The sequence below is a fragment of the Canis lupus genome, chromosome 23, assembly GCF_048164855.1.
Source record: "Canis lupus baileyi chromosome 23, mCanLup2.hap1, whole genome shotgun sequence".
Taxonomy (NCBI): domain Eukaryota; kingdom Metazoa; phylum Chordata; class Mammalia; order Carnivora; family Canidae; genus Canis; species Canis lupus.
This window is the reverse complement of record NC_132860.1, coordinates 34,742,147-34,814,235: the sequence shown is the minus strand read 5'-3', so window position 1 is coordinate 34,814,235 and position 72,089 is coordinate 34,742,147. Positions and strand designations below refer to the sequence as shown.

The 72,089-nt window shown below is 35.3% G+C and overlaps 1 pseudogene; it reads right to left on the bottom strand.

Moving 5' to 3' along the window:
* Window positions 1–46,649: 46,649 nt before the first annotated feature.
* Window positions 46,650–71,578, bottom strand: LOC140615335 (T-complex protein 1 subunit gamma pseudogene; annotated as a pseudogene).
* Window positions 71,579–72,089: the final 511 nt, after the last annotated feature.

Sequence of the window (72,089 nt, the reverse complement as noted above, 5' to 3'; positions counted from 1 at the left end):
CCAGGTTTTGCTTTTTTAATGAGAAATATTGTTCCCTTGGTATCAAATCTAGTCTGCAATCTATACATTTCCTTCTAGCAATTGAAACAAACAACCCCCCATTGTCTTCTAGTTTTCCACATTTTCCTTGAAAAAGCCTGTCGGTCTCTGTTGCTCTTTTAACATAATGTATCTTGACTTTTACTGGTTTATTTAAATTAACTCTTTAATTTGTATGTAGTAAATATACAGTGTTTTATTAATTTCAGGTGTACAATGTAGTGACTCAACAATTCTAACATTACTTAATGCTCATTATGGTATGTGTACTGTTTGCTCCCCATCATCACCTATTTCACCCATTCCCCACCACCACCACCTGCATTCTGGTAACCATCAGTTTGTTGTCTATAGTTGAGCCTCTGTTTCTTGATTGGTATCTCTCTCTCTCTCTTTTTTCCTTTGCTCATTTGTTTTGTTTCCTAAATTCCACATATGAGTGAAATCATTTGGTATTTGTCTTTCCCTGACTTACTTCACTCAGCTTTATACTCTATAGCTCCATCCATATTGTTGCAAATGACAAGGTTTCATTTTTATGGCCATATAATATTCCATCACACAGACATGCACGTGTGCACACACACACACACACCAATTCTTTATCAATTCATCTTTCAATGGACACTAGAGCTGCTTGCATATTTGGATATTGCAAATAATGCTGCAATAAACATAGAGGTGCACGTATCCCTTTGTATTACTGTTTTTGTAGTTTTAGAGTAAATACCCAAGAGTGCAATTCTGGGATGTAGGGCAGATCTATTTTTAACTTTTTCTGAAGAACTTCCATACTGTCTTCCACAGTGGCTACACCAGTTTGCATTCCCACCAACTGTGCAAGAGGGTTCCTTTTTCTCCACATCCTCGCCAACACTTGTTTCTTGTGTTTCAGACTTCAGCAATGTTGATAAGTGTGAGGTGACATCTCATTGTAGTTTCCATTTCCATTTCCCAGATGATGAGTGATGTTGAACATGTTTTATGTGTCTGTTGGCCATCTGGATGTCTTCTCTGGATAAATGTCTATTGATGTCTTCGGCCAATTTTTAATTGGATTATTTGTTTTTTTGGGGGGCTGTTCAAATGTGTAAGTTCTTTAAACATTTGGGATACTAATCCTTTGTTGGACATGTCATTTACCAAAATCTTCTTGTGTTCTGTAGATTGTATTTTAGCTATGTTTATCATTACCTTCACTGTGCAGAAGCTTTTTATTTTGATGTAGTCCAATAGTTTATTTTTTCTTTTGTTTTCCTTGCCTCAGGAAATATATCTAGAAAAATTTTGGTGCAACCGATGTCAAAGTAGTTACTACCTCTATTCTTTTCTAGCATTTTTTGTGATTTCAGATCTCACAGTTAGGTCTTTAAGACATTTTGAATTTATTTTGTGTATGATGTAAGAAAGTGATCCAGTTTCATTCTTTTGCATGTAGCTGTCTAGTTTTCCCAAAATCATTGGTTAAAGAGACTGTCTTTTTCCCATTGGATATTTATTCCTTCTTTTACAAAGATTAATTGACCATATAATTGTGGCTTTATTTATGGATCTTCTATTATGTTCTACTGATCTATTTGTCTATTTTTTGCCAGTACCATACTGTTTTGATGACTGCAAATTTGTAATATAACTTAAAGTCTGGATTGTGATACCCCAGTTTTGTTTTCCTTTTTCAGAATTGCTTTGGATATTCAGAGTCTTTTGTGTTTCCATACAAATTTTGGATATAGCTCTGTGAAAGAGCTATTTTGATAGGAATTGCATTAAATCTGTATATTGCTTTGGGTAGTATAGACATTTTAACAATATTTGTTCTTCAAATCCATAAGCATGGAATGTCTTGATATTTATTTTTGTCTTCAATATCTTTCATCAGTGTTCTATAGTTTTCAGAGTACATATCTTCCACCTCTTTGGTTTAATTTATTCCTAGGTATTTTTTTTCTTTTTTCCTTTATTTTTAATTTTTTAAAGAGATTTATTTATTTATTCATGAGAGACACAGACTGAGAGAGAGAGACAGAGACATAGGCAGAGGGAGAAGCAGACTCCTCACAGGGAGCATCGGCGAGACTTGATCCCAGATCCCAGGATCATGACCTGAGCCGAAGGCAGGCACTCAACTGCTGAGCCACCCAAGTGTCCCTTTTTAAACCTTTAAAATCAAGTTAGTTAAATGTAGTTCATTATTAATTTCAGGGGAGGAATTTAGTGATTCATCAGTTGCATTTAACACTCAGTGCTCATTATATCAAGTGCCCTCCTTACTGCCTATCACACAATTACCCCACCTTCCCACCTACTTCCCCTCCAGCAACTCTGAGTTTGCTTCCTATAACTACACCTCTCTGTTTTTATCTTATTTTATTTTTCTTTCCCTTCCCCTATGTTCATCTGTTTTGTTTCTTAAATTCCATATGTGAATGAATACACTATTATAGTGTATAGAAATGTATCAGATTTCTCTATATTGATTTTGTATCCTGTGACTTTACTGAATTCATTCTAGTAGTTTTTTGTTGGCATTTTTATATTTTTCTATGCATAGTATTGTGTCATCTCCAAATAGTTTTAACTCTTCCTTACCAATTTGGTTACCTTTTATCTCTTTTTTGTTTGTTTTGTTTCTGTTTTGTTTTAGAGAAAGAGTATGTGCATGTGGGAGTAGGGTGAGGGATGGGCAGAGGGAGAAGGAGAGTGAGAATCTTAAGTAGACACTAGGCCTCGCATGGAGACTGATTAAGGCTCCATCTCAGGACCCTGAGATCATGACCTGGGGAACATTATTAAATTCATTTCTTGACTTTTTAATTTTAGTGAATATTTGTTTTTATTTCTACAATTTCCCTTTGATTGAAAAGCATCCCAAGGGTCACTGTCTCTGCTCCACTGTGAATTTTTCTTGAACATATTAAATATATCTGTATTTAAGACCATAGCTATAACTCTAATATATTAATTTACCTATGGACATATTTCTATCATCCTTTTTTTCCCCCTTGATTTTCTTTCAGTTGACCTTATATCTATGCCTTCTGACAATATTAACTAATGCTGGATATTTATATTAAAAATATAGAGATACTGGATATTACATTCCTCAAGAGAGGATTTAATTTTCTTCTGACTGGCAGTTAGATTAGGGGTGGATTGATCTCATCCAGTCTGGAATGGATATAGTTTGATTGAATTTTAGGCATCATAAACCCTGGCCTGTATTTCTGATTTGTCCTTATTCTTACAGTGTAGACTTTCAGAGATTTTAAAAGAAAAAAAAAAAAACTATAGTAGGAATTCTTTTTGCTTTCAGCATAATTTATGGCAGTTACTATTCAGTGGTCTTTTCTCATTATTCCCCTCTCATTGACTTATTTTAAGGCATGAATGATCTTATTATGAGATTCATTTGTCTTCTGATAGCCCTTATTCCTATTTATCCTTCTTCAAACTTATTTATCTTTTGGCTTCCATGGCATTACACTGTACTAATTCTTCTTCAATCTCTTTTAAATAATTCAATAATAATAATAAGAAGAAGAATAAATAGTAGGAGAAGAAGGATGAGGAGGGATCACAGTAAGTGACAGCAACTCAGGATTCTAAATATCCTGGTACCTGTTATTTTCAGTCTATTTTAATATAATAATAAAGCTCAATGAATGAGGAAGTATTTTCCTTGAGAAAAATATCTTCAGACATAAATGTCAGAAGACAAAGACATAAATGTGTTTTCTGATCAATAGTGAATAGGAAAAAAGAAAGTTTTGACATCAGACAGACCAATTTTCAAATCCAAACTTGGCAGTTGAGACAACTACTTCTGGATTATGGTTAGGCTCAAAGAGCTTCAGTAATTTGTAAAATCCATTCTCTTTAACTTTCAGTTATATCTTCCTTAAAGTGAAAAAATAGTATAAACCACACATAGTTACATGATAGTATAATAAGCATATTACATATTTATAGACATTTAATGTCTGGAACTTATCTTCCTTTTTCAGAAATCAATAGGATATTTAGAGAAATTTAACTTTATTTACAGGCAAGCTTAACTGGCATTCATTTCCATCAGCATTATGCCTCTGAGATTTTATCATTTTCTTCAGTAAAAAATAGGCCAAGTCAGTCGTCAAAGGCTCTAGAATCTGAATTCAAAAATTAAACACTATCTAAGCTTTATATGTATCAAAACTATGTCTATCACACTTCTAGTGGCCTAAGATCACAAAGACTTACACAAGACTTATGATTTATTCTAAGAGTTTTATAGTTTGGCTCTTTTATTTAAGCTGGTGATTTATTTTGAATTATTTTTGTATATTGTATGAGGTAAGGGTCCAACTTATTCTTTTGCATGTAGATACTCAACTGTCCCAGCACCATTTGTTGAAAGAATATTCTTCCTGCGTTGAACTCTCTTAGTCAAAAGTTAATTGACCATGAATGTAATGGTTTATTTGTGAGGTCCCCTCCATTACAGTGATATATTTCTCAAGTCCTATGACAGATCACACTGTCTTAATTACTGTAGGTGTGTAGGAAATTTTGGACTTAGCAGGAATTCTTCCATTTTTTCCTTTTTTTTTTTCAAGATTCTTTTGGTTATTCTTGGTCTCTTGCATTTCTGTATGAACTATAAGCCTCTTTGCCAATTTCTGTATAGATGCTCTCTTCTCTAGAGTTTTATAAGTAATACTGTGTTTTGATTAAAGTGGGAGAAATTAATCATTTTTAAGGGTCTCTGTATAAAAGACATAGTCTCTATATTCTCACATTGCCATTAGTTTCTGAATGTTCCCATTGCCTTTTCTTATTGGTATCACCCATACCCAATAGTGTCTAGCATAATATTACCCATATCCAGTAATGTCTAGTATAGTGTGAACTTTCTATAAATTTAGTGTAAGAATAGGAGGCAGACACACGCAAAAAAATACAACTATTACATAAAGAGAACTATGGTAAGAATTTAAGATAATTAAATGCAAGATGCTAGCTATGTGAACACTAGTAAAGAGATTTTAAAATTCTTCATTGCTGTTTGATCTCCATTTCTATGGGTTCCATTTCTACTCTATACATCATGGCATCATCATTTATCTTTTGATCTGCCAAAGTTTATCTTCAATTTTAAATTTTTTCAGATTGTTTTTAAGGCTGGCTAATAGACATCACATAATGTGGAGTATCTGAGTTATAGTTTTCTATTTGTATAACCAAGCCGCTGAGATCTTGGTAGATCATACTCCATTTTGTTTGGTCACTGAGTATTGCTATAAAGAAGACGGGCCAAACATCTTCTTTCCATGTATAAGATTTTAATTTTCTAACCATTGAATTTTTACAATGTATAATTCTTAGCAATGTAACACAGTTATGTTATTAATAAAGAGTGGAAATTGTGCTCACTTCGGCAGCACATATAATAAATAGTGGGAATTGAGAAAGATATGGTAGAAGGAAATATAAGCTTTAATTTCTATATCTTTTAAAGTAAGCCATTAATACTAAATAAACTGAAAATAAGTAATTGCAAAAGAATTCTAAGCATAGTTTTTAAAAAGCAACCCTATGTCACTTGTTTTGGGAAATTTTTATAAATGAAGTCCCTTGTAAATGAATATTAATTTGATACTTAGTAATTTTCGATTGCTCTTCAGAATGTTAAGATAATTAAGTGTAAACCTACAGTGAAAATAGAAGTTTAGATCTACACTGATAAAAGCATATCTTGTTTAATACATAGGTTTTAAATCATCCCAGAATGTGAATATTACATTTAGTCAAATCTTTCTTTAAAACTGTGGTAAGAAAGTGTATGGTAGTGAAGATTCCTTTTGCTTAGTAAATTCAGTGCATCAAATTAAATCTCTAGCTTTGGAGGATATCACAGACAAAAGTATATGACCACCTTAAAAAATAGTTTGTCAGTGTCCTATAAAGTTGACTATGTACTTAAAATATGACCCAGCAATTCTACTTCTGAAGATAAAGGAAAACATATCTTAACATAAAGACTTGTATTAAATTATTCACAGCAACCTTATTCATAATATCTTCAAACTGGACACTAATATTAATGTCCATCAAATAGGGAATGGATAAACTTCAAATTAGATCTATCTATAAATAGAATATTACTTAGCAATAGAGATGAATGAAACGTGGACATATGCAAAAACATAAAAAAGTCTCAAAAGCTTAATATCAGGGGTACCTGTCTCAGTTGGTTGAACATCTGCCTTTGGTCAGCTTTTGACCCCAGGGTCCTGGGATCAAGCCCCACATCAGGCTCCCTGTCAAGCAGGGAGTTTTTCTCTTCCCCACTTGTGCTCTCTCTCACTATCTCTGTCTCTCTCTCAAATAAATAAAATCTTAAAAAAACATTTAATACAGACGTTAAAAACTGTACTCATGAAATTCTAGAAGGGTCAAAACTATGGAGAAAGAAGGAGAATTACTGATTTCAAGGAGTGGATGGTAGTGGGAGGGCATTGACTGCAATGGGTCATAAAGAAACCTTTTGGAGTAATGGAAATATTTTATATCCTCATAATGGTGGTAGTTACATCACGATGTCCAAATTCATGAGATCATGCACAAAATTAATTATTTTAATAAGAATTTTTTAATGCAAATTTACCTCCATAAGTTGATTATAAAATTGTCTCTTAAGGGTCAAATGTCTGGTTCCTACTCTCTACAAGCTTTTAGATTAAATTTTGACTGTTGAAATATATTTCGAATTCCTCAGTAATTTGTTGAACACAGAGATGAGAAAACACATGAATCTTATGCTTATCCATTTCATTTAATTAGAACCAAAATGTTTACGGAAGGATTTGAGGGAGGGAGAGTTTTCAGTGCTGTTTGTTCTCAGGAGCTCAGTTTTCACATCTAATTCAGGAGGAAGGCACAAAACAATTACCAATTATTCTGTATTCACCAAAATAACCATCTTGGTGCTAGAAAAGTAGCAGTGGCTTAATTAATATTCAGTGATTTGTTAAATTTAGTAAAAATATCTGAAAAGTGCACTCGCCTGAAAAAGCTCAATATTTATGGGAAAGATATTTTATGATATAAGATTATAGAACATAGTGTCATAACATTCATAGGCAATTTGAAGAATTGTGCTAAATGGAGATCTGAGCCAGAGAGTCATATTTCAGAAACACCTACATGGCAAGGTTCTTTTTGCAATTTTTGATTAGATATAATGGGATTGTTCTAATAATTATAGCTCATTATTATCTTTGCTCCAATCAGTGTAAAATTAAGAGGAACAAAATAGACACTCAGGGAACTTAGAGTGGTAAGATCATCCAAATAGCCCCTCTTATTTTAAGCTTATAGTCTTAGAATACATAATATACTACTAGAAGTCCAGGTTTAGAGATTTTTCTTCCTGACTCTCAGTGCAGTTAGCAATGTGTTTTGTCATACGCTGAGTCTCTGGAAAAGGTTCACCCTTGAGGTTACAGGGAAATAATGTGAAAAGAGAACTTCCCACATATTGATGAATGTATCTAATGATCAGGTATGTATGTAGCAGACAAGTGTGTCTAATCAGGAGGATGGGAAGGAACAGCTGTATGGTGAATAAAGGCTCAGTGGCCACTAAAAAGATAAATGGGGAACAGTTGGTTTTCCACAAGAGCCATACCTCCCATAATGCCCTTGTCCTGCTCTTCTGTGGCATGAGTATTCTCCCAGGCTAAAGGGGAAGACACATTTATACATCATGGAGACAGCTGCTGTTGTTCTTAAAGAGGATAATTTGTCCCAGCTTCAGAAATTGCTCTCATTGGTCACCAAGGGAGTGAGCCCAGATGCTTTCTGTTATGAAATTCAATGTGAAACCAATTATGGGTGTACTGATGCATCATGATATCTGAGATAAAGAAATTGCAAATTAGGCTCTTTCCTCTTTGTAAATTTAAATTCTGACATTTTATACCTCCATGATTTATGCTGACTCCTAGGCAATAGAAATGTTGTTTGACTGCCCAGTCCTTCCAAAGATAGGTATATAATGTCCCAACGAGCAGCAAAGTTCATAAAAATAATGTTGACAGAATTTATCTTTTTATGTCTAGTATGAATGTAGATAGGTGAGATCTAAATGGATGGGTTAAAACAAGCTTTAATTCTAGTTGGGTACTTGCAAGATCTGCTTGGTTCTACTCAAAAGAATAAAGTTGTTGGAGCTAGGCCATCCTGGGCCTAATCCTGGATATTGTTTCTACCTGGGTGAATTTGGAAATATAGCAAGTGATCTAGGTAAATTATTTAACATCTATCTCTAGTCTTAGTCTTGTTGTATGACAAATGAGGAGAAAAATACTCAGTTAAGATGCTATACATTTTCCACTGACATTTTTCATTGTAGTTCATCTGAGCTTGCATAAAAACTTCCTGAGGGCAGCCCAGGTGGCTCGGTGGTTTAGCGCCACCTTCCATCCAGGGCGTGATCCTGAAGACCCAGGATCGAATCCCACGTCAGGCTCCCTGCATGGAGCCTGCTTCTCCCTCTGCCTGTGTCTCTGCCTCTGTGTGTATGTGTGTCTCTCATGAATGAATAAATAAATAAAATCTTTAAAAAAAAAAACCTTCCTCTGAGTAATGAATAACAAAAAGGTAAAGATCAGAGGACCTAGTCAGCTCATGAAATTAAATATCCAATGTATAAAATTCACATGTTCACATATTGAAAGTGATGCTTTGCATATAGATATATATGTACACACATGCATATAGATATATATACACATACACATATATACTAATATATGCATGTATACATACACATGTGTGTGCATATATATGTACATATATTCATACACACATATTATTATTATTATTTTAAAGATTAATTTATTTATTTATGATAGACACACACAGAGAGAGAGACAGAGACAGAGAAGCAGAGACACAGGAGGAGAGAGAAGCAGGCTCCATGCCAGGAGCCGGATGTGGGACTCGATCCCAGGACTCCAGGATCGCGCCCTGGGCCAAAGGCAGGCGCTAAACCGCTGAGTCACCCAGGGATCCCCATATTATTTGTTTTTGATTTAATTTAATTGAAGTTAAAATTTGTGTCATTTGCAACCAAGGATATTGACTGATACAGACAGAAAGTTTGAAGCCGGCAAGGAAATGAAATTGAAAAGATGACAAGATAGATAGTACTTGGAAAACTGGGTTTATAAACTAAAAGACAGTTCAACTGTTGTCTTAGTCATATATATTTGCCTAAGACCTTCATAATAGCTTGTTAATACCATCCAGTATATTCCTAGTTCATTAAAACTATCTTTTAAAATCATGGGTACTATGGAATATTGCAGTTTTCTCTGTATTTATTGACATATTCTTTTTTATTTAAATTTGTTAAAATGGTAAATGATGTTAACATGTATTTTTGCTTTTTAAAAACAGTTTTATTAGTGTATAATTGCATACCACAAAGAGTACTAATTTAGGGTATGCATTTTGATGAGTTTTAATAAATTTATACAACCGTATAATCATCTCCACAACCCAGTTTTGGAACAATTCTATCATTAGAAAATTTTCCTCATTTCTATTTGTAGCTGATTCTCCCCTCCCAGCAAAATATTTACTTTCTGTCCTATAGATTTTACTTCTCTAGAAATTTTATTTGAAAGGAATCATAAGTATGTGTGTCCAGTTTCTTTTACTGTGTATAATGATTTTATACTCATTAACATTATTTCATGAATCTGTAGTTTATTTCTTTTTTAAAAAATATTTTATTTATTTACTTATTTCAGAGAGCGAGAGCAAGAGGAGAAGCAGAGGGAGAAGGACAAGCAGACTCTGCACTGAGTGCAGAGCTCGTTGTAGGGTTCTATACCTCAGCCCAATATCATGACCTGAGCCAAAATCAAGAATTGGACACTTAATCAACTGAGCCACCAAGGCACTATTCTAGTTTGTTTCTTTATATTGCTGAGTAGTTTTCCATTACATAGCTACAAGTCATGTTTATCCATTTATCAATTGCTTTATATTTTTATTGTTTTTAGATTTTGACTGCTATGTATATTCAAGCACATTTATGCATATTCTTTGTGTAAACATATGCTTTCATTTAATTTGGGTAAATATCTAGAAGTGGAATTAGTAGGCAACATGGCAAATGTGTGTATATTTAAGAAAATGCCAAATTAATTCCAAAGAAGTTTCATTTTACATGCCCATGAACAATCTATGTAATATATGAGAGTTCTAGTTTCTCGTAATTCTCTCTGGTTCTTGGCATCAGCATTTTTTTGATTATAGAAGGTATATAATGGAATTTCATTATTTTCACCTTTAAACGGCTTCTAATTCTGAAATAAATTTAGGATCACATAGAGGTTGCAAAAACAATACAAATTCTCTATCCCCGTCCCTAGCTTCCTCAAATATATCACCATACATAATTATAGCACAATTATAAAAGCCAGGACATTGATATTGGTACATTTTAATGATACACGGATAATTTTAACTGATTTGCTCATCTTATTGAATTTCACTAGATTTATATGCATTTGGGGGGGGATTTCTGTAAAATTCTATACAACTAGAGATCAGTGTAATGATCACCACAGTCGAGTACAGAAACGTTCCATCATCCCAAAGAAACACCATAGTGCTACTCCATTATATTCTCATACAATTCTAACTTCTAGAAACCCTCGATCTGGTTTCCATCACTATAATTTTGTCACTTCAAAATGTTAGATAAATTCAATTATATAGTATGTAAACTTTTGAATTGGCCTTTTTCACTCACCATAATATTCTTGACATCCATCCAGGTTGTTGTACATATCAGTGGTTCTATGGTTTCTTTTAATGCTGAGTCCATTATATGGATGAATCACAGCTTGCTTAACCACAAAAATATTGCAGAGCATTTGAATTGGTTTCAATTTTTGACTATTACAAATAAAGCTAGCATGAATATTAGTATACAGAATTTTATGTGAATATAAGGTTGTTTTTTTGGTGGGTTTTGTTTTTGTTTTTTATAGGGCAGGGGTCAACAAACTATGACCTGCAGAATCAATCTGTGTCTCAGCCTTTTTTTAAACCCGTACTTACTTGAGTATTTATCTATAATCAAAAAGAATGACAATACCAAGTATTGGAGAGGGTTAGGAGAAACCAGAACCCTCATACATTAATAGGAATGTGAAATGGGACTACTTGGAAATCAATCTGACATTTTCTTGAATAAATATATATTTATTATTTCATTTACCAATTCTACTTCTAGATATTTATCCACTTTAAATGAAAACATATGTTCACATGAACGTAAAAATGATTTAAAGGGTTGAAAAAAATGATGAATATGTGATAGAGGTGGTATTTGGCTCACAGAACTGAAAATATTTAGTATCTGGTGGTTTACAAAAAAAGTTTGCCAACTTCTGCTCTGGAGTAAACATCCAAGAGTGGGTTGCTGGATTATGAGGCAAGTGCATATTTGACTTTATAATAAACAAGTAAACTATTTTCCAGAGTTGCTATTAAATTTTGCATTTGCATCAGCAGTATTTTAGAGATCCAGTTGCTCCACATCCTCATCAGCACTTAGAATTATTACAGAATTTCTAATAGGGAAGTAGCAGTGTATCATTGAGCATGCAGCCTGCATTTCTCTAGTGCCTAATGCTGTTCATCATATTTTCATGTATTTCTTTGCTATCCATATGTCCTTTTTGGTGAAATGTCTGTTCAAGTATTTTGCCCTTTTTAATTGAATTATATATTTTCTTACTGTTGAGATTACAGTTTTCTTTATATAATCTGGATATAATTTCTTTATTGATGAAATAATTTGCAAATATTTTCTCCCAGTCTGTGGCTTATTCTTTCTTTCTCTTAAACTTTGTGCAAACTTATTTTAATTTTGATGAAACTTTATTGGTTGACATTTTCTTTTATGTGTTTTGCTTTTGGTGTCATATCTAATATCTCTTCATCTGATTCTAGCTAATGGACATATTTTTTATATTTTTCCTAAAACGTTAACAGTTTTACATTTTACACTTAGATCTCAGATTTGAGTTGATTTTACATAAAGTATGTAAAGAATAAAGATTTTGCATAAAGTATGTAATTTCATTGAAGACAAATTAAGTTTTAAAATTGGATAATGTAATTTCTCTCATTCTTTTTTCAATAATGTCTTGGATATTAGAATCCCTTTGCCATTCAGATTTTAGGAAGAGTTTATTACTTTCAACACAAATGCCACTGAAACTTTGATAGGCATTACAGTGGATCAATATATCTATTTGGAGACAAGTGTATATTAAGATAATGGAATGTGCCAATCTCCACATATAGTATTTTGTTCCATTTTTGATGCCACTTTAAATTTTCCTAAGCAATGCTTTTTTATTTTTAAATGTGAAGATCTTTCATTTTTGTTATATTTTAAGTATTTTTGTTATATTTTAAAGATAATCTACTCTGGAATTTTTGGTGATAGTACATTGAATAAAATTACTGTTTTTGATTGTTGTTATGTTATCTTGCAACCTTGCTAAGGTTGCTTATTAGTAATGGCTTTTTAGATTCCTTAGAATATTTTTGCATATGAGATTATTTTATCAGCGGATAATGGCATTTTACGTGTTTCCAATCTGGGTGCTATTTTTGGCTTTTGCACTGGCTAGAATCTCTAGGGAAATGTTGGACTAGAAATCCTTGCTGTGTTCCAGATCTTAGGGAGAAAACATTGAGCCAATAACCATTAGATATTAAAGTAGCTGTGTTTTAATAAACACTTTTTATTAGGAAGAGGATTTTTCCTGTGTTTCTAGTTTGTTGAGAGTTTTAAACATGAATAAATATTGAATTCTGTAACATATTTTCACCAGTCTACTAAGATGAACATATAGTTTTTGGCTATTATTTTATAAATATAATGTACAATATTTTTGTTTCTGATATATGAACCTTGCACTTTTGGGATAAGCCCTCCTTGATTATGATGTAGAATTCTCTTTATTTATGCAATGTCTGTCTAGCTTTGGTGTCTGGCCTTGTAATACTGGCCTTTTAAAAGGATTGAAATGTATTTTCCTTCTTCAACTTTATAAAAAATATGAGTAGAATTGGTATTATCTATTTTTTAGTGTATAAAATTCACTCTGAAGCCATGTAGGCTTGGAATTTTATTTGTTAGGAAAGTTTTTAATTGATTATTCAATCTCTGTTATAAAAGTTTTTATTGATAATTCAGCATTTTATTGAATAAATTTGTTCAGTCAAATGTGCATTTCTCATTGAGATATTTCTCATTGAATCAGTCTTGGTAGTTGTGTATATCTCTAAGAATTTGCTATTTTACTTAAGTTGTGTAGTGTGTTAACCTCTGACTTTTCATAATATTCTGGTACACTTTTAAATTTTTTAGAGTCTGTGGTGCTGGCCACTTATTGATTTTTTTTTTTAAATTTTTTTTTACATTTTTTTAATTTATTTTTTATTGGTGTTCAATTTACTAACATACAGAATAACCCCCAGTGCCCGTCACCCATTCACTCCCACCCCCCGCCCTCCTCCCCTTCTACCACCCCTAGTTCGTTTCCCAGAGTTAGCAGTCTTTACGTTCTGTCTCCCTTTCTGATATTTCCCACACATTTCTTCTCCCTTCCCTTATATTCCCTTTCACTATTATTTATTTTCCCCAAATGAATGAGAACATATAATGTTTGAAGTAAGTCAGTCGGAGAAGGACAAACACTTATTGATTTTGATAATTTATGTCTTTGTCCTTTTTTTCTTCATTGGTTTAGCAGAATGTTATCTGTTTTCTTGATCTTTTCAAAGAACCAATTTTTGGTTGTGTTAATTTTCTTTAATGTTTTTCTGGTTTATATTTTATTGATTTCCATTCATCATTTCTATTATTTCTTATTAATTTCTAAATTATTATTACCAATGTTAATTATTTCTAATAAAAATTTCCACTCATTATCATTGGTTTATACTCTCATTAGTTTTTTTATTTTCTTCTGCTTACTTTGAGATTGGCTTAAATTTGACCAATACTTTTTTGTTTTCCATATTCTATGTTCTTTGTGAACTCTGTATTCTTTTTTGTATCAGTTAGTAAAAGAAGAATAGTGAAATCTCCAGTTATAATGATCATATTGTCTGTTCTGTTCTGAATTCAGCTAGTTTTTGTTTTGTGTGTTTTGAGGCTCTGTTTTGGGGCACATGTTTGTTTATTTATTTATTTTTTTAAGATTTATTTATTTATGATAGACAGTGAGAGAGAGAGAGAGAGAGAGAGAGAGGCAGAGACACAGGAGGGAGAAGCAGGCTCCATGCCAGGAGCCCGACATGGGACTCGATCCCAGGACTCCAGGATCACGCCCTGGGCCAAAGGCAGGCGCTAAACCGCTGCGCCACCCAGGGATCCCCGGCACATGTTTATTTATATGTGTTGTATCTTCCTGATTGTATTTGCTTTTTTATCATTATGAAGTGTTCTTCATCTTGAGGAATGCTTCTTGCCTTAAAGCCTATTTTGCTTGATATTTACATAGCCACTGCAGCTCTCCTTTGATTACTGTTTTCTTGATATATCTTTTTTTATTATTATACTTTTAAACTACTTCTGTATTTAAACATGAAGTTTTCTTCACAAATGTATATCTTGTAAAGTGTTGGATCTTCCTTGTTTTAGCTAACCTTTAAATTCTACCTTTTACCCATATATATAACATATATAATTGTTATTTTGTTTAGATTTACACTTAACTTTTGTTGTATGTTTTCTATATATCTTATTTTGGCAGGGGCTGGGGGATCCCTTATCTTCTTTTCTTTTTTTATCTTAACATTTTAATACACTAATTTCTTTCTTGAATTTTTAATTATTTCTCTTGAAATGTATTTTTAAAATATTTTATCTATTTATTCATTAGAGACACACAGAGGCAGAGGAAGAAGCAGGCTTCCCATGGGGAGCTGGATGCTGGATCCAGAGGCTCAGGGTCATGCACTGAGCTGAAGACTGAGGCTCAACCACCGAGCCTCTCAAGTATCTCTTGAAATATTTTCATAGTAGTTGCTCTAGTTATTAAAATATTCATATTATATCATCACATTCTACTTCAAATTAATACTACTTTGATTCTGATAAAATATACTTTGCTGTTATAAGCTCCCTTTTTTCACCTATTTATTATTTTACCATATGCTTCATTTATATGTTAAAAAGTCATATAAGATTATATATTCTACTTTTTCTTCCTATGAAATTGGAATTTAGAAAATTTTTTGAATATTTTGGAGCTAGGTTTCAGAGGTTGGTCCCAACTCCATTAAGAATATCATTATAAGCACATCTATCCTGTGAATGATACTCTTTTGAGAAATTAATATTGAATTGAACTTGCTAATTCAAGAAAAAGCTTGCTTTCCTTTAAGAAGTTATGATTGATAAATATAAAATGAGGTCATTAATCTTCTTAAATAAGTGACATTTCTTAGACATGTCTGAAGAATGTAGAATTTCCTTCTTATTTATTTCTTCTTTATCATTAATTTTCAAAAGTTCTTGATCAAAAATATCCCTTTGCTGAATTGAAAACAACTGCCATGAGTAGTGGAAAATTTTTACTCAGGAGGCTTAGGAAACCTGCCATCATGACATTTACAATTTGTTATGCTTGTTAAATAGCTATAAAAATAGTCATTTATAAAAAGTATTCTGAAATATGTCTGGTTACAAGGACCAAACATTATGTACCTCAGGCCACACTGTAGTACTGTGAGATTCATTTTGTCACAGGAGCCAACTCTGCACAGTCAGCCCTCCTACTGAAGTCTTCTATGCAGTATTATTACTAATTATAGAAAAAGACAGCATTTTAGCCTATCTAAGCTCAAAGCTTAGAGAGTAATAACAGGGCTATGGATTCTTTAGCTTTCTCTCACATTTCTTAATTTTCACTCCTTAGTATATGAGTATTCTCACCCTCTCCTAAGTGCAGCAGTGCTTACTATTATTCTTTCCAAGTATAATATCTCTTCACTCAAATCTTGGCTCTAACTGGTGCCTACTGAAATGGGCCAATGTACTAGGGGCTGTATTTTTTTATTTCTGCCATTTCCTTTGGATTTTTTTGTAGAATTTCCATCTGTTTTTATATGCCTTTTTCTTTTTTTTAAGGTTTTATTTATTTATTCATGAGAGAAGCAGAGAGAGATCAAGACATAGGCAGAGGGAGAAGCAGACTCCCTGAGTTCATCCTTTGCAGTAACCTATGCACATTCCCTGTGGTGTCCTCCAGCATTTCTGGGTTTTTCTCTTTCTGTATATTTTTTATTGGAGTTCGATTTGCCCACATATAGTATAACACCCAGTGCTCATCCCATCAAATGCCCCCTCAGTGCCCATCACCCAGTCACCCCATCCTCCTGCCCACCTCCCCTCTCACTACCCCTTGCTCGTTTCTCAGAGTTAGGAGTATTTCATGTTCTGTCATCCTCTCTGACATTTCCCATTCATTTTCTCTCCTTTCTCCTATAATCCCTTTCACTATTTCTTATATTCCCCGAATGAATGAAACCATATTATGTTTGTCCTTCTCCAATTGACTTACTTCACGCAGCATAATATCCTCCAGTTCCATCCATGTTGAAGCAAATGGTGGGTATTCATCATTTCTAATGGCTGAGTAATATTCCATTGCATATATAGACCACATCTTTATCCATTCATCTTTCGATGAACACTGAGGCTGTATTCTTACCTTCCACAGTTTGGTTATTATGGACATTGCTGCTATAAATATTGGTGTGCAGATGTCTCAATTTTTCACTGCATCTGTATCTTTGGGGTAAATCTCCAGTAATGCAATTTCTGGGTCATAGGGTAGCTCTATTTGTAACTCTTTGAGGAGCCTCCACACAGTTTTCTGGAGTGGCTGTACCAGTTCACATTCCCACCAACAGCAGCATCTCTGTCTGAGAAACTAGTTGGAGCTCAAGGTTCTTTGGCAGACATTTTCCTGCTTCATCATTTTCTAACGTTTGTCTGTGGTGGTTCTGAGAAACAAACAGTCAAGTATAAGGAAGAATAGTTATTTCCATTTTTTTAAAGATTTTTTAAAAATTTATTCATGAGAGACAGAGAGAGACATGCAGAGACATAGGCAGAGGGAGAAGCAGACTCTCTGGGGAAGCCTGATGTAGGACTGGACCCTAGAATCCCAGGATAATGACCTAAGTCAAAGGCAGATGCTCAACCACTGAGCCACCGAGGCATTCTGCCATTTACTTTTTCCATTAGAATCCTTAGTTTATTAATTAGTAATTAGTTTAAATTTTCTGTCTTATAATTTTAATATCTGTCTCATATCTAAGTCTGCTTCTGGTGTGTGTTTTGTCTCTTTAGACTGTACTTTTTTCATCCTTCTCACACATCTTGTATTTTTGTTGTTGTTGTTGTTATTGGCAGACCGGCATGTTGCCTTGGGTAATAGGACCTGAGGTAAATAGGCATCAGTATGAGGATTTTTATAGTATTCTGATTAATTCCTAGGATTTTAGTTGACCTGTGTCTTGGGGTCTTGGGCTTCACTATCCCTTTCTATACCTTCTACAGTGGTATAGTTTTTTCCCTTCCCTGTAATTCTTTCCCTTTCTCCAGCATTTTCAATCTATTACTTTGGAAACTTTTGCACTATTGTTCATTTTGTTTTTTAAAAATGGATTTTATTTATTTGTTCATGAGAGACACACAGAGAGAGGCAGAGACACAGGCAGAGGGCTCCCTGCATGGAGCCCAATGTGGGACTTGATCCTGGGACTCTGGAATCATGCCCTGAGCCAAAGGCAGATGCTCAACCACTGAGCCACCCAGGCATCCCTATCTAGTTTTTATTTTATGTGAGACAAGAAGACTGTCCGGGCTAGTGTGAGGAGAAATTCCCTTTCTCCAGCTGGGATAAGGATGAGGAATCACATTTTACAAAATCCTTTTCATTGGAGAGTATGACTTTGTTATAGAGAATATTCTTGAATATGTTTCAAATATGTTTCAAAGTGAGTACTTTTCTTTTTTCCCTGACAGTTATGGCTTTAGCTGCTAGTTCTCCAAGTAAGCAGATTTCAAGTGTTATATGTCTCAATATAACGGGTGAATATAATATTTTAGGTGTTATATGTCTCTCTTTTTTTATCTACAATTTTGATGTAGTAGTTTGCTCTGAGGATATGTTGTTGTGATGACACTTTACAGTATTTGTGCATTTTTATTATTGTGAGAATATCATTTGTTCTTAACAATGACTTAGTGAAATAAATAAGACATAAATTATTAGTATATGCTAATTATGAGTGAGTTTCCTGTCTCACATGAGCTTAGAATGGATATGTGAGGTCATACAAGGTCATACACACATTTCTGTTCAGGACACTACCTGCCAACTCAGATGATGCTAAATCACCCTGATCATATTAGATAAGAGATTTTTGTCTACCGAATTACATAATGAAAAATCACTATATGATGCATCCGCCAACCCTCTCCCATAGACAGTCTATTTGACTGATATTAGGAGACCTCAACCCTTCTGATGAGGCTCTCTTTATAGGAAAAAAGCATTGTGATACAATACTAAGAACAAGAAGATAGAAATGGTTTGATATATGGATTAAAGATAAACTTTGGTTCGTTTGAACAACAAAAAAATAGGTTCAAATAAATGATTGTACGTCTGGCAGCTAAGAATCCCATATGGAGTGTTTCTTCTACCTATCCCTTTCTATTTGGATAAAATATATCTTTATGTAAAGGAACTATTGAACTTTATTTTGTCTCTCCTGTTATCATTCTTACTTCTCTAACTTATAAAATATGTTTCCATGAGTTATGTGGGAGTTAGGCGATACAGAACCTTAATGAGAATACAGACTTCTACCATATTAAGAAAAAATAAGACTTCTGATGAATCCTGGAAGCAGTGCTGGCAGGATACTATTGACTGGACTACAGGAATTCTATCTCTTACTCTAAAACTAAGAAAACTTCTACTGCACTTTCAATATAGAGAATAATGATATATTTGAAACACTATGGATCTGAGAGGTCATCCTGCCTAACCTCTTTATTTCAGAGGTAAGGAAACTGAGGCTTGGAGAGGCTGACTGGAGTAAAGTTTACAAGAGCTAGAACTTCAACTACATCTCCAGAATAAATTATTCAATATTTACAACATATTGGGCATTGTATGAGGCTCTAGGGTTTAAAGAATTAAATATGGAACTGAATTCTGTTGCTTGAAGCTCAAGTTCTGGGTTAAGGAAAAAAATATGCCGATATGTTTACAATGTACTGTATCATGTGCTCTAAAATATTGGAGTCAAAAAGACAAATTTGAAACTCAACTCTAATACTTATTAGCTTTGCCACTATATGATCTTGGCAAGTCACCCACCTCTGAGTCATTTCCTCATCTGCTTAAATCAGGGTAATATTACTTAGAATTATAATGCTACTCCATGTAATAATTCAGTTAAAAATTATTTAAAAACTGTAAAATTTAGTAAAATATAAAGGATTATTTCTATTGTACTTATTATTGAAATTCAGACACACACCCAATCATACTACCTTATCTGTACTCCACCCAGTTGTAAGATAAGGTATATATAGAAAGTGATGCTATGCAATTTTCATATTTTTCTTTACCACATTTGGACAGCTGTATTCAAAGGTTAATTAATAAAATGCACTCAGTATTAGAAAGGATCTTTTGTAAAAGTTCTTTCCTCTTAAATAAATTAATAGAGAAATAGCTAATTCTCCTTTATTGAAAATCTGCCTTTTATTTAATCAGCTTAATTAAATCTTAACATATTTGTGTGTACTGTCTAAAGAATGATTATTAGTAATTAGTAGTTTTTTAATAATAAAAATTCTTGTAGGGATAAGAGAATGTGCCAAGTCATATGGCAGTCTGATGAATTTTTATTTAATCTCTCTAGGGCAGGATTTAGATGTAGCCATGGAGACAAGAAAGTTTTGGCTGTGACTTGACTTCAGAAAATGATAAAACTTACCAAAAATAGGAATCTATCCAAGTCAAGGAGAGAAAAGAAAAAGGAACCATAAGACATATGCAAGAAATGTCAAGGAAACAGAGTATGTCAGATTTGTAATGCAGTGGCTTTTATTGTGTGCCCATTATACAGACATATTATATAGTAATAGACCCATTGTTCTTTAATATGATTTGCAGATATACTAGAGAACTAGAGCAAGAACTTCCATTAAGGGAGCAAGGGCAAGGATCTTTTTGTATAAGGATTTCCATAGACTATCATATCTAAGATTAGAAGGTAGAAATTCTCGTCCAAGTTTACAGATGAGAAAACTAAGCCTCAGAGAGGTAGGTAGTTTGCCTACGGTCACAGAGCTTATGAGTAGCTCTGGGATTCAGATTTAAATTTGTCCAAGTCTAGGATCTTCTACTACCTATATGTCTTTCCTTATAGTAAGCAAGATGATATACCTAATTGTAAGAATCAATAATTCACTTAGTGTTTTAAGTGGACGCATGGTGTTTATGATTAAGATCAGCATTTCCAAGGATGATCATGTTTCTTCCAGAGAAGAGCTTGGTCACTTCATGTCAAGTGTTATTATTCTTCACTAATACAATTCAATATAACCAACATTTTTATGAAAAGCAAAGTTCTACTTGATGTAGACAAGATGATCTTTCAGAAATAGATGAGACATTTTAAAGAATATGATATGTGATTTTTATTAAAATAACAAAATAAATCTAGAATTTTCCCTTGAGTTATAGAAAAAATAAGGAATTCTAGCTTTCATTAAATATACTACTTGACTTTATAAAGAAACCAAATTATGGCATCAACAGAAGTAACTTACAGGCGTACCTTTCTAGCCAACCTTGGAATTCTCATTCGTAGAAAATCCTTGATATGTCACAAGAAAATCATTGGACTCAGAAACAGAATGCCAGGTGCTATCACTAGTTGTGCTACTTCCAGTAATTTTTCTTGCAAAAATTGTGTTTTTCTGTTTCTGAATCTCACTGCCATAAAAACAGTGTTCATCTAAAAACTGAGGGACAAGATGCCATTATTTCTGAAATGTTTCTTGGCTCTGATATTTTAAGATGAAAAACAAAACTTCAGTGAAAGATAGTGATTTTGGTACATTCATGAAAAAGCTAAGCTTTTTCCTATGGCATGCTTATGCATAATAAAAAAGAAGACATACATGATATAAATTAAGAACAAAAGAGAACAATAAAAACAAAATCTTCCAAACAGGTCAGATTTAGAGTCCAGTGTAGACTAGGGGACATTATAATGTAGAATTAGGCCAGAGGTTACCTGTATATAATTATTGTTGTATCTTTATATTTTCTAGTTATACTTAGGCTTCAAAGTCTTTTAAATTTCTAGATGGACTTGATAGCTGGTATGTGTATGGTGTGTGCTCATATAACATCATTGTAATGGCTGCACTACCAATTAAAACAAGAAGGAAAAGCTAGGTCAAATTTAGTTCTTTGGGACACCTGGGTGGCTCAGTGGTTGAGAGTCTGCCTTCAGCTCAGGGCGTGATCCCGGGGTCCAGAAACGAGTCCCACATTGGGCTCCTTGGGGGAAGCCTGCTTCTCCCTCTACCTGTGTTTCTGCCTCTCTCTCTTTGTGTCTCTCATGAATAAATAAATAAAATCCTTAAAAAAATAGTTCTTTCAAATTTAAAAGTTATAGTACGTAGTCTCATTTTAATTTAGTTCTTACCTTAATTTGGTTTGTTTATTTTCACTGCTTTTTGGAATCTTATGTTTTTGAAGTCTTTCTTTGTTACACATAATAATAAACTTTTCCCTTATATTCTCTTCTGTTGAAATTTTATATTGGGAAAAGAAAATCCACGGCAATTTACTTATAAATTAGATTTTATAGATGTGACTTTGATATGAATTGTCATTTGGAAAATTATGTAATTACTACAAGAAGGAATACTGGAAGAGATGAAGACATGGGAAAAGATAGACATATAGAAATATAAAACAGAGATTCAGAAAAGGGGGAAAAAAGAAAGTGAGGGAAAGGGAGAGAAAAAAGGAGAGAAGAAGAGGAAGGAGAATAAAGGAGAAGCATTATTTGTCAGGGAGGTATAAGTCTAATCAAAAACCAAAGATGTCAAAATAGAGATCTTTTTCCTCAACCAGCTGCATATTGCCATTATAAATTCCTGAGAACAAAAGAGCCTACCAGTTAAAGAGGTTAATATCCATAGTATATAAAGAACTCCTACAAGTCAATAGCAAAACAAAACAGAAAACCAAAGAACCCAATTAAAAATGGGCAAAAAAATCTAAAAAGACATTTCTCTGAAGACTATATACCTGCAGAGAAAATACTGTTTGGAAAACATGACTTCCACCTCCTTGTATTATAAAGAAGCATACTCAAAGCAGAGAAAAGATAGGAAATCTTTAAGATTTTATCTTAATTTGGAAGCCAATTAATCCATCCTAACAGTCAAGGTTAGAGTCCATGATCTGGGAACTTTACATTTACCAAAAAATTCAATCCATTAAAGAAAGTTGTGATAGTTGTGATATGTGCCACTGTATTTACTGGAAGTAAAATCTCCCCCTCATAATAGTCTGTTTTCTTTCTCTAGAAAGAATCTTTTAAAACAATTGGTTTCTTTCAATCAGCTATATAACATGCACAAGGAAAAAGGCCAGTATTTTCCAATATATTTTTGTGATTTTTATAATTTACGCTTGATTGATATAGGTAAAGGTACACACACACACATGCACGCACACATACACGCACACACACAACTTTCAAAGTTCATGCAGTAATTTGTCCATTAAAATATAATACTTTTAACCTCTGGTGTTGGGCAAGTAACTAAGTGGGGTAAGCTTACAATAGTTTATCTTCCACACTGATCATAATTAAAAATGCAAAGAACACACTAAACCCAAAGACTCTCAGAGGTTCTCAGAAGTTAACAATAGCAGCTAGATTAAAGAGGGATGCCATAAAATGAAGAATGACGTTACAGAAGTGACTTTCCTTATTTCGAAAAAAAATTTTGTCTCCTATCTGACTACAGGATAGACCAAATGTGGGAAAGCATGGCAGCAGAAGAGTCAGCAAATGCTTCTAGAGAAACTCTGGCTTTGTGACTATCTAAGGATAGGAAACCTGAGAGCCAGACCATAAAGAGAATACTATTGTTCCCTCTTCATCTATTTTAACAGAACCCAAAGTCTTACAACATGCTATTCAAAATGTCCAGGTTACAGTTAAGAACCAGGAAACTTAACCAGTTTCAAGGTGAAAGGCAATCAATTAATGCCAATCAAAATATATATGTGATGATTTTAGAAAACAAAGATTTTTTTAAATTTATTTTTTATTGGTGTTCAATTTACCAACATACAGAATAACCCCCAGTGCCCGTCACCCATTCACTCCCACCCCCCGCCCTCCTCCCCTTCTACCACCCCTAGTTCGTTTCCCACAGTTAGCAGTCTTTACGTCCTGTCTCCCTTTCTGATATTTCCCACACATTTCTTCTCCCTTCGCTTATATTCCCTTTCACTATTATTTATATTCCCCAAATGAATGAGAACATATAATGTTTGTCCTTCTCCGATTGACTTACTTCACTCAGCGTAATACCCTCCAGTTCCATCCACGTTGAAGCAAATGGTGGGTATTTGTCATTTCTAATAGCTGAGTAATATTCCATTGTATACATAAACCACATCTTCTTTATCCACTCATCTTTCGATGGACACCGAGGCTCCTTCCACAGTTTGGCTATTGTGGCCATTGCTGCTATAAACATCGGGGTGCAGGTGTCCCTGCGTTTCATTGCATCTGTATCTTTGGGGTAAATCCCCAACAGTGCAATTGCTGGGTCGTAGGGCAGGTCTATTTTTAACTCTTTGAGGAACCTCCACACAGTTTTCCAGAGTGGCTGCACCAGTTCACATTCCCACCAACAGTGCAAGAGGGTTCCATTTTCTCCGCATCCTCTCCAACAGTTGTTGTTTCCTGCCTTGTTAATTTTCCCCATTCTCACTAGTGTGAGGTGATATCTCATTGTGGTTTTGATTTGTATTTCCCTGATGGCAAGTGATGCAGAGCATTTTCTCATGTGCATGTTGGCCATGTCTATGTCTTCCTCTGTGAGATTTCTCTTCATGTCTTTTGCCCATTTCATGATCGGATTGTTTGTTTCTTTGGTGTTGAGTTTAATAAGTTCTTTATAGATCTTGGAAACTAGCCCTTTATCTGATATGTCATTTGCAAATATCTTCTCCCATTCTGTAGGTTGTCTTTTAGTTTTGTTGACTGTATCCTTTGCTGTGCAAAAGCTTCTTATCTTGATGAAGTCCCAATAGTTCATTTACAATTGCACCCAAAAGAGTAAGATACCTAGGAATAAACCTAACCAAAGATGTGAAGGATCTATACCCTCAAAACTATAGAACACTTCTGAAAGAAATTGAGGAAGACACAAAGAGATGGAAAAATATTCCATGCTCATGGATTGGCAGAATTAATATTGTGAAAATGTCAATGTTACCCAGGGCAATATACACGTTTAATGCAATCCCTATCAAAATACCATGGACTTTCTTCAGAGAGTTAGAACAAATTATTTTAAGATTTGTGTGGAATCAGAAAAGACCCCGAATAGCCAGGGGAATTTTAAAAAAGAAAACCATAGCTGGGGGCATCACAATGCCAGATTTCAGGTTGTACTACAAAGCTGTGGTCATCAAGACAGTGTGGTACTGGCACAAAAACAGACACATAGATCAATGGAACAGAATAGAGAACCCAGAAGTGGACCCTGAACTTTATGGTCAACTAATATTCGATAAAGGAGGAAAGACTATCCATTGGAAGAAAGACAGTCTCTTCAATAAATGGTGCTGGGAAAATTGGACATCCACATGCAGAAGAATGAAACTAGACCACTCTCTTTCACCATACACAAAGATAAACTCAAAATGGATGAAAGATCTCAATGTGAGACAAGATTCCATCAAAATCCTAGAGGAGAACACAGGCAACACCCTTTTTGAACTCAGCCACAGAAACTTCTTGCAAGATAATCTATGAAGACAAGGGAAACAAAAGCAAAAATGAACTATTGGGACTTCATCAAAACAAAGATATTTAAAGCAGATATTTGGTGATACTTCACAAGGTAAAGGAAAGCACTATTAAAATGAATGCAGATAAATTTCTCAGCAAAGAAGTAGAAACTATAGAATAAATCAAATGCAGATTTTAGAACAAAAAAATGATGTATCTTACATAAAATATTTACGTCTCAATTCAGTAGCATGATGAGGATGAAGAGGAACAAGTACTGAGCTTGATACATTTTTAAAAGAAAATAAATATATATTTTTAGTAACTTCTAAATGAAATGTAGCATTTCATTCAATTATATATGCAGACAACAAATTACAGTAATATTAACTGTATATGTGATTTTGATACCAATAGAAATCAGGTGTATTTTCATATCACATAGTAGACATATAAAAATATCAATTATCTATTATTACTTTGAAATTATGGTAGTTATCAGACCTGATGCTAGATCTTTATGTCAGTGCAATAAGAAAAGGCATAAATATTAGTATGCCACAAAATTTTAAACACTTTTGCAATTGTATTGTACTGTGACTTAAAAATGTTATGCACTTAAAAATATTATTCTAAGGACAGTTCATAGATTTTGTCAGCTGCCAAAGAGGTCATTGGGCGAAAAAACAGCTTAAGAACATCTGATGTAAGCATAATTTATGTATGTAAACATAATGAATATTATCTTATTATTAATTTGTAGAAAAGCAATAGATTTCTCTGTACTGATTTTGTGTATGACTTATTGAATTCACTTATCAGTTCTAGTATAGAACTAGATAGAACTCTAGAACTCTCTAGAGAGAGAGAGAGAGAAATGTAGATGATATCTCTACTGTAGATGTCATATACATCTATCTATATATATAGTATATGTCATATACATCTATCTCTCTCTGTATATATATAGTATATGTCATCTACAGCTAGTGAAAGTTTTGCTTCTACCTTAACTAATTTGTATGCCTTTTTTTTTTGTATTTTTATTGGATTTCGATTTGCCCACATATAGTATAACACCCAGTGCTCATCCCAACAAGTGCCCCCCTCAGTGCCTGTCACCCAGTCACCCCATACCTCCCTTTCCACTACCCCTTGTTCGTTTCCCAGAGTTAGGAGGCTCTCATATTCTGTCTCCCTCACTGATATTTCACACTCATTTTCTCTCCTTTCCCCTATAATCCCTTTCACTATTTTTATATTTCCTGTATGAGTGAAACAATATAACGATTGTCCTCTTACTGACTTACTTCACCCAGCATAATACCCTCCAGTTTCAACCATGTTGAAGCAAATGGTGAGTATTCGTCGTTTCTAGTGGCTGAGTAATATTCCATTGTATGTATAGACCACATCTTCTTTACCCATTCATCTGTCCATGGACACTGAGGCTCCTTACACAGTTTGGCTATTGTGGACATTGCTGCCATAAACATTGGGGTGGGGATCCCTGGCTGGCGCAGCGGTTTAGCGCCTGCCTTTGGCCCAGGGCGCGATCCTGGAGAGCCGGGATCGAATCCCACGTCGGGTTCCCGGTGCATGGAGCCTGCTTCTCCCTCTGCCTATGTCTCTGCCTGTCTCTCTCTCTCTCTCTCTCTGTGACTATCATAAATAAATAAAAAATTAAAATAAATAAAAATAAACATTGGGGTGCAGGTGTTCCAGTGTTTCATTGCAATCTGTATCTTTGGGGTAAATCCCCAGAAGTGCAGTTGCTGGGTCATAGGATAGCTCTATTTTTAACTCTTTGAGGAACCTCCACACAGTTTTCAAGAGTGGCTGCACCAGTTCACATTCCCACCAACAGAGCAAGAGGGTTGCCCTTTATCCACATCCTCTCCAACATTTGTGGTTTCCTGCCTTGTTAATTTTCCCCATTCTCACTGGTGTGAGGTGGTATCTCATTGTGGTTTTGATTTGTATTTCCCTGATGGCAAGTGATGCAGAGCATTTTCTCATGTGCCTGTTGGCCATGTCTATGTCTTCCTCTGTGAAATTTCTGTTCATGTCTTTCGCCCATTTCATGATTGGATTGTCTGTTTCTTTGCTGTTGAGTTTAATAAGTTCTTTATAGATCTTGGATACTAGCCCTTTATCGATATGTCATTTGCAAATATCTTCTCCCATTCTGTAGGTTGTCTTTTAGTTTTATTGACTGTTTCTTTTGCTATACAGAAGCTTTTTATCTTGATGAAGTTCCAATAGTTCATTTTTGCTTTTGTTTCCCTTGCCTTCATAGATGTATCTTGCAAGAAGTTTCTGTGGCCAAGTGCAAAAGGGTGTTGCCTGTGTTCTCCTCTAGGATTTTGATGGAATCTTGTCTCACATTGAGATCTTTCATCCATTTTGAGTTTATCTTTGTGTATGGTGCAAGAGAGTGGTCTAGTTTCATTCTTCTGCATGTGGCTGTCCAATTTTCCCAGGACCATTTATTGAAGAGACTGTCCTTTTTCCAATGGATAGTCTTTCCTGTTTGTCGAATACTAGTTGACCATAGAGTTGAGGGTCCACTTCTGGATTCTCTATTCTGTTCCATTGATCTATGTGTCTGTTTTTGTGCCAGTACCACACTGTCTTGATGACCACAGCTTTGTAGTACAACCTGAAATCTGGCATTGTGATGCCCCCAGCTATGGTTTTCTTTTTTAAAATTCCCCTGGCTATTCGGGGTCTTTTCTGATTCCACACAAATCTTAAAATAATTTGTTCCAGGGACGCCTGGGTGGCTCAGTGGTTGAGCACCTGCTCCTGGCTCAGGGCGTGATGGGCGGTCTCAGGATCGAGTCCCACGGCGGGCTCCCTGCCTGGAGCCTGCTTCTCCCTCTGCCTACGTCTCTGCCTTTCTGTCTGTATGTTTCATGAATAAATAAATAAATAATTAAAAAAATAATTTGTTCCAACTCTATGAAGAAAGTCCATGGTATTTTGATAGGGATTGCATTAAACGTGTATATTGCCCTGGGTAACATTGACATTTTCACAATATTAATTCTGCCTATCCATGAGCATGGAATATTTTTCCATATCTTTGTGTCTTCCTCAATTTCTTTCAGAAGTGTTCTGTAGTTTTTAGGATATAGATCCTTTACATCTTTGGTTAGGTTTATTCCTAGGTATTTTACTTTTTTGGGTGCAATTGTAAATGGGATTGACTCCTTAATTTCTCTTTCTTCAGTCTCATTGTTAGTGTATAGAAATGCCACTGATTTTTGGGCATTAATTTTGTATCCTGACACACTGCCGAATTACTGGAAGATTTCTAGCAATCTTGAGGTGGAGTTTTTGGGTTTTCTATATACAGTGTCATGTCATCTACAAAGAGGGAGAGTTTGACTTCTTCTTTGTCAATTTGAATTCCTTTGATTTCTTTTTGTTGCCTGATTTCTGAGGTTAGGACTTCTAGTACTATGTTGAATAGCAGTGGTGAAAGTGGACATCCCTGTCATGTTCCTGATCTTAGGGGAAAGGCTCCCAGTGTTCCCCCATTGAGAAAGATATTTGCTGTGGGATTTTCTTTTTCTTTCTTTCTTTCTTTTTTTTTTTTTTTTTGCTGTGGGATTTTTGTAGATGGCTTTAAGATGCTGAGGAAAATTCCCTCTATCCCTACACTCTGAAGAGTTTTGATCAGGAATGGATGCTTGTTTTTGTCAAATGCTTTCTCTGCATCTACTGAGAGGATCCTATGGTTCTTGTCTTTTCTCTTGTTGATATGATCTATCACGTTGATTGCTTTACGAGCGTTGAACCAGTCTTGCATCCTGGGGAAAAATCCCACTTGGTCATGGTGAATAATCTTGTTAATGTACTGTTGAATCCTATGGGCCAGTATCTTGCTGGGAATTTTTGCATTTGTGTTCATCAGGGACATTGGTCTACATTTCTTTTTGGTGGGGTCTTTACTTTTGGAATTAAGGTGATGCTGGCCTCCTAGAATGAGTTTGGAAGTATTCCATCCCTTTCTATCCTGCAAAACAGCTTTAGTAGAATAGGTATTATTTCTTCTTTAAACAGTTCATAGAATTCCCCTGGGAAGCCATCTGGCCCTGGACTTTTGTGTCTTGGGAGATTTTTGATAACTGTTTCAGTTTCCTCCCTGGTTATTGGCCTATCCAGGTTTTCAGTTTCTTCCTGTTCCAGTTTTGGTAACATGTGGCTTTCCAGAAATGCATCCATTTCTTCTAGATTGCTTAATTTATTAGCATATGGCTGCTCATAATTTTTAAAATAGTTTGTATTTCCTTGGTATTGGTTGTGATCTCTCTTGTTTCTTCATGATTTTAATAATTTGAGTCTTTTTTCTTTTTAATAAGCCTGGCTAATGGTTTATCTATCTTATTAATTCTTCCAAAGGGGATACCTGGGTGGCGCAGCGTTTTAGCGCCTGCCTTTGGCCCAGGGCGCGATCCTGGAGACCCGGAATCGAGTCCCACGTTGGGCTCCTGGTGCATGGAGCCTGCTTCTCCCTCTGCCTGTGTCTCTGCCTCTCTCTCTCTCTCTGTGTGACTATGATACATTAAAAAAAAAATTCTTCCAAAGAACCAACTCTTGGTTTTGTTGATCTGTTCTACAATTCTTCCTGTCCCTATTTCATGGAGTTCTCAAATCTTTATTATCTCTTTCTGCTTGGTGTAGGTTTTACTTGCTGTTCTTTCTCCAGTTCCTTTTGATGCGAGCTTAGCTTGTGTATTTGAGTTTTTTGCAATTTTTTGAGGGATGCTTGTTGCAATGTATTTCCCTCTTAGGACTTCTTTTGCTGTATCCCAAAGATTTTGATTGGTTGTATCTTCATTTTCATTTTTTTCCATGAATCTTTTTAATTCTTCTCTAATTTCCTGCTTGACACATTTATTTTTAGCAGGATGCTCTTTAACCTCCACGTGTTTGAGTTTCTTCGAAATTTCTTCTTGTGATTCAGTTCCAGTTTCAAAGTATTGTGGTCTGAAAATATGCAGGGGACATTCCCAATCTTTTGGTGTCTATTGAGACCTGATATGTTATCCAATATGTAGTCTATTCTTGAGAAAGTTCCATGTGCACTTGAGAAAAATGTGTATTCAGTTGCGTTTGGATGTAAGGTTCTGTAACTGTCTGTGAAATCCATCTGGTCCAGTGTATCATTTAAAGCCCTTGTTTCTTTGGAGATGCTGTGCTTTGAAGATCTGTCATTTTCAGAAAGTATCGTGTTGAAGTATCCCAGTATTAGTGTATTATTATCTAAGTATGTCTTTAGTTTGGTTATTAGTTGATTAATATACTTGGCAGCTCCCACATAGGGGCATAAATATTCATGATTGTTAGGTCCTCTGGTCCTCTTGTTGGATAGACCCTTTAAGTATGATATAGTGTACCTCTTCATCTCTTACTTCAGTCTTTGGGATAAACTTTAATTTATATGATATGAGGATTGCTACTCCAGCTTTCTTTGAGGATCATTTGAAAAGTAAATCATTCTCCAACCTTTCATTTTCAGGCTGGAGGTGTCCTTAGGTCTAAAATGAGTCTCTTGTAGACAGCAAATAGATGGGCCTTGCTTTTTTATCCAGTCTGAACCCCTGTGTCTCTTGATAAGTTCAAGTTCATGAGCCCATTCATGTTCAGAGTAACTATTGAAAGATATAAATTTAGTGTCATCGTAATACCTATTCAATCCCTGTTTTTGTGGATTATTTCTTTGGGCTTATTCTTTCTTTTACAGGATCCCTCTTAATATTTCTTGCAGAGCTGGTTTGGCGGTCACATATGCTTTCCATTTCTGCCTATCTTGGAAGCTCTTGATCTCTACTTCTATTCTGAATGACAACTTTGCTCAATATAGTATTCTTGACTGCAAGTTCTCATTTAGTACCCTAAATAAGCCTGCCAGCCCTTTCTAGCCTGCCAGGTCTCCATGGAGGGGTCTGCTGTTAATCTAATATTTCTCCCCATATAAGTTAGGGATCTCTTATCTCTCACTGCTTTAAGGATTTTCTCTTTATTTTGGAATTTGCAAGTTTCACTATTAAATGTTGAGATGTTGAATTGTTTTTATTGATTTTGGGGGGTGGGTAACTCTCTATCTCCTGGATCTGAATGCCTGTTTCCCTCTCCAAATTAAGGAAGTTCTTAGCTATGATTTGTTCACATATGCTTTCTGGCCCTCTGGCCCTCTTGGTATCCCCTGGAACTCCAATTATACGTAGATTTTTCCTTCTGAGGCTATCATTTATTTCCCTTAACCTTTCCTTGTGGTCTTTTAATTGCTTTTCTCTTTTTGTCTCAATTTCCTTCCTTGCCATAAACTTGTCTTCTATGTCACTCACTCTTTGTTCCACCTCATTACCCCTCATCATTAGGACCTTCAGTTTCGATTGCATCTCATTTAAATGATTTTTAATTTTGGCCTGATTAGGTCTAAATTCTGCTGTCATGAAGTCTCTTGAATCCTTTATGTTTTTTTCCAGAGCCACCAGTATCTTTTTAATTGTGCTTCTGAATTGGCTTTCTGACATAGAATTGTAATCTGCAGATCCACAGAATAGAATTCTGTAACTCTATGGCAGAGAGTACTGTTTCTGATTCTTTCTTTTGTGGTGATTTCTTCCTTCTAATCATTTTGCTCAGTGGAGAGTGGTTGCATGAGTGGGATGAGTCAAGAATATCAACCATGACCTAAATAAATTTCACCCTAGTAGATTCTGAAGAGGTCAGAGGCCAGAAAATGATCAGAATAAAATAAAAGGACCACTAAAGTGAAAAACAAATTTTATTTTTTTATTTTTTTTTAATTTTTATTTATTTATGGCAGTCACACAGAAAGAGAGAGAGGCAGAGACACAGGCAGAGGGAGAAGCAGGCTCCATGCACCGGGAGCCCAATGTAGGATTCGATCCCGCGTCTCCAGGATTGCGCCCTGGGCCAAAGGCAGGCGCCAAACCTCTGCGCCACCCAGGGATCTCCGAAAAACAAATTTTAGACAAAGTTGTAAAAAGGCCAAGAATCCCAAAGAAGAAGAAAAAAAAAGAAGAGAAAACAAAACAAAACAAAACAAAAACAAAAACAAAACAAAAGTAAAGGGAAAAAAAAGATAAAGAGAAGCAAGAAAAAAAAGAGAGGGATTGAGAGATGGGCTGGAAGAGTGCTCTCGGGCAGCGGCTCCTGAAGGTAGCAGGGCTCAGCCCCCTCTGCCCAGAGCCCCCGCCTGACCTACCGGCTTCTCCCGAGGCCCTGCCAGGTGCGCGTGCCTTCAGTTCTTTATTTTTTATTTATTTATTTCATGAGACACACAGAGAGAGGGAGAAGCAGAGAAAGAAGCAGGCTCCATGCAGAGGGAGCCCAACGTGGGACTCGATCCCGAGTCTGTAGGAACAGGCCCTGGGCCGAAGGCAGGACTAAACCACTGAGCCACCCGGGCTGCCCAGTTTACTAATATTTTGAGGATTTTTACATCTGTATTCGTCAGAGGTATTGGCTTGTAGTTTTCTTTTTAGTGTCTTTATCTGGCTTTGGTATCAGGGTAATGCTGGACTCAGAATAAATTAGGAGGTTTTACTTACTCTTCTATTTTTTGGAATAGTTTGAGACAAATAGTTATTAACTGTTCTTCAATTGTTTGGTAGAATATGCCTGTGAAGCCATCTGGTTCTGGGCTTTCATTTATAGAGAGTTTGTGGATTACTGATTCAATCTCATTGCTGATAGTTGATCTGTTCAAATTCACTACTTCGTTCTGATTCAATTTGGGGAAATGATGCATTTCTAGGAATTTATGAATTTATTCTAGGCTATCCAATTGTTGGTATATATTTTTTTCCATAATACTCTCTTATAATCATTTGTATTTCTGTCGTATTGATTGTTATTTCTCCTCTTCCATTTCTGATTTGGTTTATTTGAGTCCTCTTTCTTTCTTCTCCCTTTTTTGAGAATCTTCCTAAATTTTTGTCAGTTTTGTCATTTTGTTGATCTTTTCAAAGAGCAAGCTCCTGGTTTCATTGATCTGTCCTATTGTTTCTTCACTTTCTATATCATTTATTTCTGCTCTGATTATAATTTTCTTCCTTCTGCTGGTTTTGGGTTTTATTTGCTTTTCTTTTTCTAGCTCCTTTATGTTTAAGGTTAGGTTTTTTTGAGATTTTTCTTGCTTTTGAGGTAGGCCTTTATTGCTATAAACTTTCCTCTAGAACCATTTTTCCTCTATCCATCCCAAAGATTTTGGATCATTGTGTTTTCATTTTCATCTGGTTCCACATATTTTTTGTTTCCTCTTTGATTTCTTAGATCATTGTTTAGTAGCATGTGACTTAACTTCCATGTATTTGTACTCTTTCCAGCTTTTCTCTAGTGGTTGATTTCTAGTGGTCTTTGTGGTCATAGCATTGTTGTAAAAAAAAAAAAAAGATGCATAGTATGACTTTGATCTTTTGGATTTGCTAAGACTTGTTTGTGGCCTAATATGTGATCTATTCTGGAGAATGTTTCATATATCTTCTGCTATTTTAGGATAGAATGTTGTGAATACATCTTACTCTACATGACTCAATTTGTTATTCAAAGCCACTATTTTCTTGGTGGTTTTCTGTTTGGATAATCTGTTAATCAATGTAGGTGGACTGTTAAAGTCCCCTACTCGTATCGTATTACTACTCATTACTTCCTTTATGTTTGTTAATAGCTCTTTATGTATTTGGGTGCTCCCATGTTAGATGCATAAATATTTACAATGGTTATATCTTCTTGTTGGATTATTCCCTTAATGATTATATAATATCCTTCTTTTCCTCTTGTTACAGTCTTTGTTATAAAATCTATTTTGTGTCACATAAGCATTGCTACCCTAGCTTTCTTTTGACATCTATTTGCATGCTAAATGTTTTTCCATCATTTCACTTTCAATCTGCATGTATCTTTAGGTCTGAAATGACTCTTATAGGCATATATATATATATATATATATATATATATATATATATATCTTGTTTTTATCCATTCCATTAACCTATATCTTTTTATGAAAATGTTTAGTTCACTTGCATTCAAAGTGATAGGTATGTACCTATTGCTATTTTGTTACTTGTTTTATGGTTATTTTCATAGTTCTCTGTTCCTTTCTTTTGCTCTCTTCTCTATGGCTAGCTGGCTTTCTCTTGTGATATACTTGGATTCCTTTCTGTTTATTTTTTCCATATATACTACTGGTTTTTGCTTTGTAGTTACCTTTAATTTTGTATATCATGTTTTCTATAAATATAGCATATACTAAGTTTGATGTTTGCTTAAGTTTGAGCCCAGACTTTACTGAATTTTCCTCCATGTTTTAGGTATATACTATCATACTTCATATCCTTTTATTTTGTGAGTCCCTTGACTGAATTTTTACAGATATATTTATTTTTACTGATTTTATACTTACTACTTTTCTTACTCTTACTTATGGTCTTTTGATGCAAAGAGTTCCCCCATAAGATCTCTTAAGCACTGGTTTCATCATCATGAATTACTTTAACTTTTATTTGACTGGGAAACTATCTTGCCTTCTATTTGAATTATAGCATTGCTAAGTAGAGTTCTTGGCTGCAGATTTTTTCCTTTCAGCATTTTTAATATCTCACATTACTTCTTCTGTCCTACACAGTTTCTGTTGAAAGATCACCTGATAGCCTTATGGGTTTCCCCTTGTATGTACCTGTTTTCTTTTCTCTTGTTGCTTTTAAAATTCTCTCTTTATCACTGTTTTGTGGGTTTTATTTGCCATTTTAATTATTGTGTGGATCTCCTTTGATTTATTTTGTTGGGAGCTCTCTGTGTCTCCTGGATCTAGCTTTCTGTTTCCTTCCCTAGATTTGGGAAGTTTACAGTTATTGTTTCTTCAAATAAATTTTCTTCCCCCTTTTCTCTTCCTCTTCTTGGGTCCTTATAATGCAAATGTTATTACTCTTTATGGTGCCTCCAAGTTTCCTATGCTTATCCTCATTTTGTATTATTTTCTGTTCTCTCACCTGCTCGGCTTAACTGCTTTCCACTACTCTGTCCTCCAGGTTGCTGATAGATTTTTCTGCTTTCTCTAGTCTACTATTCTTCTGCTTCCTCCAGTCTACTGTTTATTTCATCTAGTGTATTTTTAATTTAGTTTATTGTATTCTTCATCTTTGATTGGTTCTTTTTAAAATCTTTTTGTTAAGGGTCTCATTGATATCCTCCACTCTTTTCTCATATCAGGTGCATATCTTTATGATCATTACTTTAAATTCTCCATTAGGCAAATTACTTATCACCATTTCACTTAGGTATCTTCCTGTGATTTTGTCCTGTTCTTTCATTTGAGACATATTCCTCGGCCTCCTTGTTTTTTTCTAATTTTTTGTGTCTATTCCTATGTGTTCGAAAAGTCAGCAATGTCTCCTGCTTTTGAGAATAGTCTTGTAGTGCCCTGCAGTACAGTGTCCCCTCTTCACCAGAACCTGGTGCTCCTGGGGTGTTTCCTATGTGTATTGTGTGTGCCCTGCTGTTCTGGCTGAGCCCATTTGCCTTCAGTTCAGTCATCTCCAATCATTGCCTATCGTGGGTAGTGGTTGGTCCCTGTGCTGTTTGTGGGCCAGTCTATGGCTGTTATGGGCTTGAGTTGTCAGATCTGATATTTGTCAAAGATGCGGTGACACTTTCCCTGTGTTGTTCCTTATAAGCTTTTATTGGTGGTCAGGTTCTGCAGTCAGATCACATATCTTCCCCCAGCCACTACTGTGGCTGCAGTTTGACCTGTGGTGTGGTTATTTTTACCTCTCCTCAGTGCAGGAGTCACTTTGGAGTGGTGCTGGCCCCTGCTCAGGCTGCTTGCACACTACTAGTCTTGTGATACTGCTTTGGATGGACTCTGCCCAGGAGCATAATGTACAGGGTAGATCCGCCAAAGCATGGTGGGAAGGGCAAAATGCATGGCATAAGCAAGTTAAGTAGTGAGTGTTGTTTCCTTTTTTTTTTTTTAACAAAAAATTTTTTTAAAGATTTTATTTATTTATTCATAGAGACAGAGAGAGAGAGGCAGAGACACAGGCAGAGGGAGAAGCAGGCATCATACAGAGAGCCTGATGTGGGACTTGATCCAGGGTCTCCAGGATCACGCCCCGGGCTGCAGGCGGCGCTAAACCGCTGCGCCACCGGGGCTGCCCTGAGTGTTGTTTCCATGCTGATTTCTACACCTGGCCCTCTGATTATGCTGGAGGGTGAGGGAGGAAATGGTACCCTGCACCAGCTCCTTTGTTCCTGGAAAAGTCACCCAAGGATTCCTGCCCTTCCAGCACATGCTCTGAGACTAGTATAAACATATATCCTTCATGTATGCCCCAGACATTTTTCAAAATGCTGCTTTTATGCTGTATCTTTGTGGGCTGTATGTTGTGTTCTTTAAGGTTAGGGCCTCAGTTTCCTCTCACCTTTCTGGGCCCCAGAGCTGAGCCTGCTCATTTTTAAACTTCTAGGTTTTGAGTCCTGTTGGTTGTAAGAGCTCACAAAATTTGGCCCCTCTGGTTTTCAAAGCCAAATGTTATGGGACTACATCTTCCCCCATATGGGCTCCCAGTGTGCAGGTATGTTTCTTGCTCCTCTCCATGCTTGTGGCATCATGGAGTAGTCCTTTGGGTCCATTTAGCTCCTAACAGTGTCTCTGCCCTTCTTGCCTTCTTGAGTGTGGCCTCTTTTCTACATTTAGTTGTGAAGTTTGTTCTGCCAGTTTGGGGGCCATTTTCTAGGATATTACACAGATGTGTGTGATATCACCCCTATCCATGGGATGAGGTGAGCTTAGGGTCCTCTCACTCTGCCATCTTCCCCAGAAATCAAACATTATTTGTATTAATGAGAAACTGGAAAACCTGAATTTGCAACAGCTAGAGAATTAAAAGTAAATGATGGCATATCGAATTATGGAACCATGAAAAAATATATAAAATTGTATTTAATGATTCTGTCTTAAAAACGAATATGCATATATTTAAAAAGATGAGATATAATCACTAATATCCCCATAATATTAATTTTCTTATTTTCTTTAGTTCTATAATGAATATATACTTTTATTATAGGGAGATCTTTTATTATTTTTTAAGAGTTTTTATTTATTTATTCATGAGAGACACACACACACACACACAGAGAGGCAGAGACAGGCAGAGGGAGAAGCAGGCTCCATGCAGGGAGCCTGATGTGAGACTTGATCCCAGGACTCCAGGATCATGCCCTAAGCCAAGGGCACACTCAACCACTGAGCCATTCAGGTGTCCCAATAGGGAGATCTTTTAAAAGTATAAAACATATATCTGGTTTGCAAATGGTCAGTGAATACAAAGAATATTTTAAGAGGTTGCATATTAATGTAACTCTTTAATTTTAAGTTAGTTAACGCTAATTCAAATACCACCTCAGGGTAAAAAAGTAGTATTTAACATCTAAATGAAATAAATTACTTGAAACACTGTCTTTAACTCAATTTCTTTATACTTAAAACACTCTTTGTATCTCTTACCAGAGATATTGCAGCAAGATGTCTTCCTATGTAAAATTCTTTGGATAATTTGGAAGGAAATCTCTCTCTTGATAGCCAAAAAATGAAATCAAGGCATAAATATCTGCTGCTCAGGAGTTCAGGGACAATGCAGTATCTCAGAAACTCAGCACAGCCCACATACTTGTTGACTAATTGTCAGTATGAGTTGTAGAGGTTGTATCTACTGATATTTCTATGTCACTGAGTGCTTCTACTTGACTCACGTATAGTGGAAGATGTGTCCTTTTGCTGCCCTAAAGCTCAGAGGAGTGCTCTCTCTGTGCAGAGGAGGGGGCTACATGAGAATATGAGGAAAGGATTTTTTAGAATTAAGCAAATATTTTCTAAGCAGCTAATTTTGGTGCTCAGAATTAAGGGCTTACTGTTCTAAAATTATAATGAGGTATGCATTTGGGAAATAGGTGACAAGATTTTGTTACGTGTCATCAACTTGTACTGAAATAATAGATCTAGAGGGCCCTTATTTCCTTGAGACTGCGAAACAAAGAGTCCATGGGACAGTGACAAAATACCTGAAATTTGCCATTGAAGTTCCAGAGAAAAATATAGTGAAGAAAAAATACTGGAGGAAATAGTGACTAAAAATGTGTCACATTTATTGAAGGACATGAATTTATAGGTTCAAAACTGTCATCAAAACCAAAAGAGATAAACTCAAGGAAAATCATGCCAAGGCAAGCCATAACCAAACTACTTAAAACCTAAGAAACAGAAATCTTGAAAGCAATCAGAGAAACGTGACCCATTACATATAGGGAAATAAATTGAATTACTGTAGATTTCTAAGAAATCATAAAAGACACAAGACACTGAACACTATCTTTAAAGTTCCCAAAGAAAAGAATTGTCAATCCAGAAATGTATCTCAAGCAAAAATATCTTTAGGAATAGTGGAGAAATAAAGACATCCTCAGATGAAGAAAAAAATAATAGAATTTATCACCAATAGACTATCACAGAAAGAAATTTTAAATTATGTTCTTTGGGGTAAATAAAATAACACCAGGAAAAAACTAGTACTGGAAAAATGAAGAGCAACACATAGTTAAAAATTCTAAGTAAATATGACAGACTATTTTTCCTTCATTTATATTTTTAAAATTGAGTAAGACTGTTTAAGGCAAAAAATATAACACTGTTCTGTGAGGATTTTAGGAAATGTAGATGTAATATATTATAACAATTGTATCATAAAATGGGAAGGAATATGACATTTGTAAAACACCTCTTTTACTTGAAGTGGTAAAATCTTAACTCTAAGTAGACCATGAAAGATTAGATATCTATATTTTAGCCCCTGGAGCAAGCACAATAAATATTAAAAAAGATATAGCCAAAAAGTCAACATATAAATTAAAATGGAATGCTAAAATATATTCACATAAACCAAACGAAGGCAGGAATGTGGAAGCAGAACAAGAAACTGACTACAAAAACAGACAATAAATCATAAAATGGTCAACCTAAATATGATCATATTAATTACTAAATTACATAGAAATGGTCTAGGTTTCAAATTCCTGGTAAGATGTAAGCACACTTTATCTTGCCTCCCCCATTGGATATAGCTAAATCCTGGGGGGGGGGGGGGGGGGGCAGGGATTCATGCAGCAGCCATTTGAAAAAAAACAAAAACACAAAAAACTCAAAAAGCAAATAATAACAGGCAGATAGGGAAAGAAATGAATTTATAATACCACCTAACCAGCAGTGAGTCTACCACTTTTTTTTTTTTCCTCCAGTATTCCCTAGTCAGAGTTCAAGGTATTGGAAACCTATAAGTATCAGAGCACAGAGAGTATTCCAAGGGATTTACTGACTTCTAACCCAATGAGTGAACAAAGGAACCCCTAATGCTCAGAGTGAGTTTGGAGTCTACTCCTTCCCCCCCTCCTTTTTCTCTATTATCTTATTGTCCCCTGGTAGTGATTGCAACTGGTTGCAATTACAGAAGGCAAAATTCCAAAGGAAGAGAAATTTATCTGGTTTGTAGTTTGGCATCTAACATTAACTTAGGAAATTCTCAGTTATTGTGTTTCACATATTTTTTTGTTCCTTTCTATTTTTCCTTCTGCTGGTGTTCCCATTGCACAAAAGTTATACTGGTCCACAGTCCTTGGGTATTGTGTTGGTTTTTTTCCCCAGTATTTATTCTACTTCCTTGTTGGTTTCTAAGGAACCAACTATTGGAGGGTCCTCCAGTGTACAGGTTCTTCTTTCAGCCATGTCCAATTTACTAATAAGCCCATCAAAAACATTCTTCATTTCTCTTACAGAGGTTTTTTTTTTTTTTTAAATCACTAACATTTTCATTGTTGTTTTTTCATAGGACTCTCTTTCTCTGCTTACATTTCCAATCTGTCCTTGCATCCTGTGTACATTGTCCACTAGAGTCTTTAATATATCAGTCATAATAGTTTAAAATTTCCAATAATTCCAAAATCTGTGATGTGTCTGATTCTGATGCTTGCTTTATCTTCCCAATTTTTCTTTCTTGCCTTTTGGATTGCTTTGTAATTTTTTTCTTGATAGTGAGACATGATATAATAGTCAAAAAGAACTGCTATAAGTAGGATTTTAATAATGTGGTGGTGAGGTATGGGGGTAGGGGAAGCATTCCATAGTCCTGTGATTAAGTCTCACTTGTAGTGAGCTATGCCTCTGTCTGAACTATGGAATTCATTAGTGTTTCTTAATTTTTTTCTTCCCCTCTTAGATGGGACAGAATGTTCACAGTAGGATTGGGGTTAGGTATATCCCTTTCCAAGGTCAGTTAGGCTCTAATACCCCAGTAGGTTAGGCACTGGCTAATTAGTTTCTCCTGAGAGCAGGCCTTGTTAAGAAGAACAAAGTTCTCTGGTGTATTTCAAAATAATTCTTTTCTTACTCTTCCTGCTGGAAGCCTGAGGTTTTTTTTCTGATATATACTGTGGAAATCTATTCCAGCTCCTGGAGGTAAGTCTTGTAATATGTGGGATTCTTCCTCTGAGTAGGTCTCCTGGAGTTTTTTAACTCTTAGAGTTGTCTGCAGTGAGCTTCCAGTGATTTATCATTTATGATTCAGGCTTTCTTACACAGCCGTTGGTTCCTGAGGCAGTTTCTGCTTATGAATCTCTGCTCCTGTAATTGGTAATTCCCTATATTTGCCTTTCTCTCCAATTTTGGAAGCAGTGGTTTGGCCTGTGTTGTCCTCTGTCTTTTGGATCCAACAAGAGTTGTTTTTTCAGTCCATTCAGCTTTATACTAGATGTTAGTTAGGATGAAGGGGAGACTTTTAACTTCTTTACATTCAGAACCCAGAGCAAGTAACTATTATTTCATTTTAAAAAGTGGACCAACATGTTCTATTACCCACATAGCTAAGGACTGACAAATATTTCTCTTGTTTTTTCATCTTATACTTTAAAAATTTATATGTGATGCTTAGTTGTTTGTGATCTGTCTAGCCCTGTCAATAAAATGTACAACAGGAATTCATTTCTTCATTTTTCTTGTTTGAAACAGATTTCATTAAGGAAAACATACAAATAATTCCAGTTAAAGTAACAACTAATATTAATATGCTAAAGAACACACAAAAATCCTTACAGTAGATATTATTAGACGTTATTTATTTTCTGTTGATAAATAACAAAACAAGATTAGGTTACTGACATGCCATCCTGGAAACAGAATCTTGACTGCAATTTTCCCTTAAGGTTAACCTTTTTCAGAAGTGTATCATTAATCACATGTAAAGAGATTCTTTTTCAAGACTTAAAAAAAAAGGAACTTCACAGGATACATTAAAAGCAATTGATTATGGTGTTAGCTTTAGGAACAATTTTTTTTAAGGGAATGGGGGTTGGAATAAAGAAATGACAAAGTTATTTGACTGTAAACATGCATGTGAAGTGAACATCAGATTATGTATTTTATACAAGGACATAAACATACATGGTTCTAATCTTAATTCAACTCATTTCTTACAAAGGAATAGGTGAAATCCTTTGTTAGTATGACTAAGGCAATTTTAATTTTTTTTTTTTTTTTTTTTTTTTTTAGAGAGAGCTCACACATATGCAAGTGAGACCTGAGAGAGGTTGGGGGAAAGAAGAAGAGGGAAAGAGAGATTCTTAAGCAGGCTCCATGCAAATTGTAGTGCTCAATGCAGGTCTTCATCTCATGACCCTGAGATCATGACCTGAGCTGAAATCAAGAATCAGACACTTAACCAACTTAAGCCACCTAGGTGCACTGTAAAATATTTTTTAAATGTTGTTTTTCAAAATGTTGAGACCCTAGCTAAAGGCTGGTGAGTTTTCTTTCTTGGGCAGCTGATTAAAGCTTTAGCCCAACACTTTCCATATCAGGGCTAGGGATTCTCACAATCAGGGAACACTATGTAACCTCTCCAATGCCAGGGCCAGATTCCAGACAGCCAGTGACATTTCCAATATCCCTGATCACTGGAAAGTTTTCAAATTATCCAACCCAAACAGAGTCTGTGAAATCTCCTAACCTCACCCCTACAGCTCCAGCATGCTATTACCCTGTCCTCAGGTACAATCTTCTATGTGGCCTTGCCCAACAGCCTTGTCTGATTTGGAGCTGTAATAAGAAAGAGTTCTGCCTTTCATCTATCCAGATGTCATTCTGTTGTATGCCACCATCAAAAGAATCTTTAAAGTTTTATAAAATAGAAATTCTGAGGCTTTACGCTCTTCATCTACTTATTTGTCTGTCAACCATGCTCTATACATCATCTGTTTTCTTTGGGATATTTACTTGCTTTATGTGTTCATTGAAGACAACCTGCTAAATATGCCGGTGTAGAGCATATAGTATGAGCAAAGAGCATCAGGTTAAAAGTAGTAGTAGGAGTTTCAGAAAGGGAAAAATTAGGAAGGACTTTATATTATATTAATGCCCAGAATTTGGACTTTATTTTGTAGATAATTAGAATGAATAAAGGATTATAAACAGACCCTAATTCAATCAAGTTTGTTGCTGACCAACTAGGGAGAGGTAGAGCATAAGTTGGCTTAGAGTTACCAGTGTGGCAATGTTTACATAATTTTTTGTTGTTGTTTTCTCTCTAATAGATATGAATTATGGGATTCTGTTTTCTGATCTAATTTAAAGTAAAAAAAACTTACAGTTTAAAATGTGTGTACCAGACATTTAACCAACTGTAGATACTGAATTCTTCATTTTCAATTTACCCTGGAGCTGTTGGAGAGAAAGATGTGATGTTTTGACAAGGTTAAAAAGATCTAAAGCTGTTTATAGAAATGCAATAGAAAATACAGTTGCTACCAGAATGAAGACCTAGCCATTGACAGTGGGCTAGATGTCAGACTGTGCACTTCATTTTAGTGCTCTACAGAAAGCTACACTTATTTAGGAGAGAATCTTGTCAAGGCCTCCTGCCTTTAGTCTCAAGTCAATAATATTGACATCACCTTTGTCCACACTAGTTAAAAATATATTGTCTTCTATACTTTCTTATTGAATACAAACTTTAATGACCATAAATTCAAATATTATGATGAAAGCCAGTATTAATTTGAATATAAATAGTAATGTTTCATTCTATCAGTATTTCCTTCCCAAGAAACATAATTTCAAAAACAAAGTACGTATTATCTATGCAATTACAACTTTTGGTTCTGATCAAAACAAGGACATTCTTAAATTATTTACTTCCTTAAAATCTTACTTTAATTAGAAGAACAAATGACCAGCTTATAAGATGAATGTCTTTTATTAACTTTGTACTTTTCCTGAAGAACAAAATTATCAAGACTTTAGTTTATTAGAGAAGTTGTATGTCATGATTTAGAAGATATTGTATTTTGGAATTAACATCTACCCCTTCATTTTGATAGGAGATGGCAAATTAAGATACATGAGTATTCCACAGCTATGGTGAAGCAATGTATTAGCAACAGGAATGGCTAATAACTATTAAACACATTTAAAGTCAGATACTGTTACATACTCAATTATCACAATTACATTTTAGATAGATATTTTTTTTAATTTTTATTTATATATGATAGTCACAGAGAGAGAGAGAGAGAGGCAGAGACACAGGCAGAGGGAGAAGCAGGCTCCATGCACCGGGAGCCCGACGTGGGATTCGATCCCGGGTCTCCAGGATCACGCCCTGGGCCAAAGGCAGGCGCCAAACCGCTGAGCCACCCAGGGATCCCTAGACAGATATTCTTATTTAACTCTTTTTGAAGGCTAAAAAATTGAAACTTGGAAGTTTCATAGAATACGGTTAAAATCACAAAACTGTAAAACTCTGGCTAAGTTTTGAAACAATATTGTTTGATTTGAACTTACTACAATGTCATTGGAATTGTCATTATCTATTCACAATAATTTAAACACTTTGCTAGAGCACAGAATTGCCCTTTCCCATCTATTTAAATTAGATCCAGCCATGTGACTTGCTGTAGCTAAAGAAATGTAAACAGCTATGGCATGTGACAGTTCAAAGTGGAAACTTAAAAAAAATCAAAATGAAGTAAGCTTTGGTACGAGTCACTCTAAACAGTGTCAGAAGGACATTGAGGAAGTAGGTCCCATGTAATTTTTTTTTTTTTTTTTTTAGATTTTATTTACTTATTCATGAGAGACACAGAGAGAGAGGCAGAGACATAGACAGAGGGAGAGGCAGGCTCCAGGCAGGGAGCCCAATATAAGACTTGATCCAAGGACTCCGGGATCCTGCCCTGAGCTAACGGCAGGCATTCAACCAGTGAGCCACCCAGGCGTCCCCTCATGTAAATCTTTTATTTCAATTTTCAGAGCACCATTGATTTTTAAATTCTCAGGACTTTTGATTTTTGTTAATTGCAACTGACTACCTTCTGGAACAGATTCTTCTACTTTGTATTGAAATAGGGACAATGTGACACCTGTTCAGTAAGTAGCCAACTGTGTATTAGACATTCAGTTAAAATTCTACTGGCACCAATCATATTTTTTTCAAAAAAGTTATATAATCCTTTTATATATTTTTCTTTGTAACATGAGCTCCCTCATCTTTAAGTGGAGGATTTGGGTTTCAGATTCTTGATGAGTACTCAACTATCGGAAATAATTCTTCTGAAGAGACATATGATGATCATCCTCCTCCTGGAACTCCTGCAAGATTATTTTTAAGGAATATGGCCCTTCTTGCTCTAAAAGTTTGCCCCATTTGGCTGACATTACCCAGGATGATTTAAAACTTAATGGGTCGGGGATCCCTGGGTGGCTCCGCGGTTTGGCGTCTGCCTTTGGCTCAGGGCGTGATCCTGGAGTCCTGGATCAAGTCCCACACCAGGTTCCCTGCATGGAGCCTGCTTCTGTCTCTGCCTGTGTCTCTGCCTCTCTCTCTCTCTCTCTCTCTCTCTCCCTCATGAATAAATAAATAAAATCTTTTTTTAAAAAAACCTTAATGGGTCAAAATGGAGCACATTTGATATCCCAAAATTGGCTTACTTATTACACAAGTGGAAAAATGTTATAAAACCAAATAAATTGAATGTGATACCTATTAATTAATTGGTACTTGGGTCATTCCAAATGTATTCAGGACTCTAAAATCACATTTTTACAATATACCACTTCTAAATTAATTGAAGTGAACAAACAATTGAAGGAAGACCCTCTCCCATTTTCCATTTTCTGGGACTCATTAATGATAATTTTCATAGATTAGGATTCTGGTTTTTTTGTTTCTTGTTTTTTTGTTTTGTTTTGTTTTGTTTTGTTTTTTTAGAAGAATGCTGATCTTGTCTTTCTCACATTCACCAAGAGTTTTAAAAGAGTGTCAAGATGGATTCTCTTATACTAAAATACATGCCAGGGCAAACAGGAAAATAAAGGATATTTAGTTCATATGAATGCCTCTTTCTCTCTCTCCTCTTTATCTCTCTCTCCCACACACAGAGTGTTTTTCAAAATCAGATGTATTAGCCACAGAAATAACTTCTGGGGACGCTTGGGTGGCTCAACAGTTGAGCATCTGCCTTCAGCTCAGGGTGTGATCCTGGAGACCTGGGATCAAGTTCCACATCGGGCTCCCTGCAGGGAGCCAGCTTCTCCCTCTGCCTGTGCTTCTCATGCATTAAAAGAAAAAGAAGAGAAAAAAAAAAAAAGAGAAAAAAAAAAAAAGAAAAAAAAAAAATAAAAAAAAAAATAAAAAAAAAAAAAAATAAAAGAAAAAGAAAGAAAGAAAGAAAGAAAGAAAGAAGAAAGAAAGAAAGAAAGAAAGAAAGAAAAGAAAAGAAAAAAGAAAAGAAGAAAAGAAAAGAAAAGAAAGAAAAGAAAAGAAAAGAAAAGAAAAGAAAAGAAAAGAAAAGAAAAGAATGAATTTCTGGCATATGCCAGTGCTTAAAAGACTTTGTTAAGTAGAAAAATACTTCTTTGGAAACAAGCAAATCTCAATTTTTACATACTCAACTTCTCTCTAGAGAATCAGTGTTGGTAAGTGGTATACTGAATTATGTATTGCAAGCGTATGCCTGTATTTCTCACACCTGCTGATGTGGAGAGATATAGGAACATGAAAAGCAAGAAGTTTCAGGAAGAGACATATATAACATGGCAAACATGACCTAAGAATCATGATGAACATAATTTTTGTAAATGATAAACAATTGTTTTGTAACTGTGATTATAATGCCCATGAAATGCCCCCCCCTCCCCCCAGCAGGGTCAGGCTGTGTAGCTAGCTGACCGACTTCACCCAGAGATGAGGCCTCAGCACCAGGGAACTTGGTTCCAGGGAGCCCCCAGGCTTTCAACTCCTGGGCCGGTGGATCCAAGGAGACCCGCAGGCGCTCAGGCAGAATTTTTTTTTTTTTTTCAAATGACTTAGATTTAATCAATGGAAGCAAACTACATTAAATGGAAAGCTTACAATAGAGAAGAATTATATGTCAGCGCCTTTTGCAAACTGAGCTATGCCAGGAAGAGGCCAGGGCTGCCCCTCAACCTGATCCCTTCCAAACAGAGACGTCCACAGTGTCCCTGGCAGTCTGGCTCAGGGAAGAGGAAGCCTCTGCCGGCTCTGTGCGTTGAGGTCACCTTGCCCTCCACTCACTCCTGGCCAGCGTCAGGAGTCCCGCCTTGCCGGCTCTGGTCGTCACCCTTCTTTTTGTGGCCTGAGACAATGTCATCAATCCGCAGCAGGAGAACTGCCGTCTCTACTGCTGTCTTGTATGTCTGCAGCTTTACAGCCAGTGGTTCCCAGATGCCCAGTTCTTTCATGTCTACCAAGGTACCTGTCTCACCGTTTACACCCCATGTCTCACAGTTCTCCTGAGTGTGCTTGGCCCGAAGGGAGGTAAGCAGACGAATGGTGCTGGCCCCACAGTTCTGGATTAGGGTGCGAGGGATGACCTCAAAGGCCTGGGCAACAGCCCTGTATGGCCACTGTTCCACACCAGTCATGGCCTTGGATTTTTCTGTCAAGGCATGGGCCACAGCCATTTCAGAGGCCCCACCTCCTGGAACCAGCTGGGGGTCCAAGAGGACATTGTGGCACACCTACATGGCATCCTGGAGGTTACATTCCACTTCCGAGAGAACCTCTTTGCTGGCTCCCCGGAGATGGTACATGCCTTGGGGTCTTTGCACTCAGTGATGAATGTAAAGTACTCATCTGCAATTTTCTTGATTTCCAACACGCCTGCTCCTGTCCCAACATCACTACTATGTACTACTATGTACTATCACATTCAGACACAATAGAAAGAAGACTCTCCAGACAATTCGGACAGTTCTGGAATAACATGAGACAGTTCTGGTTAAATTCCTATTTTTCAGAGGGACTATATAACCGATCTTCTCTCCGTATAACAGACTATTACCTCTAATACTAAGGAAGGGCTCATTCAGTATATCCTTATAAATCAAACTTGGAAAAATTCCCAAATTAGGGTTTTATGAAGATAATCAGTGGACATACTAGGAGTATTTTTATGCTCCTCCTCCACCAAATGAAGAAATGGATATAACTCATTATGCATGTATCATAAAACAAAATATAAGATACATGGTAGGTTCTGAAATGAGCCCCCCTTTTCTTCTCTAGGAAGAGCCGATACTTTTAAACTATTGGTGAGTAGAGTCTCTGTGAGAGTACATTCTATCTTTTTCTGGCCATGTTATACACTTCTTCTTTTGTGAAGTAAACTCTGGAATGTCATCTTTTAGTTTCAGGATTCTTAGTATTCTATCTCCACCCATGTGCCTTATCTGTCAGCAGTTACTGCATATGACACAATAGTAAAACTCAATAGATTTTAAAAAGTGAATATTTTTTTCTCATACATTTTAGGGTCAGTTGAAGGTGCTCAGTAAATTCTTGTCATTGGTTTGTTAAGATTTTTTATTCATAAATATGCTCTCAAAAGCCAAACCTACCTCTTCACTTATTAATGGAAATATCCAGATGGTTCTGCAGCTGTTTGTCTCTTACCCATATATTTGTGTCTATGGCCTTTCTCTTTATCACTGTGTCTGCCACTAGCTAATAAGTACTGTGACAGCATGAATGACATTTCAATACTTTCCCTCTTTCTCTCACCTTACTTCCATCTGGGTTCAAGAGAAGAACTAATATTTATCCTTCCACAATCAGAGTAAATTAATCATTGATTTACCTGTATATTATCTTAGAACATTGAATTCCTTTGCAGCAGGTATTACGTATTAGTTACCTTGTGTCATCAGTTTCAATGTCCAGGACAGTGTCTCTCAATTTTTTTAAAGATTTTATTTATTTATTCATGAGAGACACAGAGAGAGAGAGAGAGAGAGAGGTAGAGACACAGGCAGAGAGAGAAGCAGGCTCCATGCAGGGAACACCTGATGTGGGACTCGATCCCAGGACTCCAGGATCAGGCCCCAGGCCGAAGGCAGGCGCTAAACCGCTGAGCCACCAAGGGATCCCCTCAAATTTTAACATGCATTAATCACCTAGCATGTTAAAATGCAAGATCTGATTCAGTAGGTCAAAGTTTAAGCCTGATTTTCTATCTTTTTGACAAGCATCAAGGTGATACTGATGCTTCTGGTACACAGGCCATAACTTGAGACTCAAGGATCAAACCTCATTTTGTGAAAAAAAAAATGTGGTTCCCCTCTTTGCTAGACCACCACTCATCCCAGTATTATGTTTTGCATTATATTTTATGCTTTGTTACTTAAATTTAACCAGATTACTTAGATCCTTGATAAAACAATTAAATATTTAATCAGAAAGAGGAAACATGTATTAGAGAGTGTATGCAGAGGAGGTAGGTATAGGATTGTCTTCTCTATGTTCTCAAATCACAAAGTATAACATTCTCTTAGTCTATTGCCTTTAAAGGAGTCCTTCTAATGGAAAGTACTTATTACTCTGCCAAGTAATTTTTTATAAATGACAAACTAACTTAGTCATTTCTACAAATTCTATAACTCAAGTCAAGGTCTGCTTATCCTTAATGATATATAAAAATTGTTCTCGTTGATCACATAAGGTAACTTTGCATATCTTGTATAATCTGAATAATTAATCCTCTCTCTTAGAGAATTTCTCAGTTCCAGATTCATTGTTTTTTTCATTCAGTAATCAGGATATCTCAGCTTATTTTATGCTTAAATCTAACAGAAAAATGGCTTCTCTAGTTTCTGTTATATTTTTTCTGCAGTTTTCACATCCTTTTGCATATGAAATATTCTCAGGGTAAAGATCAAATCAAGGGCATCTGTAAGACTGAATTTTTTAAGATGATACTTAGGATATTATCTCAGTGAAATCAAAGGGCTTATAAAGATTCTAAGAGCATAGTCTCAGAAGCCTAATCCCCAAATAACTATGAGTAAATCTAGAGAGAGAGGTTTGTCTCACAAAATATTATAGGCTTGGCTTTTGTTTAATTAAGTAGAATATAACCTGATAGAAAACCCACAAATAGTTTGAGTGTTGTATTTGCTCAGAGTAAAAAATACCATGATAGTTCAAATTGCAAGGTTTTTGAACTCTCAATTTTCTATTTGTGAATGAATGAAGTAGGTGAGAAAGCTATGAAGTAGCAATCATGGGACATTTTTTATGGTAAAGGAGAGTATGTTCAGGAGCTTCTTATTTTGATGTTGTCCCAATAGTTTATTTTTGCTTTTGGTTCACTTGCCTTAAGAGACATATCTAGAAAATAGTTGCTATGGCTGATGCCAAAAAAATTACTGCCTTTCTCCTCTAGGATTTTTATGGTTGCAGGTATTTTTATGGTTTCATCCATTTTGAGTTTATTTTTGTGTGTGGTATAAGAAAATGGGCCAGTTTCTTTTGCATGTTGTTGTACAGTTTTCCCAACACCATTTGTTGAAAAGACTTTTTTCCATTGAATATTCTTTCCTGCTTTGTCAAAGATTAATTGGCCATATAGTAGTGGGTTTATTTCTGGGTTTTCTATTCTGTTCCATTGAGCTGATCATGTTTTTTAGCATGTAACCTGTCGTTTTTTAGCTCAAGGTCTCTGGAAGAGGAACTATACCCACAGGACAGCAATAATGGAGTCTTTTCTACATCTGGACTTAATTTAGAGGGTATTAATTGGATCTTAGATTCCAATCCTAATGTCACCTCATAGGATTGTTGAATATAGTATTTCTATAGTATCTCACATGGAGAAGATGCTTAACATGCAGTAGTATGATTCCAATATTTTGTGTTTATAATGACTCTGTACCATCATTCAAAGCCAATGGTCAGCCAATGTAATTTTAAAGTTTTAAGAGGCTTTATAATTGATTAAAAAAACCTAACACCTAGCATGTTTAGGAGATTGTATGTTAATCTGTGTTCATAACAGTGTCAGTGTGTTTGATTCTGACCTTCATTCATTCTCTCTTCCTTCCTTTCTCTTTCCTTTCTTCCCTCCTCTTTCCCTCTTCCCTCTACCCCCCCTTTTTCTTTTTTTTCTTTTGTTTTCTTTTTTGTTTGTTTGTTTTCTTTTCCTTCTTTCACTATAAGGCATAAATACTGCTGTTAAGGGCTGAAATAATTAAATTTTATTGTTTATAAAATATTAATTTGCTTGGCCTAGGACAGACAGTTTAATGCTATTTAATTCTACACATTAATAGCTGGGTAGATACTGTGTAATTATGGTTTCCTTGGGACTCAGTGTACCCATTTATTGTGGAAGGTAAAGGTTACTAATGGAAAGCTCAGGGCAGGATTAAAATTGACAGGCCACATTCTTTTAGAGCCGTGTTTCAAAAGGCTGTAAACTTTCTGCTGCTGAAAGCTTATTCAGAGAAAATGAACATTTAACATTATTGGGTTTTTACTCCCTTTTCAGCTAATTAATGTATTATTTTAATGAGGATTAGATGCTGATTAGATATAATGACTGCTAATGATCATATGTACTAATTTTAGACAGATGTTAAGGGATTTATTCTTAAAAATACCTCCTGTAATAAATCTCAGGAGAAGCTGGTTGAGAAAGTCAGATCCTTCCGCATATACCATGATAAAGAATTAACCGTGACCTGAAGAGGCAAAATGATTTGGCTCATATACAGGATGGAAATAATAGGTACTTATAGTGCTTTACAATTTGAATGCAAAATATTTTTAGAAGTATTGACAAACTTAAGGAGATGAAGGTTTTCAGAGCAGAAGAAAGAATCCTTGGATTTGTATCATATTTGTTTTAGAGCTAATAGTATCTTTATAGACATTTTTGTCCAACTTCACCCAGTGAAGTTTCTAATTCATCCAAAGTCAAGGCATGTAGAAACTAAATACCAGGTCTCTGTTCTTATTTTACACATGTATAGCCTTGTAGGGCCATTGACTTGGGCAAATTTCTTGGATATTTAATTGGATATAAAATTACATTTTATTCAATTTTATGTATTATTTATGTGAAAGCACAGTTGTAAGCAAGGAGCCATGATCCATGTAAAGAAGTTTCTTTGCCACTTTAGATATTTTAAGGATTAAAGTACAAAATAAAATGGATGGTTTACCATCCAGCAGAGGATCAATATCAATATCTTTGAATTTGAAGTCAGCAACACATATGATTACCTTACAAATCTTGTAGTTAGACTAGTTAAATACAAGGTTCTTGTATTTAGACTAACCTCAAATCTCCATGCTTTAACCCATTAGGTTTAAAACTCATTCATATAGTAGCCTAATGAGGAGTTTGGTGAGTGGCTTTCCTTATGGTGAGTTATAGTCCCAGGTACCTTCTCTGTAATGAGTTTGTTAATCTACCTAGGGATTCAGAGTCTTCCACTGAATTAAATGTTGATTATATATAACATTATCTAGTGAACTGGAGAGTCACAAACAGGTTTTAAGGACCATAGTCAGTAATATATGTCACTTCCTCCTACATTTCATTGGCTGGTATTTGGTCACATGGTCCCACTTAACTACAAAGCAGCATAGGAAATGTAAACCCTTTTTTGATTATGAGAAAATAGATGGAGTTTTATGTCTTCTCCATAGTCTCTTTGTCCACTTAAAAAAATTAACAATCTCCCAGATCTCTCATGTTTCTGTAACAACAGACTGTTAAGTTAATAATATATTACTAATTGTATTTTGAATAGTTCCATAGGAAATAGGGATTTTTCTCAGGATAGGAAAGGAAATATATTAATTTTTTTGACATGAATTTTTTTTTGTGTGTAGTAAGAAAAGTGTTTCAAAAGTCATAGGACTTTAGCTCTGATTTCGGATGTATGTCCTCCTAGCTGTGTTATTTAGCCCAGTCACATCACTCCAAGAGAAGGTGATAAGGTAAGGCTTATCAAACAGAGTGTTTGATAATTTTTAAACTTCCAATAGACTATTTTTAGAATAGTTTTAGCCTCCCTCCCAAAATTGAGAAAAAACTACAGTAAGTTCTTTTATATACACTGATATCACTCTTTTTCCTGCCCCACAACAAACACAACCTCCCTGATTATCAACATCTCCCACCAGAATGGACATTGTTATAGTAGATCAACTCACACTGACACATCATGATCACCTAAATCCCATAGTTTGACTTTTTTCACTTTGTAATATGCATTTAAATTTCTTCTATATCTTTTCATGGGTTGCTGGCTCATTTCTTTTTAGCACTGAATAATATTCCTTCTACTACCATAGTTAATTTATCCATTCACCCACTGAGGAACATCTTGATTGCTTCCAGGTTTTGACAATTATGAAAAAGGCTGCCGTAAACATGCATGGGCAGGTTTTTGTATAGACATGTTTTCAATTCTTTTGAGTAAATGTCAAGTAGGGTGATTGCTGAATTGCATAGCAAGGTTATATTTTATTTTGTAAGAAACTACCAAATCGTCTTCCAATGTGTTGTATGGTTTTGCATTGCCACCAATAACAACTGATAGTTTTTTTATAACCTTGTTTTATTTTTCTTTACTCTATTGCTCTTTACCAATATTATGTTTTTTCACAAATTGAAGGTTTGTGGCCACTCTGCATCAAGCAAGCTATTGGCACATTTCTCCCACACCATTTGTTCATTTAGGATCTCCGTGTCACACCTTGGTAATTCTTGTAAAATCTCAAAACTTTTCATTATTATATTTGTTATGGAGTTTTGTGGCCAGTGATCTTTGATGTTACTATTGTAATTGTTTGGGGGAGCATGAACCATGCCCAAATAGGACAGTGAACTTAATTGATAAACTAAATTTATCAAACAAATTGATAAACTTCAGGCCGCTCTGCCAATTGGCCATTATCCCTTATTTCTCCCCTCTGTTCAAGGCTCCCTATTCCCTGAGACATAAAAATGTTGAAATTAGACCAATTAATAACCCTACAATGGCATCTAAATGTTTCAGTGAAAGAAAGAGTCATATATATGTCTCGCTTTATTTTTCTTCCAAGTTTTTATTTAAATTCTAGTTAGTTAACATGCAGAGTAATATTAGTTTCAGATGTAGGCTTTGGTGATTCATCACTTATATACAACACCCAGTGCTCATCTCAAGTGCTCTTTTTAATTTCCATCACCCATTGAACTCATCCCCCTGGACTACCTCCCCTTGAGCAAACCTGTTTGTTCTCTATAGTTAAAAGTCTTTTTAATGGTTTGCCTCTCTCTTTTTCCTCATGTCCATATGCTATATTTCTTAAATTCCACATAAGTGAAATTATATGGTATTTGCCTTTCTCTTCTTTCTTTCTTTTTTTTAAATTTATTTACTTATTCATGAGAGATACAGAGAAAAGGGCAGAGACACAGACAGGAGGGAGAAGCAGATTCCCTGTGGGGGAGGAGCAGAGGGAGAGAGAATCTTAAGCAGACTACAAGCTGGGCAATGAGCCTGATGCAGAGCTTAATCCCATGACTCTGAGATCATGACCTGACTTGAAACTAAGAGTTGAATGCTTAACCAAGTGTTCCACCCAGGTGCCCCCCTCTTTTTAAAGATTTATTTATTTACTTGAGAGAGATACAGAAGATTCTGTTCTTTTTTATGGCTGAATAATATTCCTCTGCGTGTGTGTGTGTGTGTGTGTGTGTGTGTGTACATACACATCCATTCATCAATCAATGAACCATTGGGCTCTTTCCATAATTTGGCTATTATTGATAATGCTGCTATAAACATTGAGGTGCATGTGCCCCTTTGAATCAGTACTTTTGTATCTTTTGGGTAAATACCTAGTAGTGCAATTGCTGAATCATAGAGTATTTCTATTTTTAACTTTTTGAGGAACCCCTATACTATTTTCCAGGGTCGCTGCACCAGTTTGTATTCCCACCAACAGTATAAGAGGGCTCCCCTTTCTCTGCATCCTTGCCAACACCTGTTGTTTCCTGTGTTGCTAATTTTAGCCATTCTGACAAGTGTGAGGTAATATCTCATTATAGTTTTGATTTGTATTTCCCTGATTATGGGTGATGTTTTAATGAATATCTTTTCTTGTGTCTGTTAGGCATCCATATGTCTTCTTTGAAAAAAAAAATCTGTTCATATCTTCTGCCCATTCCTAACTGGATTATTCGTTTTTTGGGGGTATTGAGTTTGGTAAGTTCTTTATAGATTTTGGATACTCACACTTTAACAGGTGTGTCATTTGCAAATATCTTCTCTCATTCTGAAGGTTGCATTTTGGTTTTGTCGATTGTTTCCTTTGCTGTGCATAAGCTTTTTGTCTTGATGAAGTCCCAGTAGCTTACTTTTCCTTTTATTTTCCTTGCCTTAGGAGACATATCTAGTAAGAAATTGCTATGGCCAATGTCAAAGAGGTTACTGCTTGTACTCTTTTAGAGGGTTTTGGTAGATTCCTGTCCCACATTTAGGTCATTCATCCATTTTGAATTTATTTTTGTATTTGGTGTAATAGAGTGGTCCAATTTATTTCTTTTGCATGCTGCTGTCCAGTTTCCCCAACACCATTTGTTGAAGAGACTGTTGGATATTCTTTCCTGCTTTGTCAAAGATCAATTGACCTTAGAGTTGTGGATCTATTTCTGGGTTTTCTATCCTGTTCCATTGATCTATGTGCCAGTTTTTGTGCCAGCATCATACTGTCTTGATGACTACAACTTTGTGATATAGATTGAAGTCTGAAGTTGTGATCCCTCCAGCTTTGCTTTTCTTTTTCAAGATTGCTCTGGCTATTGGTGGTCTTTTGTGGTTACATTTCTCACTTTAAATCAAAAAGTAAAAATGATTAAGTAAGGAAAGCAAGCAAAAGACAAAAGAGACTAAAAGCAAGGCATCTTGTACCAAACAAGTAGATTGTGGTTTTCAAAGGAAAGGTTCTTGGACAACATTAAAAGCACTACTCCAGTGAATACATTAATGATGAGAAAATGAAACAGCCTTATTCTTGATACAGAAAATGTTTGAGTGGTTTGGATAGCAGATCAAACTAGCCGCAATATTTCCTTAAACCTAAATTTAATCCAGACCAAGGCCCCAACTTTCTTAAATTCCATGAAGGCTGAGAAAGGCAAGGAAACTGCAGAAGAAAAGTTTGAAACCAGTGTAGATTGGTTCATGAGGTTTAAGGAGAAAAAACATCTCTGTAACATCAAAGTGCAAGGTGAAGCAGTAAGTATTGACATAGAAGCTTCAGAAAGTTATTCAGAAGATCTAGCTAGCTTAAGTAATGAAGGTTGCTACACCCAACAAAAGATTTTCAATGTTGATGAAACAGTCTTATTTTGGAAGAAGATGCCATCTAGGACTTTCATAGCTAGAGAAGAGAAGTCAGTGACTGGCTTCACAGCTTCAAAGCATAGGCTGACTCTCTTGTTAAGGGCTAATGCCCCTGATGGTTTTAAGTTGAAGCCAGTGGATTTTTACCATTCCAGAAATCCTAGGGCACTTAAGAATTATGCTAAATCTACTCTACCTGTGCTCTATAAGTGGAACAACAAAACTTGGTTGATAGCACATCCACTTACAATGTGGTTTCCTATATACTTTAAGCCCACAGTTGAAACCTACTAATCAGAAAAAAAAAATTTCAAAATATTACTGTTCATTGACAATACACCTCATCACCCAAGAGCTCTGTTTGAGATACACAATGAGATAGATGTTTTCATGGGTGCTAACACAACACCCATTCTGCTGCCTGTGGATCAGGAAGTAATTTTGACTTTCAAATTTTATCACTTGGGAATTACAATTTGAAGGCTATAGCTGCCATAGATAGTCATTCTTCTGATAGGTCTAGGCAAAGTCAATAGAAAACCTTCTACAAAGGGTTCACCACTCTAGACACCAGTAAGGACGTTTGTGATTCATGGGAAAAGCTCAAAATATCAACATGAATGTGAATTTGTAATAAATAGATTCAATCCTCATGTATAACTTTGGGGGTTCAAGACTTCAGTAGAGGAAAAAACTACAGATATGGTAGAAATAGCAAGGGAACTACAATTAAAAGTGGGCCCTGAAGATGTGACTGAATTTCTGTAATCTCATTATAAAACTTAAAGAGATGAGGAGTTTCATCTTATGGATGAGCAAAAAAATTTGTTTCTTGAGATGGAAACTGCTCCTGTTGAATGTACTATGAATACTGTTGAAATGATGCAAATGATTTATATTATCTAAACTTAGTTGATAAAACAACGGCAGGGTTTGAGAGGAATGACTGCAATTTTGAAAGAAGTTCTACCATGGATGAAATGCTATCAAATAGCATAGCATGCTACAGAGAACTCATTCTTGAAAGGAAGTGTCAATAAATGCAGCAAACTTTAGTTTCCTTCTTAAAAAGAAGTTACCACAGCCATCCTAACCTTCATCAACCATGATCCTTATCAGTGAGCAGCCATCAGCATTGAGTCAAGACCCCTCACCATCAAAAAGATTATGATTCACTGAGAGCTGCTGATGGTTAACTTTTTTGGCAATAAATTTTTTATTAATTAAGATTTATACAACCTTTAGTTATAATGCTACTTCACACTTAATAGACTACAGTATAGTGTAAATGTAACTTTTATATGTACTGAGAAACCAAAAAAAATCGTTTGACTAGCATTGTTATATTTACTTTATTGTGGTAGTCTGGAACCAAACCCACAATGTTTTGGGGGTATGTCCCTATTTTATTTTAAGCGGTGATAATTTTCTGATGCCATCTGGCACCCCTTCTTGTTCACATTAGTCTCCATTGTGTCCCTGCCTTAGACCCCTTACACTTGAGTTCACTGAAGCCTGGGATGGTCTTTTCTCTAGAAAAGAGATCCTTACATATGCAGTTCCTTCTCAAAGTTTGAACTTTAGCTCAAACACACCTTTTTTCAAGAGGTTTTTTCCTGAGATATTACCCCTCCTATCCCATTTACTCCCTATGATGATACTCTATGTATCTTCTTTAAAGCACTTATCAATGCATACTAATTAGTCCACTAGAATGTAAGTTCTATAATAGGGACTCTGTCTTGCTCCATGATACATATGTGGACACTGAATAAAGTTCTATTAAATGAATTCATTGAAAGATTAGAACACACAGAGACAAAACTATGTATTAGTAAACATATTTGTTGGATCTTAGGCAAATTTTGTTTCCTCTCTGGGCATTCTGAATTTCTAGGGAATATTTCAGAGTGCCTTCTAAATATAAGGTGGTCTTTCTGTTTTTGGTGGGTTCTCATGGACCACCTTGAGAAGGTAAGGCCTTTCATTATATGGTTCATTTAAGAATTATGGGCATAACTGAAGAGTTTTGTAATGAACCTTTTACTATTTGTGTGATTTAGATTTTATGTAGGCTTCACCTGAGCAGTATACAAACCAAGAACTTAAAGGGAGACAAGTGCAACAGGTGGTATTTTATCCATATTATCTACCATTTTGATTTAGATCAATGGAGATTCACAATTATTTTTTGGAGTGTATGGCTCCAGGTATTGAATTCTTCCTGTTTATCATATAATTTTCAAATTAGAATACAGCTATTCTCTATGTAAAGTAGTTTAAAGCAATTTATCATTTAAAAAAAATCTGTGAAAGGTTTTTTTTTTTTTTAATGGCATACTTTTTGTAAAGAAAGGCATGATACAGGCTTTACAAAGGGCAAAGATGTATATAAAATAATTTGAAAACAAGTATCAGAGAAAAAATAGAGATCACTTAAAGATTTTAAAATTTGGAAGATAGAGCATTAGAATGAATGCCCAATGTAATATAATCGAAAAGTATTGCATCCTTAGTGTAAACTGAATAGTGTAAGTTTCTAGTTTTCTGTTCTCTTTTTTAAAGATTTATTTATTTATTTATCTATTTATTTATTTATTTATTTATTTATTTATTTAATTTGAGAGAGAGATAGCATGAAGAAGGAGAGGGAGAGGCAGACTGCCCCCTAACCACTGAGCCCAGTGTGGAGCTGATTCCCAGACCTCAGGGATCATGACTGGACCAAAGGCAATCAGGTAACCTGCTGAGCTACCCATGTGCCCCTAGTTTTCTGTCTTGAATCTTATGTATGCCTGGCTTAAAATAAAGAAATTACTTTTATTTTTAGAGAGTTGATAACTTACATTTACCAAACACCTTTACTCAAATCTTCTCGTACAGTTACTCAGATAGGTTTACCAGTGAACTGTTATTGGACCTATTCGATACAGAGAATGAAAAATGTTGAACTATTTGTCCAAGTTGACATAGCTATTAAATAACAAACCTAGTACTAAGCACAAGTCCAACTGACTTACATTGGTTCTTCCATTCTATGGTTCTTCCATTCTATTATTACTAGCTATACATTTCTTGTATATCGTCTTCTGACAGATGAGGTGAACTTATATCATTTATTTTGTACTTGCATTGCTTGGGGCTCAGAGATTAAGTAAACACTTTAAGATCACATTTAACCATAAGAGATTCAGTCTTGTTTAAAATCCATGTATTTTAGTTCCAAATTTCAGAATATTTTAGTGTAAATTTACTCCAGGTCAGACTCAAAAGAGATAAGGATGATTAATTCATGAGTCTGTGAAGACCAGAACCAAGGGTTTTTATTTTAGTTAATAAAATTTCTGTGGTATTTTTTCATGTTATTCTAAAATAGTTTCAAGTATTTCTCTACAAAAATTACACATTAAGAAAAATATTGTGTATACTAAGAAAAAATAATTTCTGGACCCTTCATCTCCACAATTTCTTTTTCAGTAGTTCTGAATTGAGGCCCATTAGTCTGTATATTTAACAAGCAGATGCTTTTGATATAAAGGTCTGCACAGGAAACTTTAGAAAGCACTATTATTTTAGTGTTTATTATAACATGGATTTTATTCCATGATCCCTATTCATTTGAATGTCTTATTCCATAAAGTCAACTCATATTCAGAGTCCAACAGTGAAATTGGACAGTGGACAGTGAAATCGATAAAATACTTCCCTTACATTTATAGATAATATTACAGTGAGTAGGAAATCTTCTTCTTTACTACACTGTTGAATAATTATTTTAGGCAACATCCAAAGGGGAAGAATTCCTAAAGCAAAAAGCTTTGCATTCTGTTTACTTTGAATCATTTTAAGTCAGTTTTTCAGTTTCTGGTTTCTCATATAGCTTATATCAAACTCCTTTCAGATTTATCCCACTGGCTGGTCAGCAGCATCATCTCCGTATAATTGGCCTCCTTACATTCTCCAATTTTACTTTGACACAGACAGTTATCTGTAATAGGGGTGTTGGACCTTGAAATGTTTACTTAATCAAAAAAAATAAGTAAAAAAAGAAATAGACAAAGAGTACAGAATGTCAGTGTCTTTTGTTTCTCCTTGACTTAATAAACTGTAGACTTTTTTTGGTTTGTTTGTTTTGCTTTGGGTAGTTTAATTCTGGAATTAAAATCAATTAAAATAAATGAGCAAGTTACAATAGATTTCAAATTGAACATTGCTCACAACACCCACAAGGCTATAATTAGGATATCAAGTAAGAATTCTACTACTTGTTCCTTCATGTGTTCATCTAATGGATATTTATTTAACACTCAAAATGTTGGGTACTAGACTAGACAAATAAGACAGAATGGTTTCTTCTTTCATAACATTTTTAATCTAATGAAGAATATTGGTACTAAAGTAGTAGTTATAAAGTGTGAAAAGGATACTATTACAAGCATGGCATGCATCTCGTTAGTCCTGAGCAAAGTCTTACATGAAGTAAAGGGTGAGCTGATGCCTGAAGAACAGGGAGAAAATTGTCTAGGCAGAGTGTGAGGGTGCAGTTGGTCCAAAGAACAACTTCCACAAAATTTAAGAGAAGAAATGGTCTGCTCTGTCTGGAAGAATGAAAGCCATCAGAGAGGGAGAAAAACTATAAGAAACTCTTAACTATAGGAAACAAACTGAGGGTTGTCAATGGGGAGGTGGGTGGGAGGATGGGGTAACTCGGTGATGGGCATTAAGGAGGGCATTTGATGTGATGAGCACTGGGTGTTATATGCAACTGATGAATTATTGAACTCTACATCTGAAACTAATGATCTACCATATGCTGGCTAATTACATTTAAATTTTTTTTAAAAATGGAAGCATTTCTATTTGGTTGAGGTTACTTGAGTGAATAGTAAGAGAGAATGCTGGATGAAATGGTAAGTCTGATCAAGAAAGGCCATGGTGAAGGGTTGGGACTTCACTTGAAGGACAAGAGGCAAAGATTTTTTTTTTCTTTTAAGAGACACATACAGAGAGAGACAGAGAGAGAGAGAGAGAGAGAGAGAGGCAGAGACACAGGCGGAGGGAGAAGCAGGCTCCATGCAGGGAGCCCGATGTGGGACTCGATCCTGCGTCTCCAGGATCGCCCTGGACCAAAGGCAGGCACTAAACCGCTGCGCCACCCGGGCTGCCCGAGGCAAAGATATTTTAAGCAAGATGTCAACATATGCAGATTCACATTTGGGAGCAATAATTTTCATTGTTTTATGGAGACAGGATCTGTGAAGAATGATAGTAAAGTAGAAGATGATTTACTAGGCTGTGTTAGTCACCAGGTGCACCAAGTGAGGACTGGCAGCCTGACCTTGGATGTTACTAAAGAGAGAAAAGAGAGGAGTTGAGACTCACTGGTGAGTGGAATCTAACAATCTGGAATTGGTGTTTGAGCAAATGTTGGGGATGAGGAAGATGGAGATGCAAATTAAATGCTAGATTTCCAGTTCTTTAAAGGTAGATATTAATTTGTGCTTTTCTTTTTCTATTTTGGAAAGACAAGTGAAGTTAAGCCACTCTTTCTATGTTTCTACCTTTTACTTCTGAAGGCAAGCAAGGGTTTTAATTCTGTAAGTCATTTCTCAATATCATCTTTTGAAAAAGTAGAAGTGTCAAGGACGGAGCTCTGAAACTTTTCAACTTTTCACTGTTGGACTCTGAATATGAATTTAAATAAAAAATTAAAAATAAATACAAAATCCTTGGGTACATGAGATACAGTGATTTACCAATGAAGAGTATATAGTAACTATATAGAGAAGAACTACTCATACTTGTTTGTTGTCCAGTCAATTCATTTGAAGATTTCTATAGTGTCCAGGCACCATCTTTTCCTGTCTAGGTCTACAAATGATCTCTTTCTGTTCTTTATTATCAAATATGATATCCCTGGCTAATTTTATAGCTCCTACAATAAGAAAAATGTAGCAATCCTGTCATTACTCACAATGCCATGGCTCTTTTACTTAAAATAACATAGACCTACTTGGCTATTCCATTCCTTAATTTCACATATTTAATGCTGGTTGCATCACATCAACCAACACATTCATTATTTGCAGTAATGTAAATAATGATGCCTATGAATACTGACATCCAATTACTCTCTCAAAAGTTACTACTGAGCTTTATTGATAATGACCACAAGGGCAAGTCTTAACCAGAGTATGCAGTACATGTGACAAATAATTAGTTTTCTGATCATGGTATACATATAATTTTTTTAAATTTTAATTTTTTTATTTAAATTCAATTTAGTTAACATATAGTGCATTATCGGTTTCAGGGATAGAATTTAGTGATTCATCAGTTGCATATAACACCCAGTGCTCATTACATCTGGTGCAGTCCTTGAAGCCATCACCCAATTGCCTCATCCCCCCATTCACCTCCCCTCCGGCAACCCTCATTTTTTTCCCTATGGTTAATAATGTCATATGGTTTGCCTCCCTTTCTGTTTTTATCTTTTTTTATTTTTCTTTCCCTTTCCCAATGTTCATCAGTTTTATTTCTTAAATTCCACATGAGTGAAATCATATGGTATTTGTTTTTCTCTGACTTATTTTTCTTAGCATAATACTCTAGTTCCATCCACATCATTGAAAGTGGCAGTTTCATTCTTTTTGATGGCTAAGTAATATTCCATTGTATATATATGTGTGTGTGTGTATATATATATATATATATATATGTCATATCTTCTTTATCAATTCCTCTATTGATGAACATCTGCACTCTTTCCATATTTTGGCTATTGTAGACATTGCTGCTATAAATATTGGGATGCATGTGCCATTTGTTTTTCTCCACACCTTTGCCAACATCTGTTGTTTCTGAGTTGTTAATTGTAGCCATGTGAGGTGTTATCTCATTGTGGTTTTGATTTGTATTTTCCTGATGCCAAGTGATGTTGAGCATTTTTTCGTGTGCCTGTTAGCCATGTGTATGTCTTCTTTGAAGAAATGTCCATTTATGTCTTCCGCCCATGTTTTTTACTGGATTTTTATTTTGGGGGGATGAGATTAAGTTATTTATAGATTTTGGATACTAGCTCTTTATCTGATATGTCATTTGGGAATATCTTCTCTCATTCTGTAGGTTGCCTTTTAGTTTCATTGATTGTTTCCTTTGCTGTACAAAGTTTTTTATTGTGATGAAGTCCTAATAGTTCATTTTTGCTTTTGTTTCCCTTAGCTCTAGAGATGTGTCTAGCAAGAAGTTGCTGTGGCCAAGGTCAAAGAAATTGCTGCCTGTGTTCTCCTCTAGGATTTTATGGATTCCTGTCTCACATTTAGGTCTTTCATCCATTTTCAATTTATTTATTTTTTTGTATGGTGTGATAAAGTGCTGCATTTTCATTGTTCTGCATGTGGCTGCCCAGTTTAAAGATAGGAAAAAACCTTGCAATTGTGTCTCCTTTTGAACTCTGCCTTTACTGGATTCCTATATGGAATATGGTCTTTCTTTTTTAATACTGACCACATTCCTGCCTACCACACACTGACACCTGTGGGAAAGATAGGCAAGACTCCTATGAGAGATTAGGAAAAGTGGTCCTAATGAAACATTTGACAAAACATAAGAGCAATCTGAGAGAATACTCCTCACAGGGCAAATGAGAAGCAATAGAGAAGATTGATTGGAAGCACCAATTGGCCTTGCAGAGAAGATAGGTGGAGCCACTTCCAGAGTACTGATAGATGTGTGCTCTGGAGCCTGCAAAGGATGTAAAGTGACCATTCTGGCCAAGGAATGCACAGAGTAAAGGAGTCCTAGCCACCATTTCTTCATTGGTTGCTCTAGACCAGAGGCAACACTGCAGTCAGAATAGACTGATGATAGAGAATCTATGACAACACAGGGGACTCAATAAAGGTCAAGGGCCAAGGGTAGGCCATTGGATAGGGCATATTTAATAAGTAGCTGATTCTAAAGTAGGATGTCTTTATACCACACTTTGGAAGTATTCTTCTTTCAGTGTTTATTGTATTATAATGTATTGATTTCCTTTTTGTAATTTTCATTCACCTGAATTTCTCACTAAATCAGTCAATTCATATTAAAAACCCTGCACAAGCATGGTAGACAACAAATTTGATAAAATATTTCCCCTTACATTTATAGAAAATGTGAAAATGTATAGAAAATATTTTTCCTTACATTTATAGAAAACATTACAATGGTTTTATGTTCTGGTGTTGAATTTCCTTTGGTTACATCTCAAGAAAAGGGATTGCTGAATCAAAAGACTTGGGCATTATGTTGACTTTATAAATTTTGACTCCTCAGAGCTGGTGACCATTGCTCAAAGATGGGCATTAAAGGTCAGAGTATCCCAAAGAGAGAAATCTGAGACCATATCTATCCTAGGCTCAGAGTGTTCTATTATTAGCCCTGCCCAATACCAAAATAGGATCTAGAAAATTTCAAGAAAGGCCCTCCATGGTATAGGGTTCACTGAGGCACAAGAAAGGCAGTATTGTCCTAGATACAAAAATTATTACCAGCTCTCAAAATAACTCACTTTGGGAAATTAGGTCAATTATCTTACCTCTCTTAACTACAGGTTTCTTAAATATATAGGTAAGGAAGGAAAAAAATCTCTCTCACACAGTTTTTGAGGTTAAAATGAAATAAAGTATATGAAGGCATGCTTTGCCTAGAATACTTTATTTTTCAAAAATCTTATATTTTTTTCTTCCTAAAGAGTCAAATTTATATATAATTTTTGAGACTTTTTCTATTTTTTTTTAATAGAAGAGAAATGACCTCAAGCAAAATATTGAACGTGAATTTTTATGCATCTGGCTTCTTCAATTTTATCTTCTTTTCCCATTGGTTCACTGTGCTTTTTGTTCTCTCTCCATTCTTTTCAGAACATGTTCCTTGGGAGGATTATAAGTTATTCACATACTTGTATAAATATGTGTTTTTGTTTTTCATCTATTAGTAATTTATTCACTATATTAAATAAGTGTTTATTGAGTACTTCTTTCTCAGGTATTATTGTATACACTGGATATAAAGTGACAACTGGGCTGGCTTCATATGTGTGTGAACTGTGCCAGAACTCAGGGTCCTGCTCTTAGAAGTCTGCCATGCTTGGTTCAATGCTCTGTTGTTCTCATCTTGAAATCCTTAATAACATTTGAATAATGGACCCATGGTTCTTTTTAAATTCTTTTTTCTTAATTAAAGTATAGTCAACATACATTATATTAGTTTCAGATGTATAGTGTAGTGATTTGACAATTACATACATTATGTAGTGCTCACCATAGTACAGTTAACATCTGCTACCATACAACAGTATTACAATCTTTTATCTATATTTCCTATACTATACTTTTCATCGCCATGACATATTTATTTTATAACTGGAAGTTTGTACCTGTTAATCCTCTTCACCTATTTTGCAGCCCCCCGCAACTCTCCTCCCCTCTGGAAACTACTGGTTTGTTCTTTGTATAATCTGTTTGTTTCATTTTTAAATTCCACATATAAGTGAAATCATAAGGTATTTGTCTTTTTTCATCTGAATTATATTAGTAAGCACAATAGCTTCTATAGCCATCCATGCTGTTGTAAATGGGAAGATTTCATTTTTATGGCTGAGTTGTATTCCATTTATCAGTGGATACTTGTGTTACTACCATATCTTGGCTATTGAAAATAAAGATGCAGTTAACATGAGGGTGCCTATATCTTTTCAAATTCGTGTTCTTGTTTTCTGTGGGTGAATGTCCAATAGTGGAATTACTGGATCATTTGGTATTTCTATTTTTAATTTTTGGAAGAGCCTCTATACTGTTTTCCATAGGGGTTATACCAATTTACATTCTTACCAAGTTCTCTTTTCTTTACATATTCACCAGCACTGTTAATTTCTTGTCTCTCTGGTACTAGCCATTCTGACTGGTGTCAGGTGATATTTTATTGTGGTTTGTATTTGCATTTCCCTGATGTTTAGTGAAATTGAGCATCTTTTCTTGTGTCTGTTGGCCATATGTTTGTCTTCTTTGGAAAAATGTCTATTCAGGCCTTCCCATTTTTTAATTGGATTATTTGTTTTTTTTGGTGTTGAGTTGTAAGAGTTCTTTACATATTTTGGATATTAACCCCTAATCAGGTATATCATTTGCAAATATATTCTTCCATTCAATAAGTTGCTTTTTTTGACTGTTGATGGTTTCCTTCACTTGCAAAAACTTTATTTTGGTGTAGTCTCAATAGTTTACTTTTGCTTTTATTTCCCTTGCCTGAGGGAGTCCTAGCTGTAGCAATCAGACAAGAAAAAGAAATATGAGGCATCCAAATGGGTAGGGAAGAAGTGAAACTTTCACTATTTGCAGGTGACATGATACTATATGTTGAAAACCCTAAAGACTCCACCTGAAAACTGTTGAACTAATAAATGAATTCAGTAATGTTTCAGGATACAAAATTCATATACATAAATATGTTGCATTTCTATAAATTAATAACAAGGTAGCAGAAAGAGAAATTAAGAAAACAATACCATTTGTGAATTTAACAAAAAGAGTAACTTACATAAAAATAAACTTAATGAAGAGGGTGAAAGACTTGTACTCTGAAAACCACAAAACAGTTATGAAAGATATTGAGGATGACACAAACAAGTGAAAAGATATAACATGCTTATTGGAAGAATTTATATTGCTAAACTATCCATAGTACCCAAAGTAATCTAAAGATTAAATACAATTTTTATCAAAATATCAAAAAATTTTTTCACAGAACTAGAGCAAATAATCCTATAAGTTATATTGAACCACAAAAGCCCTGAATAGCTAAAGTAATCTTAAGGAAAAAAAATAAAGCTGAAGGTATCACAATCCCAGATCCATCTACAAGCTATTCAACAAAGCTATAGTAACCAAAACAGTACAGTAGTGAAAAAACCAGACACGTAGGTCAATAGAATAGAATAGAGAGGCCAGAAATAATGCCTCACTTACACAGTCAATCTTTAACAAAGGAGGCAAGAATACACGATGGAGAAAAGACAGTCTCTTCAACAATTGATGTTGGGAAAACTGGACAGCTACATGCAAAAAAGATGAAAGTAGAATGCCTTCTTACATCATACACAAAAATTAAACATGGACTAAGGATCCAAATGTGAGACCTGAAACCATAAAACTCCAAAAAGAGAACATGGGCAATGATCTCTTGGACCCAGATTTTCATTTTGCCCTGGGAATCACAAATTATGTAGCTTATCCTGAGTAGTGAACCTAAAAATTGTTCTTTCTGCCCTCAATAAGCTTACAAGATACACATACATTTAAAATAATAAGCCACTAAGAAGTAAATACTATATAAAGTTCTGAAAAAGAAAGAGTATTATTTGAAATAGAATAAGAAAAAACTGTAATTAAGAGTGGGGCAATGAAGGGTGCCTGGGTGGCTCAATCGATTAAGCATTCAACATTTGGGTTCAGTTCAGGTCATGATCTCATGGGTTATGAGACTGAGCTTTGTGTTGGACTCTGCACTCAGTGGGGAGTTTGCTTGAAGATTCTCTCCCTCTGCTCCTCTCCCCACTCATGCTCTCTCAATCTCTAAAAAAAAAAAAAAAAAAAAAAATCTTTAAAAAAAAAGAAGAGTGGAGACATTAGCAAGGCCTCTCCCAGGATGTGGGCTGACACCTAGAGGATCAGCTCAGTTATGAGATTAAAAAAACAAAAACAAAAAAAAACAGAAAACATGATTTAAAGCCCTGGGGTTGCACTTGATGGGATGAGCACTGGGTGTTATGCTATATGTTAGCAAATTGAACTCCAATTAAAAAAAAAGAAGAAAGAAAGAAGAAAAAAAGAAAGAAAGAGAAGAAAGAAAGAAAGAAAGAAAGAAAGAAAGAAAGAAAGAAAGAAAGAAGAAAAAGAAAGAAAAAGAAAGAAAGAAAGAAAGAAAGAAAGAAAGAAAGAAAGAAAGAAAGAAAGAAAGAAAGAAAGAAAGGTAAAGAAAGAAAGAAATGTAAAGAAAGAAAAATAAAGCCCTGGAGTAGATAGAAATTGGACACCTAGAAGGAAGTGAGGAGTGAGTCTGACCGAATTTGGAGAAAATGTCAGGGCCACATCACCTATAGCTATGTAGTCCAAAGCACAGATTTCATGTTTTATGCCATGCAGAGTTGAAAAACTAGACAAAGTGTGTGTGTGTGTGTGTGGTGTGTGTGTGTACATGTGTTGATAAATGTAGTGACTCTCTAATGCTATTCTAAGTATAGATAGACATTGCTGGATCAGGAAGACTAGGAAAAATATGTTCTCTGTAAAAGAGAACTCAGAAAAGTAAAGGAGGTATTTGGGAAGGCAACATAAAATTTCTGCCTTTAAATGATGTATTTGAACAAAAATTTAGGGTTTTTTTACCCTTAAAATCATATCTGTTTCAATTTCTTTTGAGAATCTTACACACAGTTCTTGCTCTTGGCTATATGTACTATATCCCCTGAGAGAGAGATGTTGTAGAATGCAGAAAGGAATAAGATAGTTGTCATCATAAATTTCATGTCAACTTGACTCATCTAACACATGGCTACGTAGCTGGTAAAACATTTCTGGTTTTGTCTTTGAGGGTGTTTCTGGAAGAGGCTGAGCATTTGACTCAATAGACAGTCAAGAGATCTGCCTTCAACACTGTGGGCAGGCACCATCCAATCTCAATCTGTTGATGGTCTAACTAGAACAACAAGGCAAACGAAGGGCAAATTCCCCCTCTGTTGTTGACCTGGGCCATTCATCTTTTCCTTCCCTTGGATACTAGAGCTTTTAGGCTTTCAGACTAGTGGCCTCCTGGTTCTTAGGACTTTGGCCTCAGACTGGGAGTTACACACACCATTGTCTACTTGTTTCTCAGGCTTTCGGACACTACCAACTTTCCTGGTTCTCCAATTATATAATATATATATATATATATATACAAATATAATTTCCTATAAGTTCTATTTCTCTAGAGAGCACTAATAACATAGTATGGATGATAGCACATTATCAGGAGAATGTTGAAAAATACACTTTCTACTCAGAAATTGAGTAGATGTAAAAGTGAGATATTTATATAAGAACAGCCTCAACTCATGATTAGTTACAGCAAAAATTATCTATTTCAATTAATATCCCATACTTTGGCATAGTGTATAAAAATATAATTTATTAGCTGTTAATTAACCTATCTCCACATAAATACTGTTTGTAGTATTATTCACTTTCAAGTGAGTATAAAAAATATTCTTGGGCTCTTTGACTTTAGTAATTGTACCACTGCCTCTTTCCCAAATACTCTTGTTCCATCTCCCTAATAACCATTTCTTATCTCTCATCACTCAGCTCAGCAAGCCTTCCTTGGCAGCCCTTAGTCCTTCTGAACCTAAGGAGAGTGTTACTCCTGTTTGCTTTTACAGAATTGTGGGCTTCCCTTTCCTATAGTCTTATCTTTCTGCTTTGAGATGCTATTTTTATTCGTCTGCCTCCCTGTCAAGAGTATGATTTCCCAAGAGTTAAGAGAACTGTGATCTCTGGATCCACTAGCTTGCATAGGGCCCAGGGTAGTGCTTAACCAACTATTACAGAAAACTGAAAGAATGAATGAATGAGCTAGTTCCACACACGTGTGTCATGAAGATTTTATTAGGTAATACATATAAAAGTATCCAGAACAGCAGTTCATTGAATGTACTCAAACAGGAGTTGACATGGAATGTAGACTTTTTCTGAAGCACTTTATGGCTTTGATTCTGTGTAAGGAGACTCACTGTGAGTCAAAAAACAGTAAATACATGCACCAGTCCATGACACCAGCGTCTGGCAGGAAGGCTGTTCTGAAAGGGACATGATTTGTAGAACTTAATCCTTTGCAAATATTTAATTCATTGATTTTAGCCCTGTTCTGGGACTCTTAGAAACATCCATCAGGAGATTGTACTGGAGAATATTTTATAGGGATTTCTCAGATTTGTTACTGTTTCACTGATTCTTTTGGTGTAAAAAAAAAATTAAGCAACAAAGCATGTTTCTGATTGGATTCAAAGCAACATTTCTAGTAGTATTTTATTATTTGTATTATAAATAGAGGGCAAAGGAGCATATTTTAGATTATTCAAATTAAGGCCAGGAAAGCATGTGCTCTTTTAGTCACATTGCTAATTTATTCTCTGATCAAAGTATAAAATACTTCACAGTTCTGGCTCTATAAAGTATTGTTATATATATTAGGAATTTTTTTCTTTTTTCTTTCTTCCTGTCTTTCTTTCTTCTCTCCTTTCCTCCCCTCTTTTCCTTCCTTCTCTCTTCTTTTTTGTTTTCTTTCTTTCTTTCCTTTCTTTCTTTCTTTCCTTTCTTTCTTTCTTTCTTTCTTTCTTTCTTTCTTTCTTTCTTCTTTCTTTCTTTCTTTTTTCTTTCTTTCTTTCTTTCTTTCTTTCTTTCTTTCTTTCTTTCTTTCTTTCTTTCTTCTTTCTTTCTTTTCTTTCTTTCTTTCTTTCTTTCTTTCTTTCTTTCTTTCTTTCTTCTTTCTTTCTTTCTTTCTTTCTTTCTTTCTTTCTTTCTTTCTTTCTTTTTTTCTTCTCTCCTTCTTTCCTTACCTCGCTCTCTTCTTTCCATCTTTTTTCTTTCTCTCTTTTTCTTTCTTTCTTCCTTCCTTCCTGTCTGTCTCTGTGTCTTTCTCTCCTTCTCTTTGTATACCAGTAAGGAAACTGAGAATTGGAAGTATTCAAGTGTTTGTTTTAGTGCACTAGGCTTTCATATCAGCAATGAGAACATACTTCATTTAGAGGAAAGTAATTTTTACTGCTTTCTGGATATTTTTAAGAAATATATTTTCAATAAATTTACATACCAAATTTCTATCCCATAGTTGTTTTCTATCCCACACTCAAAAAAAAAAATCATGACAACCTTTCATAACTATTAATGGCCTAGTAGTAACATTTATTAACTGATTTCCTGTTGAAAAGAATCAATGAATAAATACCACATCAGAATTGAATTGATAAATTTCAGAAAGTTGCATTCCTTTGCAGTCCTTTTTTTTTTTTGGTAGGGTGACTGACCACTTATTTTGTCCCATTTAACATGAAGACAGTATGGTGTAAAACAGATCAAGTCAACATGGAGAGAAAGATCATCACTTGTTAGAACACCAAACAACTGAATGCCAGAGCAGAAGGTAAGGCCAGAAAATTGTCAAATGATGATAGTACAATTCTGTGCCATGCCTCCTTGCCTGGCAGTACGTGAGGCCAAAGAGCTTCCATAGACTTCCAATTCTATATAGAATCCATAATAAGTGTCCTTTGGCAAGGCCAAATCCTAAATAGTCAGTGTTTCACACTTTACCTCTTCCTATGTGGGAAAGGATATAGGAAATAATTTTTCTACCTCCAAATTTCTCAGACTTTCCTCACCTTTTCCTCTTGGGTTGCTGGCTGCAATTGTAACTCCATTCTACATGTGCAAGCATTGTCATTATCTGCACATGTTTCATTGCCTCTGTGGATCCTCTAGCTGCCACCACCATTATTGAAAATGTGGGCTTCTGAAAGAGTACTGCTTGGTATCCTTCAGGATAGTAGTCAAGGCATCTCTCGTTTTTTTAAAGATTTATTTATTTATTTATTAAAGAGAGGCAGAGAGAAGCAGGCTGCCTGAGGGGAGCCCAATGAGGGACTCAATTCCAGGACTCTGAGACCATGACCTGTGCTGAAAGCAGATGCTTACCCACTTAGCTACCCAGGCACCTCAAGGAATCCCTTTCAAAATCCAACTCTGTCTCCTATTTTATACCACTTTTCTTTCTATCATCCTTGATTTAATCAAACTCAAGGGGAAGCCTCTCTCTATCTTGTGTTGCTGTGATCTTCTCTGTCAATTCCAATAGGAAATCACTACAAAATTTAGTATAGTTTCTTGGGCAGCCCTATTACCTGACCGACCAGGGAAAGTAAAAGCTAGTAAAACAGACATGGAAACCCACCCTCTATCTCAGAACACTCTATGGTGAGATTAATATCTTCACCAGGAAAACTCTA